General features: G+C 38.6%; 3 protein-coding genes and 1 long non-coding RNA gene across 4 annotated transcripts in view; 1 reads left to right on the top strand and 3 right to left on the bottom strand.

Annotated features, from left to right (window-relative positions):
• Positions 1-6282, bottom strand: part of LOC140936955 (maspardin-like) — a 9493-nt gene extending 3211 nt beyond the window's left edge. The window contains exons 1-5 of the mRNA XM_073386466.1: positions 6001-6282; positions 4484-4645; positions 3050-3130; positions 1667-1812; positions 801-909 (exon numbers count right to left, since the gene is read on the bottom strand). Of these exons, the coding sequence (XP_073242567.1) occupies positions 801-909; positions 1667-1812; positions 3050-3130; positions 4484-4645; positions 6001-6078 (576 nt within the window). The 5' untranslated portion in view covers positions 6079-6282. The remainder of the gene's footprint in view (positions 1-800; positions 910-1666; positions 1813-3049; positions 3131-4483; positions 4646-6000) is intronic.
• A 1986-nt stretch (positions 6283-8268) lies between these two features.
• Positions 8269-33974, bottom strand: LOC140937031 (uncharacterized protein KIAA0825-like). The gene is made up of 25 exons (XM_073386555.1): positions 33626-33974; positions 31044-31227; positions 29571-30393; positions 28656-28799; positions 26736-26957; positions 26204-26250; positions 25497-25640; positions 24868-24986; positions 23876-24026; positions 22817-23007; positions 22037-22181; positions 21339-21475; positions 20721-20811; positions 20398-20449; positions 18600-18804; positions 18116-18179; positions 17058-17110; positions 15699-15832; positions 14916-15023; positions 14145-14197; positions 13267-13417; positions 12131-12239; positions 11628-11722; positions 11397-11443; positions 8269-10718 (listed from the first exon to the last, which is right to left on the bottom strand). The coding sequence occupies exons 1-25, from the start codon at positions 33769-33771 to the stop codon at positions 10368-10370; spliced, it is 3966 nt and encodes a 1321-aa protein (XP_073242656.1). The 5' UTR covers positions 33772-33974; the 3' UTR covers positions 8269-10367.
• Positions 33975-40976: 7002 nt separating this feature from the next.
• Positions 40977-43894, bottom strand: LOC140936529 (tumor necrosis factor alpha-induced protein 8-like). The gene is made up of 2 exons (XM_073386016.1): positions 43716-43894; positions 40977-43569 (listed from the first exon to the last, which is right to left on the bottom strand). Exon 2 carries the CDS (start codon positions 43559-43561, stop codon positions 42974-42976), a length of 588 nt encoding a protein of 195 aa, XP_073242117.1. The 5' UTR covers positions 43562-43569; positions 43716-43894; the 3' UTR covers positions 40977-42973.
• Positions 43895-56683: 12789 nt separating this feature from the next.
• On the top strand, positions 56684-62083 carry LOC140938642 (uncharacterized). Its single transcript, XR_012165548.1, has 3 exons — positions 56684-56754; positions 60089-60141; positions 62021-62083. It is a non-coding gene; the product is annotated as an uncharacterized lncRNA (long non-coding RNA).
• Positions 62084-72089: the final 10006 nt, after the last annotated feature.

Genomic DNA, 72089 nt, shown 5'->3' on the forward strand with positions numbered 1-72089 from the left:
TGAGTAGACAGCTTGAGCGGTTAAAAAAGAACCTCAAAGAATTCAGGCTTGACCGGGAAACGCACCCTAACCTTTGCTATGACCAGACACAACGCTCTATCCATTAAGCTATAATCAAGCCAACCGGAGAGTATTTCCTCTTTCATAAAAGAATTACTTGTGAACATAATTCAAGCCTGTTATCATTTCTGCATATTTCAACCACTTTGGGGTATGGTCAACCAGTTACTTTGGATAGCAAAAAAGATCGGGGGGAGGGGGGTGGGCGAGTGATGGCCACATGCAATTGACTAAAAAAAACAAGATAACATAACAACTTTATTTAAGTGATGATGAGTTTAGCTAATACAAGCTAATTGAGGACACTAAGGGAATAGACATATAGTCAAGACGTCTACAGTACTAAACAAAAATAATAGTGAAGAAAACATGTGCATATAGATTATTCTACAATTCCTAAATTTAAAATTTATAAACATTTAAAAATCTACAAATAGACCATTTTTTAGTTACAGGTGGAAATGAGGCTGGAGTTGTCAGACCCCTCCTGCTTTATTATGTGAATTCTGTTGTTCTTATGCCAAGTGGTATTTGCTAAGCATAATTTCCATAAGAAAAGGAAAGAGGTTTGTATCAATTCAAGGTCAACTTCAGCCTCACGTTCAGCCAAGGGCTAGGATACTGAGCTTACAACTGTAAAATGGTCTATAAAACAGAGGCTACAATTCTTGATTTTTAAAATAAGTTACATTTCTATTGAAGCTGCTGTAAATTGACTTAAAAACAAATGATTCACTCACTCTCTCCACCATGAAATCAATTGAGTCAGCAATGTCTTCATCAACCTCTTGTGTTGTGAAATTGTTCATTATCATTTTCTTTAAAACAAAAGCAGGCATCACCCAGAACCTATTCAAAAGCACAAAAAAAAAATACAAAGAATTGTAAAGAAGTGTCAATGAATGTAGCACAGAATACCAAGAGATACTAGAGTGTCCTCAATTACTGAGGACACAGTAATATGTATGTTTCTGGAGTAAGGAACTCTCGGGGGGGAGGGGGTACTTTAGGAATTTTGGGGCGGGGATATGATGTTACTGGGACCCTGGAACCCTTAACCTATACCAGAGCTAGTTCAGCTGAATTTTGCTACACTATACTAGACTGAACTCCCCAAATCCCCCCTATCCTAGAGTAACTGTTTTCCAGAAACTACTGAGGTTACTAGCACAGTCCAGCCAAAACAAAATCTATTTGATTTTTTATATATTTATTTTAAGTGGCAATTCCCCGTTTCCCTAGTCTAGACTAAAATCTTCAACCACTTGATCAGTTTCCTGGAATATGACACCTTATTCTAGACCCAACACACTCCCTGATTTATATACCCTATCCCAGTTTAAACTGCTTGAAACCCTATGTAACCCAAAAATTGCAGTACCCCTTCAGGAAGGACCTTAATTTCTGTGTGCACGGTCAAGAGAGCCGTGCAAAGGTCCAACTGTTAATTAGCAAAGCAGAGGAGGATTCCTCACTTCTCAGTCATTTTGAGAACCTCGTACATATACTGGAAATAGAACCTATGCCCTCTAGCTCTGTAGTCTACTGCTTCACTTCTCTCCTGTAGGCAAGCCATTTGACTTAAGATAAAAATGTATTGACTTACGTAGATGCAGTTGCAGTTTGTTGAAATACTGATGTATCCGCAAAAGCATTACAAAGTATTAAGGAGTGAACTCTGGGACTTTTGTAGGTCATTTCTGCAAATTTCTGAGCAAGAAAACCACCAAGAGAAGCTCCAAACAGATGGACCTAAGAAAAAAATAAGTTTTCTGAGTATTTTCTTTTTCTTCCAATAGAACTTTATTTGAACATACATACATACAGTTGACATTCACAAAAGACACTCTACAACAAAACGAAAACTACATCTTGAAGCTCACAAAAAAGAAACCTAACACAATAAAAACATTAGTGGTAACTAAAATTAAATGGGAGCACAATCAGTTAAGTAAACAGAATTTCATACCGTATTTAAAAGAGACGAAAAAATTTTTCTAGACTAATTTTATCACGAGCTATGAGTGTTATGTATGTTTCAAGATTTGTTAACCTGGCCCCAATTGTTGAAATGTTAGAGTGTGCTATCTGTCAGAAAAATTGCTATTCAGCAGATAAGTAGCAAGAAAATCTATTGCATTATCCACTGGATAGAGATTTGTCCAGTAGATGGCATTAAAAACCTTTTGAACAACAGTGACCTAGAAGAATTGTGGAAGGGATGTGAAAGGGGGCGGGTGAAAGAAACCGAGGCTTGATAACATTTGGCCATTTTTGAGGTGGCACATGAGTTGGCTCGGTGTCATGCTGAAGTGCTTTAAGACACTGTTTAGGGCCTTTATTATATTTTTCTATTGGCTACTATGATGCTGCAAGGGCAAATGGGTTCAAACTTATCTCCCAAAACACTACCATATAGTGCCATTAAACACAACACTGACCCAGTCTCAAAATAACCAATAGAAAAATAAAGAAATAACAGTACAGTAGTCTGGGGACCATGGACCATAAAAATAGAATCACATGAAGTGAGCTCTGTGTTGACCTATCCTTTATCAGCCAAATTAGTCAGGTGTGGATCTAGGATAAATACTGACCAATTTCCTAAATGAGGGGCTGAGGCAGCAAGCTTCTAGGGGACCTGAGGGCATGCACCCCTGGGATTTTTTTTGGATTTTAACTCCCTAAAGTTCCCTTTCCCGGGTTTCTGGTTCATTGAGGGGGCATCTAATGCCCCAAAATTGGAGAAAGAAAACATTTTCCAGATTTCAACTTGGAAAGTTCTATTATTATTAAAAATATGTTTATTATGAAAAGCTGACTGATTTCTGTAAAATGATGGAAACTGGTGTGGATCCGCACGTGGTAGTAATGTTGACTTAACCTTAAAATTGAGACATTCAAGGTTCACAGAAAGCAAGAGCTGATAAAAACAAGAGTCTGACAGTCTTATAGAGCATGTTTTCGTAATGTTAGGCTCAGTACTAACCTCATCAAGGTGTAAAAAATCCAACAGTCTCTTAAAACCTTCAGTCCATTCTGAGTAAGTCCAGTATACAGGATACTCAACCTGAACACAATAAAACAGAGCAAACAAATTCTGTAGCTTCACAATTCAGTCAGGTTAATAGAATTGACATACATGTAGATCTAGATTTTGATACTCCAAAAGACTCCAAAAATTCTTCTCCAAATAATAGTAAAATCTTCTCATTGTAATATTACAACTGTTTGTGCATGAACATGTTATAATTTTGTATCAATTTATTTGTTATTATTTCTTCAAGAGCTGTATTGACTTTTTCACTTATATTTTAAACTATATGCTTTTACTTTGCCAATGATAAAATTTTTTTCACAAAAATTAATTATTTTCTGCAAGAAAAGAGGGAAGAAAGCAAAAGGTGTCACTTTGAACTCCAAAACTCTAAATTTTGCCTTCTCCACTATTCGAAAAACTGTGATTTTGCATCAGCAACAGATGCATTAGCCTGGCACTTTAGTTGTAAACAATGTGGATGACAACTTAGGTTTCTGGGAAACGACCACCTACTCCTTCCCTCAGCCATCATTTTGCCTTAAGTGAGAAGTAAGTGTTAATGTGTAGCTTAGGGGAGGGGTAGGTGGGCAGTTTCCTAGCAACCTAAATTGTTCCAACAATGTTTTGGGTAGTTTTGGTTCTATTTTGGTACTTCTTCAGACAAAAAACATGCAACTTAAGCTGTCATAGCTATAGCCCTTTTAAGAATTACTCTAATCTGGGCTTTTTTAAAAAACATTTCTTCATTCTTGCATGAGTTGTGAAGCACCACCATTTACTCTCTCAACACACTGATGGATCACAACCTAAGTAGGGGGAGCAGCGAGCAAAGAAAGTTGTGTCCAATAGCCTGGGGCTAGTGGATTTTGCTATCGGGCTAGTTATTTTTGTTCTTAACTTGCCCGATGGGCAAGTGCTGTTTTTTGGGGAAATTCAAATTGCAGAAGGATTGTAATCAATCGAGCTGATCAAAAAGGGTTTGCGGGCAGGTTGAAATCACTTGTGGGCTTAAGTACATGCTAGCTACAGCTTGCTTAAATGGCAGGCTGTAAAACTGACTTTCTTTGCACCCTGGGGAGGTACCAAAGGGTGTGGTATATGACCCTTCTTGGTTTGAAATTAGCTCCAGATTTTAACTGTTTGGTCCTGGGTTTGACATCATTGGGAAGCTTTTACAATCACTTGCCTCTTGAAAAAAATGTTTGAGATGTGAAATGGAGTAACAAAAACCACATATTTTGGTCTAATAAAGCGTCATGGTTTCAAAAAGCATACTTCACACCCTCATCAGAATTTTTCTAGGAGTATCCACCCAGGAGTACAAGGATCACAGTCTTGCAAAGGTATGACTTCTTATAAATCAATAAAATATAGGAGACTCACGGATATGACTCTATATCCAAGGCTGGACAGGGTAAGAACTTGTTTGAAAAACACATCTGCTGTGCCGCTGGCTGGAGGTAAACAAATAAGTGGACAGCGTACACCACGAGGTCCGGCATCATATATCAACCATTCCTTGTCATCGGAACTGTCAACCACAATCTGCAATATGTATAATAAATGAAAAAATGGCAACATGTTTATCTTGTGAACTCAACCAGCAGAGATTGAAAATCTCACAGTGGAAATTTTCATGACGCTAGCAAAAAACATATTGACTTGCTAGCGAGTCAGGCTAGTAAGTCTCTATAAGGCCTATCTTTGACATTGGCTTTTAGAATAATTCTACAAATAATTTTACAAATAATACAAATACAAATAATTCTACAAATGATTTTACAATAATTTTACAAACATGCATGTAGCTCTATAAAATATTTATTATTTTATAGAGCTACACGCATGTTCATAAAAATTCCTTTACAGTGAATTGAATTTAAGCTAAGGACATAAATGTTTGTGATCTTAAACAATAAAGCAAGCAAAATACCCAGGTAAAAATATTTCCACCAGGAATCTTCTCTGGTATGGGGAAAAGCTATAAGCAGATCTGGACATTAATGGACTTGGAATATGTGAAGTCATACGTGAATGATGAATTAGTTTTGTTGCTGTTGTTATTAGCCTTTAATTTTTGGCTTTGGATAGACAAAAAGAGACAATGATGGTGCTAAAAGTCAGCAAACAGTGTGTTCTGTGCTAGGACTTCCCAGCTCTATGGTGATGCCCTATTGACAACAGCTAAGTCCGCTTCAGCGTAGTCCTGGATAGGATTTTTGTTGTCAGTGACTGACATTTTGACAACCTGTGCAGTATAGTTGTCTTCAGAGTCAAAGTGAATTGTATCAGGTCAGTTGATGGTATCAAAGTCTGGTTATTGACATCACTGGTTAATAAGTTGCAATGATATTGGCTGTTAGGTCATGATGTTAGTGCTTATGAAGACTTGAAATATCGTAGGTCAGTTTTGCTTGAGTCCATTTCTTATTGTTGTTGTCTTTGTTTTGTTGCACCACTAGTACTTTCTCATGGGCCTGCAAGTGTCGTTAACTGATTTTTTACTATTATACTGAGCAATCAAGCACTTCAAACACAAGACAAGTTAAGATTAATAATAATAATAATTAAGTAATGATTTACTGAAAGCACTTTCACTAGCTGGCTCAACTAATTAATAATGACAATTACATTACAGTGGCCTTTCCGCAATAATAACATAGCAATAGCACGCATTCAGATTAAACACTTACTTGATATTTTAAATCATACTGATAACAGCAAACAGACAATGACATCAAGTGATTATTATTTTGTTTTCGATTGATGGGCTGTTCTTGCGCGCACAAACAAGCTTCCACGCGCCTAGTGTGATGACTTCCGCAAGAAATGAAGAAATCAGTTTTACTAAAAGCCTCGTTATTAGCCAAAAAAACGAAATACAAGCTTTATAAACCTACCCTTCTTAAAGGAACAGTGCTCCGAAAGCTTAAGTATTCCTGGGATCTTGAGATTGCGCTGGATGTCGCGGACGCCATGTTTGTTTCATTGAAGTCAAGATGCAATGTCGAGTGAGATGAATCGATGAGTTAATTGACAATCTTTTTTACTCAAATAGCTTCACTAGGCCAAACTCGCCTAAACTTTCTCTAAGTTAAGAAATCTTCCATCAATGTGTACAAAAGTGCCATCACGTTCCTTTGGAAAATATGAGAGTTTCTCTTGGGTCCAGTCTTTCCTCTCTTGCCTCAATAGCTCGGTGCAGAATAAAAGAGGACTGGATGTGAAATATAACGCTGCCGCAGGAGGCAAAGCAGATACGTGCTTGCTTCAATTACCTGAAATAAGGGGAACGGTTGGAACCAGCCGGAAAAAATAAATCTTATTGCGAACCCACGAGGTGCTTATCTCCCCACCCCCGCCGAGGGAGTACTTTTAAGTGGCTAATGGGGTTGTGCTGCTGTCGCTGCTGAATGGGATGGCATATGATGCCTCGATGGGGTCGCATTTTAACGACTGGATTGACCATAATGGGGCTGCATTTTCAATAGAGTTACTAGAATGGGGCTACACATTTTCGGAATTTTGGGGTCGTCTGCAGAAAATTATGTTCTACGGACTGCTTCGTTGATGACACTAAATTGCTTATTTCATTCCAAGTGCAGGACTGTGAACCGACTATGGCCGCGATGAACGATGATCTTATTAAACTACGTAATTGGTGTTTTAATAATAGGCTACTCCTGAACCCGGACAAGACTAAACTGATTGTATTTTGAAGTCGGCAAACGATATCGAAACTTCAGGATTTTCGCCTTACCCTCCGGGGTAAAAAACCATTACCCGTCGACTCTGTTAAGGACCTGGGAGTAGTGTTTGATAGTAAACTCTCATTCAACGACCACATAATTAAAACAGCATCATCTTTCTTGTATGTCTGCCCTAGGGCAAATTAGCCGAGTTAAACATATATTTAGAAAAGACATACTTGTTACAATAATTAATTCTCTCGTGTTTAGTAAGTTGTATTAACTGCTCGTCCGTCTGGTCGAACACTTCTGCCAGCAATATACGCAAACTACAAGGAGTACAGAATTTCGCTGCTCGCATAGTTTCTGGGACAAGGAAGTTTGATCACGTATCTCCAGCCCTGAAAGACCTGAGATGGATACCAGTTAAGTCCCACCTGTCTCTAAGAGACGCCATCTTGGCCTTTAAATCTTTGACCGTACAGGTCAGGTACCAAACTACCTCAGTTCAAATTATCTCCAGAGGGAATATCAGTGGTCGGACGACCAGATCATCTTCCCAGCTTAATATACCGCTTTTTAAAACCAAGTCGGGACAGAGATCTTTTTATTACAGAACTGTAACATTGTGGAATGCGTTAAAACCCCATTTTAAATTAAGTGAATCCCTTATCATTTTTAAACGTAAAATGAAAGCCTTGCTTTTAAAACAATTTTTAATGTCATAAATTTATATGTAAATAGTTTCTTAATAGTTTATTGATAATCAATTTGTGATACTTTTTTTTCTTTTTTTTTTTGTTTACCTGTACACTATTAATAATTGTCTCTGAAAAGCCCCAATAAAATTTGTATTGCTGATTGTATTGTATGGTACTGTAGGGATTTATAAATAGGAAGTTTGTTGGTACATTAATTTTTAACAAATGTGTCAATTCATTTCAGGATGACTTATTTGAAAGGCTTTATAAGATAGATGCATAACCAAACACTGACTAAGTTAGGATTGCAAAACTTACTCTTGCTCAAAAGTGACTAAGATGGAGTCTATAATTGGCCACAAAATAGACTATAATGGGGTTTATGGGGTAGGGGTTTGGACAGGCAAGCGACATATATCTGGCAGAAACGTTCAAGCCACTCGGTTTAACCAAGTGCTTTAATCATCTCATTAGTACCATTACCATGATAATCATCATCAACGACAGTACATGCATTATTAAAATCAAAAATCATCACCATAATCAATATCAGCATCATATACTATATCATCATTACCAACACCATCAATTGAACCTGTGGCGACTTAATATTGTAAACTTCTGGCGTGTACAAAGTACAAACATTCATCAATGCAATCTTCATCGAGCTTTGCTTTCCTATGGCGCAAAATGTTTTCGTAAGCAAGGGAAAACACACGGAGAAGAGTTGTCTAATTAAATGACAGCCATGATTGCAATAAAACCACTTGACGCACAGTTTAAAAAACGTTAGTTTATTTGTTCAATAACGCTCAAGTTTTATGTTGCTTTGACTAAGAGCATTAAATTGAGCTAACATTAAATAGAAGTAGAGTTTTATTACATTTCAAGACTCTCATTTAACATTAATTTCTTTTGCCCAGAACTTTCTAATTTAAACACCGGGCCAAAGTGGAAGCTTTATAAAGGCGACTTGGGCATTAATGCGTCGTGCAGTTAACCCTTTAAGCCCCAATGTCCACAAATAAATTCTCCATACTGATCGTCATACATTTCTTTAAAGAATTAGTTGAGAGAGTTTGATAACAGATCAAAGCATTTTCTCTTTAGTGACCATTTTATTAACTCTCATAACCATTCCTCTTGGCAACATATGGATATTGTTAGGAGAAAATTGAGGCTGGTCACCATTGGGACTTAAAGGGTTAATGCTGTCGAGAACAGCTATCAAACACCCATTGTGAAAGAGAGTCTGATCTGAATAAACTACAGTTTGAAACAAAGACCGGGTCCTCTAAGCCAATTTTGAAATTAAAGCCGCGGGCGTTTAATTTAGAAAATATGGTATTTTTGTGTTATCAATGAATTCTAGGAATTGTTTTTTAAATCCTTTTAATTGGAAAGTAAAACAAGAGAACCTTAAATATCATCTCAGTGTACATTATCATTCATATATTACGTCTATACATTTTCAAAACCTGTTTACGCGGTAAGTTAAGTAAGTATTTGCTAAACAATCAAAGATATTTTAGAAATATCTGGACGTTAAATACTTTGACAGCCATTTTTTCCTCAACAAGAGGAAAAACCAGACACGAAAACTACAAATAATATATAAAGAGGTTGGAAACTCAGCGGGAGCTACTAAGCTGTTTCTCGATGTTACAGATAGCATCCGCAACATATAGAAACAACCAAACTACCTTAGCGAGCAAAACTTTGTAGTTTACAGTGCGACAGCAAAATCGACGCTAGCGCGGCGAAAGTATTTCTGGCCCGGAGAGTTTGTTGCGCGTGACCCATCAGACAGAGTTCCAGAACGCACATGCTGACGAAAGAAAACAACGAAACTGAAAAATGTTAGAGCGAATAATAACGAAACAGCATTAAGTATTATGATATTCGTTGCTTGAGATTTTGCACTGTCGAAAAAATTATTTGTTTTGTTTATTTTGGGTCTGCTAGTTCTTGAATTTATTAGGGAAGAAACATGCCAGTTACTTTTAGGAGGACCTCACGGTAATTTTCCTCCATAATTTTATTTATTTATTTTTTATTTATTTCAGAAATTGGATTCACTTTATTTGACTCACGGTTCAGAAGTAATTTTTCAGTTTCCCAAACAGACTATTATTGAGAGTTTCAAAACTAGAAAAAATATATAATCTTCACAAGTGAAAAAAGAAAATTGAAATGGCCGTTCGAAGTTTTAATTAACGACATTTCAAGTTCAATTGGATTTGCCTTTCGGTCTTTTGTTACTTCTGTTCTCAAGGACAAAACTATAATTTGCTCTGATAACCGCCCAAGGCAGAGTTCGTTTTCAGATTCCTTGCTGGAATAAAAATCCAAAAACAGAGATCAATCTGCTCTGTTCATTATCAGCAGATTACTCTACACCATTTACATGGGCTATTCGGTCGGTTCACGGATTGGGTGTATTAACGTTACGTTTTCGTCCCAGAATCGTATTTACCATTGCGAACGTCAGGGAAACAGGAACTGCCTTTTCAGAGGTTCCGTTGCTCCCGGAAGTTTTCCACTGCAACGACCCGAAAAGTCGTGTTTCTTCATTTACTTCCCAACCGGAAGTTCACCATCACCAGAATGCTTTGCCAGTCGGAACAACGAATGTCCGGAGGTGAATCGTATTCGTTCCGCGTCCTACAAAACTGGCCAATATTAATCGCAGAAGAGGGATTGAAACTCTCTACTTTAAAAACTGCCGCCAATGAAAAAGCCCTGTGTTGGTCTTGGCGCCCAATGCTGTCCCTCTACAATTATTTGCTGACACTACACATGATACGTATTTTTCCCGTTTACATTAGATAATTTTACTGTATTTTTCCTCTGGCTACTCTTAGAAGTGACTTTTCTTTACCCTGCTTGTTCCCCGTCCCCTCCACCCACAGTAACGCCATAATGCCCTTTAAGAGCATTCACAAGCTCTCTCTCGCTGTCCTCTAAACACGCCCCTTCCTGAAGTTCGCTTCTGTTAAACACCAGTCGCTTGACCGTTTCCGTTGATGAACATAGGCCACTCTGCAACAGCTTATTCCAGTCAAACGGGAAAGACGCAATCTTTTCCTGGTTAAAAGCGTACTCGCCAATCATAGCAAACTGTTTGAGTGGGTTAAAACCAGAGCTTTGCTTGCTGCCTTGACGTGAACGTGATGGTTCAGGAGGAAGAATGTGGCCCGGAACTAGAACGAGATTCAAAAGCCAATCCTGTGTAAACGTAAAACCACACGCATTACAAAAATGCAAGATTATAACCAAACTAGTTAATAACAAAGATTAGAGTTTTTTCTAGCTCAGTAGTGAGTTAAAGAGATCTAATAATCGTCAAGTCAAAAGCGCAGGACAAAGGAAAAATCATGAAACCCGACAGGATTAGACCCTACGACCACCCAACACCAGGCGGATGTCCTATCCACTGAGTCACTGGAAAACGCTTGGAGAACGGTTGTGACAATATAACTTCGACCCAAGGGAGGTTTTGTGTCCAGCGGTTTTAGTGAAAACAAGGATTTGTGGGGGTTGCTCAGTCTCGCGGGCTCACAAAACCTCCCTTTGGTGAGGTCGATCTTATTTTGTATTTTCCGTGGAGAACAAGGCCATTTACTTAGTCTACATGTCATACGCGTCTTACTCATACGCTACCGAGCCGAAAATTTGTCATTTCAGTTTTTTTTATCAACACTACGGTACAACCTTTTTTTCTGACAACTATTATTTTTGTACAGTGCATATAATTACAGAGTACGTTATAGCAGGGTCCTCCATTAATCTTAGTGAATAAAAACACACTGATTCTTTAACGAGTTCAGTTGGACCAAGGTTTACCGTTACTTTTCGTAGCTAAATATAATTGCTCAATCACTTCCGTTCAGTGATAAATGGTACCTTGTTTGCCTGAATGAAGTTGTAAGCGTGCCGCAGAGATGCTGAACCTGTAACGATAAAAAAGAAGTATATAGATTGTTAGAAGGATCATTTCACCTAATGGCTCTGCTTATTCAAACATAACACTAAGGTCGTGAGAATGAAGGAAATCCAAGATAGTAGTGCAGTGAAGTCGTGCAGGAAAAAGTGATACGAAAAACGCGCACGCATGCTATGATGGCAAACAATCACCTTTTTTGTCTTTCATCAGAGCATCTACCATGTGAGTGAAGTGAAGTTCAGCGACTGATTCATACACTGTTTCCACTTGATATTCTTCAAACGCTCTGCGGAGACACAAACACGACTGTCATAAGGGTACCCCCTGGAAACTTTTATAACTTTGCAGAACTCAGCTGCTCAAAAAATTAACAGCAACTTTAAAAATAGAGGTACCGTTTGTCTCATGGCTCTCCAATGAGTAATCTCAAAAATAACCGTAACAGTGAAACTGGTCAAAATTACAATAACTGGCGAATTCGAACAAAGCATGGCACAAAGAAGACGCATGCTTCAGTCACAATGAAGGCCAAACATCTACTTCTCCTAACGTTTCCCCGTCCCAATCCTCCCTCAACCACCGCTGCTAAACCGTGACCAAAGCAAATGCATAGTTGATCTGAGCGGCAATAGCCAACTCTCCCTAAAGGCGAGGAACTCCTGCATTGATAGCCAATGGTATAAAAAAGACTTACTGGCTTGCAATTTGCGTCTTGATTTGGCCGACCTTCTGATTCAACCAGTCTCTCTTGGAAATCAAAAGAGCATCCATGTCTGACGGCAAATCAGGATTCCTCACACCACCTGAGGAGTTTATACAAGTACACGCAGGTCACAACATAAGTATAGTCTATTGCCAAGAAAAAATAATAAGACACTTGATATGTGAATTTCACTTAAGTTATTTTTAGAGGTTCTTATTAAACGGAAGTCTGATTCCTGAGACGTACGCACATTTTAATCGATTGTTTGAGACGTCATCAAGTCCACGCGCGACTGCCTCTAACGGTCAAAGCAAACAATAAAGCATATTGTAATAGCGACTGTTGAGTTCTCTCCTGACAACACTGAACAAAAGTTTGCAGACCTCTCCAGAAACCAACCTCCGATTAATTCTAGGTTTGCAACCACGTGACAAACCGGCCATGTTGGGGGTCGATACAATAGAATTCAGTTTTCTCGAAGAATTCACATGAAAATAGAGTTTAGTTCCCAGAGGAGAAAAATGCTTTTGTTCTTGAACACCAACATGGCCGCCATGACGTCACCTGCAAACCAGCAATTGGTCTAAAAATAACTTTGGTGATATTCAAATATCCTAAGGGCTAAACTGGGCGCCTCCCCTCTGTTCCATTACACTCTCTTGCTATCGCTTAAAACAACTTAATGTTCCAAACACTGTTTCAAAGTCCTTTAAGAAGCGATGTCAAACAAATTTAGGGTGAATTACTGCTTAAAACAGTGAAGAATAAAAATTTGAAAAACACAAAAAATAGAAAACAATGCGTGGATGAACATAACTGAAGAAAATTAAAACGGGTAGACTGCTATTGGGATTTTGAAAGCTGATCATACAGCAAAACAGTTTTTCAAAGCTTAACTCTGTTGTTTGTAACTTGGAAAAGAACGTTCGGGGACATACTTTTTCTTACTAAGCTGCAAATTTGAAATTTAGAAGTAATTTGTCCGCGACAAAAGTTGAGTGTCGTAGCAAGTTATTGGTACAACTAAAATCTCGTACCCAGATCTCTCGCTGACGAAGCCGACAAGAGATCTGGGTCGAGATTAGGCACACTTAAACACTTTAGTGCTGCGACACAGTAACACCAACCTTCAGTTCTACCGAGGTTAACAAGAACATGCCAGACTATTTCACCAAACATAGCCATGCATCTCTGAGTCTCCGCGCTTAGCTGTGCGTCACAAACAGACACTACTCTGTCTATATCGCTGAGCCAGCGATACAACAAGCTGGCAAGAACCTATCAAAAAAACAAGTCACAGATTGTTTCAGAAATATGATGATGACAATACAGGGGTAAAACATTCAGCTAAATGACACTATTTGAAACCCGCTAAATGGGTACTATGGATTTCCAAAAAATAGCCTACATAACATACCAGAAGCTGTTTATCTATCTGCAGTTAAAGTGAACCCGGTCCTCAATAAAGCAAACACAAAACGCGCAACATCGCTTGTCGACTCGTTTTGTAGCAATGTTGCAAAACAAGTTGCACGTTTTTTGTTGCCCGTTTTACTGTAGTTTTAGTCCTATACTCTCCAAAAAAGCCAGTTCTCGGGTTACTCTAGATCATGCATGAGTGGTTGTCTGATATTGAGTGAGTTGCACAAATAAGTTGAGGCTTTTCACGTTAACGCTATTGATGAAAATGCTCTTGGTTTGAATTGTTTTGTCTAAGTAAACTCTTTTACGAAGGGCTATTACCTATACTATAAGGAACTACAGACAGAGATTGTTCCGAGGACATCGGGTAAAGAGAGTTAGCGTGCTGCGATAGCGAAATCCTCGAGTACTGTTTGAGAGAATTCTTTTTATCTGTACTGATGCTTTCAAAGAAGTGACACTTAATTTTTACTCAGAACGTAACATTTTAGGATGATCATGAAACTAAAAAAAAATAAGACACGAAGTTCTTCATGTAGTTAGTTACATTAATTTTCAGAAAACATGAATAACAAGTGTTCACCTTCACTCCAACTGTTTCGCTTGATAAATCTACTGACTTTTGATGTACAGACTCTGAAAATATAGGGAATCAAAATTCAGGCATTCATGAAAGACCAAAATAAATACTGTCTGCAATAAAAGCCTCTTCAACTACGGAAGGGTTGCAACCCTAGCTCAGTCGGTAGAAAGATGGCTTGCAGAGCGGGAGGTCGCGGTTCAAATATAAGTGTCTTAAAGTAACGAAGACATGAACTCACGGTCTTTTCCCTACGAAAACTCGCAAGGCTCGGACAACCACGCAGAGAAGGTGGTCCTGCCTCCCACAACAAACGCAAAAATGGTAGCATATCTTCATTGCATACTCGTTATCTCACCACATAATATTAAGTTACGGGAAAGTCAACGACTGCTGAGGTAATAAACCGTCAACCTCCACCAGGGGAGGGAGGGTGGGTCGCGAAAATTGACTGTGGTCCCGGATCACAATCATTGAAAATGATCATGTTTTAGGCGGCACGGTCAAATTTCAAGTCGAGGGGCGCAAAGCATTACAAGAGCAATAAGCATTCGCGAACCCGAGGGAATTCGCATGGGTTTTTAAAATTCCTGCGATTACTTAATGTTAAAAATTATGCAGCGAGAATGGTGTCGTCAAATAGTTTACTCTAACTCACAAGGCGGAGGAGAAACTTTCAAAGCAAATCATACGAAAATTGAATGAACTACCTTACACAGACTGTGTGGCCTGGGTAAATAGAGCAACCAGAGAAGATTTATATAAAATACACACCTTGCAACTTGTTTAAGAACTGACTCATTATCTTCGGAATTGCGCAAAAGTGCTGAGTCATCTGATTTAACAGATCTTGAAGAGCATTGTACAGGACCTCAGTGTGATCTAGAATTAAGTATGTGTCCATTGAGGTTAAATGTAACTCTTACATCTGGCGCAATATAAAAGTTAAAAATGTGCACAACCAATTGTCAGGTAGTCTACAGGGAGTTTAATTGACCTAAATTGACTGTTTAGGTCTTCCTTGGGGATAAGAAAGAACATTTGAAAAGAAAAAAAGTCGAAAAAACAAAGAGGAAAGATAAAAAAACGTGACATTGATTGCATGGGGGTGGCGGAAAATTGTGTTCTTTATCCATAATAACAGCGCAGCCACTAAATTATCAACAGGCTTATCGCCGTCCTTAGTGTCGTGACTCTTGAGATCCTTGTCTACACCGTGCGGTCTCGATAGGTGTTCTGTCAAATTTCGCTATAGGATTGTTTTGAGGACGATATCGCTTGTTTTAATTCACTAACTAGTACGAAGATGGGAAGAAAACTACGTCAAAATTCGTTCCCCCCCCCCCCCGCCCTCCACCCAAAACCGGCACATTCTCAAGTGCAACGTCAAAATAGTCAATATCACACACCACATAATATGAAAAAACAACTCCGCAAAAAAACAACTTAGCCCAGTCCCTAGGCGTCACCGGGAGAGACTTGCCCGCCCTTTCTCAGACTTGGCCAGGACAAAGGGAAAAGAGATAATTTCTAGGGACTAGGCTAGTCACAACGTACTTTTGTTATCCCTAGTCTTCGGTGACTTCTTGCGTGGACAGCTACATGGTAGCGCACTCATGGAGGTGAAGTTGTACGTTTTTGTAACCTTCTTGTCCTGTTCACATAGTAACAGCAACGACGGCTGCAAAAACCTGGACAATTGAATTAAGTGTGACCAAGAACTTTAGTACCGCTCGTTAACGTACATACTCTAGATTGAAGAAGGATCAAGAGGTAATCCTTATAGTATGGCCTCTTCCTACAGCTTGCCCACCCAAGATCAAGGACAGCAAAACAGGGCGGTCATAAACAGAGATTTGTTAAGTCACTAGTGTTCCATTTTTTTACGTCCACAGGGCCAGATCAAGAGGACATAAGAGCACTGTAAGACAGGGTCCACGGTTTTTTCCTGGGGAGCAAGGGTAGCGCAGTGGTGAGAGCGCTCGCCTCTCACCAATGTGGCCCGGGTTCAAATCCCGGCGTCGACGCCATATGTGGGTTGAGTTTGTTGTTGGTTCTCCACCTTGCTTCGAGAGGTTTTTCTCCGGGTACTCCGGTTTTCCCCTCTTCTCAAAAACCAACATTTCCAAATGCCAATTCGACCAGGTATCAGGTAGATGAAGAACCACTATGTGGATGTACTATCTGCAAATCGTTATTTATTTATTTTATCTTATTTGTTTTCGTCTTAAACCGAGAACACTCAAAGATCTAACTTCTTGCAGATGTGACAAAAACGCAGCACCCTCTCCTCAAGTATTTTAAGATCCTGCGTGGTCGTTAGGTAAGGAATAGAACCCGCAGCTGCCGCCCCGACGTCAGGTACCCGGCAAACTGAGCTAACAATTAAGCGGTTAGTTCAATCTATAGCTTCAGAAAATAGCCGACATTTCACAACACCAACATTGGTTTCCCCGCGAAATGACGCCTGATGAACGAGCAAAGAAATTCCATACTGATGACGTGTTACTACCCAGATCTGGGTAATGCCTCTCATTGGTTGAAGCAAATTTCCTACGCGGCTCTACCAATCAGAAGCACTACCCAGATCTGGGAAGTGATACGTCATCAGTATGGAATTACCGCGCTCGTTCCTCAACGTCATTTCGCGGGGAAACCAGTGATACCGCCGCGAAATGTCGGCTGTTTTCTGAGGCTTCTCAATTTACAGTGCAATTCTCGAAACTTAGTGCACTATCATTTTAAAGCCTTTTCTCCAAGATAATAGAAGAAGCAAGGACATTAAATGTATATACGTAGACTCGATGGTAAGAACCAATGGCGTGAAGTTCGCTTTAGTGAGATCTCTTCCTCGAAAATTAAAACTGATTGGAGATGATCACATTCTGTAGTACAATAATAGATGCAAAAACGAACCTGACAATGTACGGGTCAAACGTCCTGTAGACACAATCCAGCCACACTGGACTCTAGCGAAACACAAGAGAGCAAAAATAATCAGCTCCAAACCCAAAACTAGGTTGATTCACAAATAAAATAACAACCTTCATGATTTAATAATGACTCCTGCTAAAGTGTGAACGAGCGCTTTCCCAGAAGACCAATCAAAACCAATTGTCTCCCTAAAGAACTGAAACCATTCAACTACGACCCAGTGCCCCGTAACGAAAAAAACTGCGGCCAATTGCAAGTAGCCTAAGTCTAATTCAATTTTTGTGAGTAGGTTTTCCCTATTGCTAACAGTGACGGGAAAATGAAACTGCACCTTAAAAATGCTACACAGAAAATAAAAGAATTATTTTAAAGGAAGGAATCAAGCAAATGGAGAAAAGAGGCACGAAAAACCTTGCCGTTCTTTAACTGCTATCGCAATCTACCGGGGATTTTGACACCCAGCACGTTCTTCGCGTTTTTCTTTCCGTTTATTACGTTAGTTTAGTCTTCTCAACATCAGGTTTGAGGTGCGGCATTGAAGTCATATTCTTGTCATTTTCCCCACGACCACATCATTCACACGGCATAAGATCGTCTTCCTGGGGTTTTTCATTTCGTTAGCTCTCTAACCATGTTAACCATGGGTGCTTACCATTTAAACAAACTTCCGGGGTGGAAATCTTAAACAAAAAGCTATAGAATTTGAAGTGGTGGGAGAACAAACCGCTACACATTATATCCAAACCAGCTGAAAAGATTAAAATTACATCGCCTCAAATCACAGTGCATATTTTCTGAAGCTTCTCATACGGAATGGCGCGAAACATTTGTTTTTCCAACCGGAATTTCCGTTTTTCCCATGTAAATGGCATATACCCCACGTTTTATTAACGTTTTTGTGTTCTGAAGGTTTTTTCAATGGCACCTTTTCAAAATGGTTTCATTTGGACTTTGCAACCATATTCAGAGATAAGAATTCAGATCAATTCGTGTGTTGAGTTTAAGTAAGATTAAGTATGATCTTTCACACGTGAAAGTACCTCTTTGGCGTCTGAAATCTTTAAACCTGAAGAGGTAGAGTCAAACAGCTTCCAGCTATCCTCCCTTAAAGAGAAAAACATCGTACGAATTAGGTGGAACAGAGCGAAAAAAAACTACTATAAAAGTGAGCAGTAATCGCCGAGAGGTACTGATACAAGATACTGGTGTCGTCAACCGAACTGATTAATAAGGCAAAATGGTCAAACGCTTCGACACTACTGCTTTTAATACAGAGTGACGGCCGAGAAATTGCGTGTTGTTTGTTGTTCATTTGTTAAGTCGCACAGTACACTATTATAAATGGTACGTCAGAAGTAGAGCGCATTGGTATAGAACCCAACCAAAGATTGCTGTTAACGGACCAATCAGAAGTCTGGACGTTTTCCACTCCATTCTGGGTAAGTCGATGATTGATTTTTATGCAAATGAGGACCAAAAGCAACTGTCTTTACTTCTTATGCGGCATTTTCCATTTATCAATACCTGCTGACTATGGCCATGAGATAATTAACAAGTCCTGGGAAATCATTTGAAGAGTGGAAGAGAATGTGATAGATGGAGCACACCAAACCCTTGTTAAACTTCTTGGCAGTTTCCTCTGATGACGTTACCCTCTCATCGAACCATGAAGATGGCACAGGTTCAACTGTTTTTGATGAATTTACTGGTGTTTTAAGGCTGCCGAGGTCTGAAAAGCGTAAGTACATGTACTCGCTCAGTAGTTAACAGTGATGCGAGACTCTAAGAATGTTCTCCATATTTAACAATTGTTCCTCGAGCCCGAATAGGCTCGGAGTCAATAGCCCATGAGGCCGAAGACCGAATGGGCTATTGACTTAGAGGCCATGAGGGCAAGAGGAATAATTGTTTTAGTAAAATCCAACTAGTTGGTCAAAAATATCAGGACAAAACAATTTTAACTAGCAATTCAGCTGCCATTGTTTTGGTTTTCAAAGCCGGCGCTTTTCGCTACTAGTGGGCTATAACATATAGCCTAGTAGTAGCTCAACCAATCAGAACGCAGCATTGATAATAGACCACTAGTTGGATTTTACTAAAATGCATTAGTATAGTGTTTTCGCCCAGTGTAAGGGAGTCCGGATTCCGGACTCCGGGAAACTTTCCTCGTGGAATCCGGTATACATCTTAAAGAATCCGGAATCCCACTAAAGATTAGCATCCGGAATCCAGGTTTCACCACTGACAAAGACTGGAATCCAGTACCTGGAATCCGGAATCCAGGGCGTGGAATCCAAAATCCAAAACTGTCTTGGATTCCCTTACAAGGAGCGAATCTTTTCAGTACTGAACTAACTCTAGCTCACAAGGCAGTGTCGCATGGCAGACTATCATGTAAATATTATACATCCAAGTCCAGCTTGACTGATGGTATGGGAAGTGCATGTAAGTTTGAGTTAATTTTTCTTGTGTGTGTTGTGTGTATAGCGCGGATATGTTAGTGATATGTTGGTGAAAAGCGCGGGTCAGAGAGGTTCAATTTACACATGACATAACCTTAACCCATTTGCCCCTGAGCCGCCCGTAACCGCCCCTGCGGATCCATGTCCCTTCTACCGCTTGTGACGTCACCAGTTTTAACGGTCAAGGACAACTTTGCCTGCTAACTTGCGCAGGGTGAGGAGATCTTTCAAACCATACCAGAATGGGCATGATTCGGTCAAGGAGGCCGGATAAAAAAGGTAAAAAACCATGTAACATTGTCCCGAAAATTTCCACGAACATCTTGTTCCACTAAGATCCTAAAAGCTTTCCCAAAAACATTTCCCACCAAGATAAAGCCTACTAAATGCCCAGCAAAGAGAAAAATAAAATAAGGCAAGAAAAGCGAAAGACGAAGCGAGAAGAAAAAGTCAAGATTGCCGTGCCACTCTTAAACACAAAATCTCGAAATTTAGCTTTCTGCGCATGCCAGAACTACGCAAGCTAATATTTTTTATCTGGATCAGAAGGCCGCGAAGTGTAGGACATGTAAACGGCTTTGTGGTAAGTTTTAGCTCTTCATAACAGTGACTAGAAAACCGCTCGACTAGCTTCAAATTCCCATAGGCAAATGGGTTGACTTTATAATCCAGAAATCGTTCTCATAACGGGCAATTTAAGAAACTAAATTGACGCGATTGCCAGCCTGACATTAAATGGCCCTAGAGGTGTACTGTTTGCGAATAACTCATCAACCTCATTCACCTGCACTTACTGATAACAGGTTGAATATGAATGGGACCATTAATAATAGAGCGTAAAACTAACTGCACAACCATACCTCCATATTTGACAATTGTAACAGGAAGCCTTGCATTTCTGTTTAGAAGAGCCTAAGTTAAAGACGACAAATTTTTAAAACAATCATTACTACATCATCAGTCACAGTTATTGATTAATTATGAAACGTTTATAGTTTGATAAAGCTCCCACTACATTTAAAGCCCTCAGGACCATAAATCGCAACAGAGGATCCATCGCAAATAGGGTTCTTTCTGTAACTACTTGCTCCGCAGTGATAACACAGAGGAAGTCTCCAAAAGTGGCGTTACGTATATTCACAGTGTAACGCAGAATATCTACTGTTAGTGTGGAATATCTTACTCGTAAGAAGAGTGACCACTGAGGAGAAGGTTGATTTACGGCTAGTTTATACAGCACAAAAGTCGCTTGTCTATCGGGAAGTGCAGCCAGCCTAGGCGGAGAGAAAACAAGCATACAGTGTTTCAATGATTCTCTGTCTGTAACCTACATGTACAAAGAGGGGTAATGCAAATTATTGTCCATTCAAAATATTTCTTTTTTTCTACCTGGCTTTCTGACTGACTTAATGACATCATTATCAAAAGTCATTTGGGTATTTTGCCCAGTACCACTTCTACAATGGAACAGAAACAAAAACCGTGTTGCTCAAACTTCTGATCCCTTGGGCGAAATGCCATGGTGTCGTCGGTGTGTCCTATTTACTGCGGCTGACAGACTGCTACCTTTTCGGGAAAAATGACGGCAACACGTTCTCCGTTGCAACAAAACCATGTGGTATCACACACGAATTGGAATCTCGACCGCACGTTATTAATCTGTTATTCCTACTAGTTCATCACACTTTAATCTGCTTTTGTTGTTGTTTAATTAATTTATTATTTCTTTTCTAGATTTACAGTTTTGGTATTGCTGAAAAAAAAAAAAAAAACACGGTGAACGTTAAATAGAAATTCTCACCGCCCCTCGTGGGTTTTAAAGACTTCAGGATGCAACCATGACAACCAAGTAGCTGCAGAGTTTGTTAGCTCCTGATTGGATGGTTGTTCAGCTATGACATGAGAACACAAAGTCTCCAGCGGACAGCTGACTACAGTCTGCGGACAACAAACAGATAAATAGTGGTTGTGAGATTCTTTCTTTAAAAATAACAAACGCGAGAAGGTTTTGATTAATAACGGTGTTAATGAAAACTTGGAAACATCATTTACGCCACATTCACACCAACTTACCATATTTAATTAATCTAGGTTTAAAAAAGAGAAAAAACAGTAACAGAAAACTAGAACACAGGCTTTTACACAGAATTAGGATGAATTTCAACACGTAACGTAATTGTACCAAATTTGCAATCGATAAAAGTACAGAAAGCAGCTTCTATAAACAAAACAAATTTAAAGTCAAGGGGTCTCTCCTAAAAAGAGGTCCGCATACACCTACTTTATGAAAGATAACTATTGCATACAATTTCTACGTTAACAATTGTGTAGTTCCAAGTTGTCACTAAAAGGTCTTTGTATACTCTGACTAGCATAGAACATACAGTGAACGTAGAGATGTCCGTGAAGTGGTCGCTTACGAGAGGTTAATACCAATGGAAAAGCTTATTTTAATATCATAAAACCATCACCCTTGAAAATACGATCTTGATATTTTACCAGTGTAGTCAATAAACAGGAGCAGAGTCTGTGAATGGCTGGGAAAGGAGCCGCTGAACTCTGAGGATCTAGCAAGAATGACACAGATTTACAGCAAAACCACAAGAATGACAGAGTAGACAACAGGATGGTTGTGATATCTGACCTAAAACAACGAAACAAAACTATCAGTGGTGATAAAGAAATTAATAACAATGCTTGCTTCATAAGTCTGGTAGCAATTCTTAAATATGCCACGTTTGGCCGATTTGTAAAACCTGGACTAATCATTTGACCTTATCGTGTGAAGAAACTTGAAATACACCGCTCTACATCTCGAGTAACTAAATTGTGAAACAAACAATAACCATACATGACAAGTGAGATATGAACTCAATAAATTGACCTCGCTCCCAAAGTGGCTTCATAGCTCAGTTGGTAGAGCAACGCACCGGTAACGCGGAGGTCACTAGTTCGAATCCCGTTGAAGCCCTGATTTTTTCAGGCTTCTTCTCTCCAATTGCTTAAATTGGAAAATTTACTGCGATGATCATTCTTCACTTTCACCTACAACCGCAGTTCAAAAATGAATTATTTCATATATACTTCACATAATAACCATACAATTTTAGAAGAAGGACAAATCCAGCACCAGAAAGCTCAAAAAAAAAAAAAAAATGAGAGAATCGAACTCACGCCCCCCCGAGTTTAAGTTCGGATGCTCTAACCACTTAACTACAACAGGCTTTATGGCGAGCAGGGTAGAAATTTCATTGTAATTACATAGAGGACTTGTTATACCTGAACTGCTTGACTCTTCTTACTGAAGGAGTTACTCTGCTATATCTTGTTACCAAGGTAACCAAAGAACTGTGAAGGACAGAAGTAAATATTTCCTGAGCTTTCTCAGGTGGACAATAGGCCCATAAATCATGGCGTAAACCTTGAAGGTGAAAGTTCCACATCTGCACAGAAAATGAGCATCTTTCATCCTGTCCACGTAAAGAATATGAGCGATGTCAAGAGTAAAGTCACACCTATCTAATAAGAAGGCCAGCCGCAGCTGGACATAAACCAAGTTTCAGTGACTTGATGCACCTACAAACAATCCTGCTTACTAACCATCGGGAAGGTTGACAATTTGATCACACCCCGTCCTCCCTTACAGAAACGTGAAAATCCAACAAAAACAAAAAGTCCGAACACAAACCGTTTTCAGTTTTGTTAAGGGGAAGAGGGGAAGGTCCTTTGAAGTGTTACAGGGTTGTAAGAGTTTAAGGTTACGCCCAACAGTTTGTTGCTGGCACCCATATGCAGTCAAACTTATACTTAAAGGTCACACTTGGGGAGTTACCAATTAACCTCTTACTACAATACAGGTTGAAAGTTTAATACACGTAATGACAATGAAAATGACTTGAAGGGACATTGGCTAGCATGCGTAGCTGGCGGAATTGTTTTTGCGTGTGCGAAGCTGCCATTCTTGTGGTGTTGCTGCGAGAAGCGCGCGCCGAAGGCATGAGAAAATTCCAAAAGCGTCCCCTTCCCATTCTCTGCACAGCTTCACAGCTCCCCTGCCAACACTTTCCTTGCGAGAATGATTGCGCTGGCTACACAGGCGAAACATGGCTAGTAACTATTTAATCAAGGGTGACCTCTTAATACTAGAAAAAATTGTAAAGGAGTCTTGAGTCTTGATCGCGAAACAATTTGATGGCCAAGATTTAAACCACTTAACTCAACTCTGAAAGAATGGAAATCCTATCATTTTTTCAAGACCCTGACATTTTTTAAAAACATTTTTCATACCAGGAATGCAGTGAACAGTAGTGACATGAAAGAAAGGGGTAACCATGTTACCTCAAAGAAAGGCCTATGGTCTGTCCAATTGTGACTGTGGGTATCCTGTAGTATTACTGTTAAAATGATTGTCTCATGGTAACTGATGATTTGATCACTAACGCTATCAACAAGTTCACTGAACTGACGATGTAACACAGGAAAGGGACGTCTGCAAATCAAAGAGAAAAGTCACCTTGATGGACAACCACATCACAGTTAAGTTTTCTGCTATACACTACAGGGCTACAAGTGTATCATGTAAATGTTCATCCATTTTATGTATCTACTTTTGGATAAAAATTAATTATCTACAAAATTCATATACTTTTAAAAAAAATCATAGGATTGTTGCAATGAATGTATGAATTTATGAAAAGTTTCCACTCATTTATGACGTTTTCAACTATAAAAAAATATGCAATAAAAACACCCTACACAGTAAGTACAATACAAATTAGTGTACTTGTATAATATATAGGAAATAATCCTCTTTACAGGGCTCTAGAAAACTCAGTGTGGTCGTCCAGGAAAAGAAGAATTGTCCCCTTGACAGTAACTTGTCACACTCACTTGCTCGATGTGCAAGGGCCTAAGAAAGTTTTCGTCCAACTAAATTATAAAGGGAGACAAGCATGCAAGTACCCCGAAGGACATGCTGAAATTTAGGTTTTCTTCAAGCTCTGTTTTGGAGATCTGGTTTTCTGACTGTTCATTGTCATGTGTGCTTGCAATGCAACAATGCACTCTGTGCATCAATAATTTCTTTTATATGCATGGCTTGAATAAAGTTTGTCTGTTCGTCCGAGTCAAGTAGAGTAGATTTTCTTGCTGGGCAAGTAACTTTTACATCTCACTTCCAAAGTGCAAGGGTCCAGGAAAGTCATTCTTCAACTAAATTCCTTTCAAGCATTAACTAAGACAAACAGGTGGTTGCTTCGGGCAATTACAAGCAAAAAGCTTAAATTCAATTTTTTTTGAGCCCTTTATATGTGGTAAGGTAATTTTGTTACCTTGGTTCAGAGCCCAGTATATCTTCATAATAAACCAAGTGATTTCTTATGAACACAGCACTGCTGAGAATGATGTAGAGACAGTCTACACTGCAAAGATGGGGGAAGTCTGACAGCAGCTACAACACAAAATGATTAAATTCATTTACAGTTCAGGCACTGGTACAAGGAAAACCGAATGGTTTAATGGCAGGACCTGTGGTACATGCTTTATTACTTCAACAAAATGTTCACAAAAAGGTTTCCTTATTCCCCCCAGTCTTTCAACATATGTAGCCATTTGTATTTATCAGCTATACAGGCATGTGCCCCTGTATTGGCTTACAATTTTGTTTACAATGGTGGACCAAAGAACTTGGGACTCTGTGGAAAAACCCTTCCAAGTAATTGTTACATAGGACTCTGCTCCTAATGACAATTTTTTTATCAGTTTTAGGTTTATCCCCCCACTCTCCCCCCGCCCCCACCCCCCAGCAATGTTGTGGACAAAAAGCACTCATCTCAAACTTCAACTTTGTTTGGGGTGGGAGGGGATGGGTTGCCTGGAGGGGAGGGGTCACTAGTTTTACTAATATCAGTTTTTAGTTTTACTAATTTAAACACAGCAGCAACTTTCTGATTACTGGTACCTGTATTAATCTGGAATGATAAGACTTGAGACAGGCTTCTAATGAGTCCACAAATGATGACCTAACAACATGGAAGAGTTTGCCACCATGATTGCTTGCAAGTGGAAGAACTTCATCTGCATTTTCCATGATCACAGCACAACTCTGTAAAACAAAAAAAGAGCTGATACAATATAGAGATTAAAATAACATATTATTGTTTGTGCTTTTAAGCTTTGACACACCACACTGTACATGTAGAGCTTATAACCACATTGGACATCACTAGTGTTCACAATTTGTACAGACTAGTAATATAGCCAAAGGTTCAAAGTGCAAGCGACAACAATCGAAGGTCAAATCGCTTTTGCTCCAGCGCTGTGCTTTGGATAAGTTTCATGTGACAGATGGTCAAAACACACGTGATCAGATTACAGGTGATAGAAGGTACAAATGCGCATGATTGCATTGCATCATGTGTATTCCATTCATTCTAAGTGGATGTCCAAATGAATCCTGGCTACATACATGCAATGCATGCATAATATCAACCTGGAGATTAGGATTGCCGGCTCCTCTTGTTGCCCACAATTAGTGTAGAAAATTCTTGTTGTATGAACTACAGTTGTATAAACCATGTTATTTACAGTATGTACACATGTATACAACATTCCATGCTGTTGTGTTTGAAGTTGGCATGTTCAAAGGAACTTCTGTGTCACATTTACCTTTGCAATTTTTCTGGGATAATCTTGTTTACCCCCAACAATGTCATCTGGATAGATAGCAACAAATTTGTACATTTATCAGTATATTTGAACAATACAGTTTGTTTCTTCAGTAATAATACTGAAAACCTGGAAACTGTGTGGCAGGGTAAAATAAGGGGTACATATATATATTTAAAATTGAGTTACATCTTTATTCATTCAATAAAGACAAGTTGTAAGAGGTTAGTGAAAATGAAATTCAAGTTAAAACAGCTTCAGTCTAGTTTGATTCTCAATTTCCTTTTCCTATTAGCACGGGGAGAACTGCAGCTACAGTGTCTCTCGCAGCATAAAAGAAAATTTTAATAATATACGTTAAGAATTCTACATACTGACTTTTTAAAAATAATTTCAACCTTATCCCTTAGGTTCATCAGTCATGCTTTCAAAAACAAAAAAACACTCAACACAGCTGTGAACAAGGACATTAAATTAAATTAAAATTAAATTTTACAATGTGGCGTATATACAATATTATTGTCATCCAAACCTCTCAGTTTAACAGAAGGGATCTTCTTCCACACTTGGTATGACTGAAGCTCATCATCAAGAGCCTTTTCACAACTTTTCTTAATACTATCACTCAGAGATAATGAAATCTTTGAAGTGTGACTCTTGAATTCATCTCTCCAAGGCCACTGTGATGACTGGCTTTGGGATAAACTACCACTAATGCTATGGGTTTGGGAATCCACTTTGCTAGTAACAGAACCTGAAATTAGCAAAAAAGAGTGAGTAATATCACCGCAAGTATGGAAACTGTTTTAATAGACCCCTTTATTCTGAGGGGCTTAAGTTGCAATAAACCACTCAAAAAATAATTACATGACTATTGTATATAGCTGATTCAATAAAGGTTTCTTTGGGCATTGGGAAGCTATTATAATTAGGTGTTCACTCAAGTAAATCACAGTATTGTTCAATATGCCCAAACGCACAAGGTCCAATTACCAATGACCAACTGCCAAAGCAACCTTTTTTGATTTAGCTGTATACACCAACATTTTTTAAAATTTCAGCGGCTAGAATGTCTCAATTTCTTAATGCCTGGCCTTTCAGTCTCAAAGTCCCCTTCTTCACAAGCCATCTTGGAGTTATTCATGAATATTTAAAAAATGATAAATAAGAAGAAAGTCAGTCTTTACCCATTCTTCACAGAAGGCAACATGGCTGAGTGGTTAGACCACTGGAAAAAATTGCAAATTATCTGGAGGGCCCAAGTTCAACTCCCACCCTAACCACTAACTGGATTTTGTTCTTGATAGTCCTGAGTTCTTCTCCTCGCCCGTGCTTGTAAATAGCCCACTAGTTTGCCTCCAGTCAGTTGGGATTCTTAACCTTGTTATATTTATTTTCCAGTATTTTTTTCTGTCCTAATATTTGAGGGCCACAATGAAAACTACTGGGTCTGGTTCCTAGAAAAATGGTTAGATTTAAGCCAAATTTTAAGCAAGGTTTTCTTGTCTAAGAACATGCAACTCGAGCTTACAACACACTGTTGAGCTTTTACTACAAGATATAGGTATGATAACACAAAATGTTACTCTAAGCAGAACATAGGAAGGTAAATACAAAAAGTGGAACAAAATTTTAATCCTGGATTAGCGCTAATCGGCCTTTAAGGAACCGGGCCCTGGGCTTCAAAACTTTTGGGTCTCTAGGCAGGGTGCAAAGAAAATCATTTTTACAGCTTGCCATTCGGGCAAGCTGAAGACAACATTTACTAGCCCAGACGTCATCTCAACTAGCCCCAAAAGCTTTTTGAAGAGCAGAATTGATTTCACAGTTCTTCTGTTTTTTTATTTCCTCAAAAAAGATCACTTGCCTGTCGGGCAAGTTAATAACAGAATTCAGTAGCCCGATAGCAAATTCCACTAGCCCTGGGCTATTGTACACTACTTTTTTGCATGCTGCTTGGTTACCAGTTATTCAATTGTTTTTTTTAATGGACTTCTAAACACCATTTTGCAAAGGGACATAATTATCTCAACCCAAGGTACATTTTTAAAAGGCAAATAATTATGCATTAGTTTTTTGTTTTCTTTTGTTTTTTTTTAGTTGGGTGTATTAGAAGTGGAAAGGAACATTTTGCCCAAGATCATGGGGTGGTTCTACAGCCCTGTCAATCAAATAAAATAATAGGAAGTTTCAATTCTCATTCAGCTTAAAATATACCCATATAGATGTACAGTTCATGTCATATGGATGAAAGTACTTCTGAAAAGCTGTTGTTTTGAAAACTCTTCAAAAGAGGAAGTGAAGCTCACAAAACTTAAACTTCCAAGTTCCTGCCACCTTCATCACATTTCCATGGTACTATATTCTCCACCACAACCAAGTGCTAATGAAAAGCAAGTGAAACCCTACGCATATAGATTTACTTCAAATGTGCATTGTTTTATCAGCTTACCAAAAGGTAAAGGTAGATTTCCCTCTGCAACATAAAGGCCGGCATGATTGCCCTTTTTAGAGCTCTGTCGATTGGGGCTCTTGTGTCCCAAAACTGGACTGGAAGGGGACTTGGTTGCATTCTGTAGATTTCCGACTCTAGTCACTACAGCAGAGAAAAGAAGTCATAATGCTATAAACTCATGAATGTAAATCTTGGTCTGTCACTAAGGCCCGTAAACCCTACAACCTGTTACAGATGACCTGATGAAATATAACAGGTAATGGTAGTGAGTAGCCAAAGAAATGACCATGGACACTTGAGGAAAAGTAACAAGTGCAAGATGGCAAGCTACAGTAAAATGCTTCATAACTCAGTGACAGCCCACTTAAAATCAGTGAACAGGGCTAACCAAAAAAATTCCTTTCACTCTATTAATTTAAACAAACAAGCAAAACAAAATAGTGAAAAAACTGACAAGCCAGCCCCCCCCCCCCCCCCGCCCCCGCTCCAACTACTCCCACCCCCAAAAAAATTCAGGGTTCGAACAGGATTCAACAAAAATTTGGAGGGCTTCACCTATATCTTCATTTACAATGTACATTGATTTTGCATTTAAAGTCACTGTATCATTATAAGTATTATCATCATCATCATCATTATCATCACTACAGTCAATTTTATTAAAAACAGTATTTCATGTACTAATAGAGAGCTTAAGCAGAGACGTCTTTTTGTTTGACGCATGTCGACCGGAAGTGTGCCCTTTTTCACTTTAATATGCTTTGATTTGTCTTGGTAAGAGTCTTTACTCATATGCAGATGATTTGCCCAAAAATATGGGCAAGTTCGCTGTCCAAGAATGCAAAACGTCCACTTCCCATTGACGTACATCGCTCAAAAATGATCCCGCTTAAGCTCTCCAATTACATGTACCTGTCCCTTCCATTTCTGATCTCTGAGTAGTGACCCTTTGTATCAGTTGCTCCAATGAAACCATGGCACAAAAAAAATATTTGTAAGCCAAAAGGTTATCTTTTGGATCACTCTGTTTAACAGTCAACACACTAGAGCCTCTTCTACTACCTGATGGCCGTTCCACTTCACTCAGTGATGCATGTTCATTTTTCTTGTTACTACTACAAGACTCGCAAACAGACTGTAGCTCTTGTGTAATCTTCACTAAGTATGAATCATAAATGTAGTCAAAGCTTGGCACCTTGTCAGGGAAAATACCCTCTTGCAAAATTACTGCATCCTCGTGTATCATGATTTCAGCAGCTTTACACAGCTTGACAAATGATACAACATTACCAGGAATGTTACCCTCATGTGGGATCAGATCTGTTTCAATGTCTTGCAACAAAGCTTCATTTCTCACATATTGGTCCATCAACTTTCGTCGATAATTCTTGTATCCCTTCCAAATTTCGTTGGCAGGATAAAGAAAACATAAGTCTTGTAACAGGTTTATTTTCCTTTCATCACAAAATATCTCACTGTGTTCATCAAACAGAGGTAGATTTGCCAGAAGAGCCCAAAATCCTTTGCGCAGTTTGCTCCTGATAGCTTCCCATAAGATGTCAGTAGCTTGTTCATTTTCTATTACAATGGTGTTTAAAGGTACCTCCTCTTGTTCACTGACTCCATCTTTCTGAGGAAGGCCAAAGGGCATTACAATTCCTTGCTGGGAAGCAAACTGTACCAGGTCGTCAAAGATGGACTCCTCTTGGCCAGGGTTACGTTCTAGTGCCTGAATCTGAATGACAACCCCAACAACAAGATATGCCTTTCATAGTCTGATTTACAACAAATACCGTAACTAATGTAATATAACTTGAAGGATGCATTGTTAGTGATTTTACCAGTACTTTATTATATAATGTTACAGGTCAAATTTGATTTCAGGTTAAATTGGATTTAACCTAGGTTGATTCTCAATTCCTTTGTCTCCTAGCTGGCCCTAAGAGACCAAGGAATTCAAGAATCAACCTAGGTTAAAACAATTTAACCTGAAATCAAATTTGACCTGTAACATATACATGTATGAACTTTGCTCAAAGGTTTCAAGTGTTTTGGACATAAATGTAAGATTCAGTCCCGAATAGCTGGCCATTTGCACGATGATGACTCCTTACAACTAAGACCAGAAATCATTCTCTTTTTCTTTCACATTTAAATTTGGTAATCCCAGTGAGGTTCAAACAACAAGGGCCCAAATTTGCACATTAGAAAGGAATACCCCAAAGGATTCTGGTAGTAGTAGTTAAATGATGCCATCATGCAAATGGCATATTGTTAAGCAAGGGTCTTCCCATCTTATAAAGGCCTGGAATTCCCATGCTATAAATATGCAAGAATCAGCAAAGAAAAAATTCATGTTCACTTGCAAGATGAATAAAAGCTTACCACATTGTTCAAGAAACAGTTGAGTGCAATAGGCTCATACGAGCAGGCATTTGTCTGTGTAATATTGGATGATGCCAAAAGATCAACTGCCCCTCTTGAGTTTAACCATTCAGAAGGATTTTGATTTCTGTCTTGAGAGATGGTATTGCAGACATCCACAAACTGTCCCCAGCTTTCCTGCAAGCTATAAAATAATGTAAAGGGAAATTATGATTTTGTTCAATGATGTCTTTACAAGGAGACCGTTCTTGAAAGAATTTTAAACACAAAACTCAACAGTGTCACGAGTACAGTACAACACTGAAGTAGGGGGTAGGGTATCAGGGGACAAAAGGAGGAGTGGACTGAGGATGATAGCAGACAATAGGAAGAAGGGATAATGATAGTAAGAGGCAACTGCAATGGGAATAAGTAACAATACCATGGGACAATGGGGGGAATGGAGTGAGGATACTAAGGGCGCTTTGCAAAAGTCAGAACTGGCCAGCTGGATCATGGTCAGACCAGACATTTTGGCAATGAAAAATAGCCTTTTTCAAGAGGTTTGCTGAAAAACCATCTCCCTTGTACATAATATTTAGGATTTGACTGATCTGGATGGTTAGTTTTGATTTTAAGTGAAATTCTCATTATGATGGGAATGGGCTGGCTGGTCAGTTCTGAGAAATGGAAAGCACCCTAAGAGACAATGGTGGAAATGAGTGAGAATAACAGAGGATTGGCAGGGCTGTACTCTAGCAGCACCCAGTGGCCTGTAGCGCCTAACTTTTAGTCTTGGGCTACTAAAAAATCTTAATTTTTTCCCAGAAATCACATGCTGGGTGCCCTGTATTTTACAAGTTTAGAGCACTGGGCTCCCTTCAATTTTTCTTACAGCACAGCCTTGACAATAGGGGGACTGGGGTGAGGGGAGTAAGAGGTAATGGGAGAATGGGTGACAGTAACATGGGACATTAAAGGGGAATAGGATGAGGATATTAGGAGAGAAACTTAGAGACGGGGTGAGGATAATAGGGGACCATTTGGGGTGGGGTGGGGAAAACAGGGGAAAATAGGTGAATTGGGGTGAAAATATTGGGACAAGTGGAGGAATGTCCATGAAGAGGTGCAGTGAAAAAGAACAACCCTCCCCACCACCTTAATATATTTCTGCTTCACATACATGTTAAAGTATAAACACTCATAAACATTGTGGATTTGTAACTTTGTATCAACACCTCTATTTCACATGAAATTATTGTGTCTCTAATACTGCATTTTAAGCCATTTTACAAGCATACAGAGTATCTTGTCATTTAAAGCTATATTAAGGTTATTTGTAAAAGGAAAAATAAGACACATCTTAAGACAAGATACATCCTAAATAAAACGTGAATTGTACAAAGTATAAGTATGTCCTAGACAAGACAAGATGGTTCACGTCTTGTTATCCCGGACTTGTTCTCATGTGACTGTTTCTAGTAATAATAGTAATCTACCATGCACCCATGTGACAAAGTAAAGAATTTTTCCATGCCAGCCCCGCATCTGGCCAAGCAAAAATTTTTCTGCTCAATCTAAAATTAAGGCATGCATTCTAAAAGTTTGCGTCTAATATAAAACATGAAGCTCATTTGTACATCGAGGGGGGCATTGAGTTGGGGGGTACCCAATACCACAATACAGTAAGAAAATTTGGCAAATACCAAAATAGCGTGTCAAATATCAATGAAATACTGATACTGCAATTATTTTCAGATACGCTTACTTAAAGTTGTGTCCATCTTGCGTGTTTGTTTATCTCATGCATTTATGCACCAGCAATCAACCTCAGCCATTGCGAGGAAACGTGAGACGACCTCAAATTGATCAGTACAACGATCGAAAAGGATGCTCTACCAATTTTGTCTGTCAGAAATTGTGTAATCAGTTATCATTAATCTAAAGCCTTAAAAATACTGATGTCCATTAGACAGGAGAGTGCAATGAACAGTACTGCAATACCATGAAAGATCTTCTTTTACCGAATGTCCCATTGGCCAAAAGGATGAAAACCGCATACCGCAGTGCTAAATGATACCACAATACCGTACTTTAAAATCAAAATTACCGAAATACCGCTTGAAAAAAACCTCAATACATCGCAATACCGTAAACCCCCTCTACATGGCGTTCTGTGTCTTAGCTATGTCTTAAGATGTTATTGTAAGTCATATACAGTATTCAACCTAGGTTGCCAGGGTTAAAACCCTAGCAGAACGTTTATCCATAATCCTAATAGCCGCTATGCTGATATGACCTAAAAGCGAATAATTTTAAAACGGATGCACCTGCAGCGATCAGAAATTAAAAGGAGAATTTCGACAAAAATTAAGGACGGTAATAGAAACTCTGGTGAAACAAAAAAAAAATTCAAAATCAAGCAGAAACGTTATACCCTAGAGAGACATGGTCGTGCATGCGGGCCACTTTACGGGGGCCAAATTTGCTTTCCACATGCATATAAAATACATGGCCATTCGTTGATGATCAGTTAGGGCAAAACTAAGGGAGACCGTCTGAATAGGGTGATTTCCTAGGGGTCCCTGAAGAACGTTTCATACCTTCCCGTGTTTTCCTCTAATCGAGCATCGAGCTTCTGGATGGCATCCTTGATCGATCCCACATCCAGCGAAGAAAAATTCAGTCCATTGACCAACAAGGACAATTCTCCAATCTGATGTTTCTTCGTCTTCGAGTATCGCGACATCTCTCGCCCCTGACAGCGCCGAATATGAGCTATCAAAGGGCGTAAAATTCACTAAAAATACTAGAAACCCCAGAAAACTGTCGAATCGTCATTCTGTATTTATGATCAAGCTCTAATAAACAGAAAAAGAATTGACTGTGCTTGTTTTCCTAAGTTTCGTGATGTTTACAAAATTTCACCGAATCATTCTTGCCGGGCGCAGATGGCTATGGCGGACGTTTTCCTTATTTGGTTATCATTCCCAAATACGGTTTATGTCAAACCAAGTCCCTCGCAAGCTTGGCCCGCTGCGGGATCACCGGGCGCGATCCATTCAACCAAAAATTTCCGGAAATTTCGGAAAAGTTTCGAAAAAATTGGTCCACCTTTTGAAGAGGACCACTTTTTCCTGTCGGACCGGTCTGAATTTTGTTTGAATGGATCGCTCCCGTGTCTGTGAGTTTTTCTAAAGCGCTTCATTTCTCACGCCCCCCAGACCGATCACGACAGAGACAACGGGACGAAAAATGAGAACCCTAATGCGACTCCGATGTTTTTAAATTAAAGTTTACCACTCTGCCCTTGCCAAGCCACAGGGTACTTAAGCTCCTGATTCTCGATCGGTGCCGAAGATCAGGAGGCGTGAAAACTAGCAATAAACGCCGTCCTCGAATAAGCGCCGCAGCCAATCAGAAGAATGCGGCGTTTATTCCAGGATTGTAAGAAAGAATCGGTAGAACTTGGTAATCTACACCTTCCAGACGTTTACGACTCTGTCTGAGAGAAATTGGAACTTTAAACATCTCAAGCTTCTTTATTACCAATTCACATTACTTGTAAATTCCAATCAGTTGTATTTTTAATAGTATTGTTTTGCTTCAGACAGGGAATAAGCATTTTCAGATTTTAAAGCATTGTAATAAATAATCGATGTCGTGAACATGCCCAAAAATGTCAAAACAACTTATCTACTGGCCTAATGGGAACTTGGCTGCAAGTCTCAGGATAGCCTTGGATGTTTCAATGCGCCCGCGATTCTCCCCGTTTGAGCCAAACTTGAAACGTGATTGTTCTCGACAGATTCAGGGACACACTCCCTTATGCCCCTTTAACAAATTTATCATTCAGTGCTTAGTTTAGATAATACACAAATTTATTTTTAGATGTAGAACTTATATCTAGTAGTATTTATAGATGTCGTGCTAATTACTTTTTGTCTTGTCGTTCACTATCGTAGAAACTAATTCATTAAATTTGACAGCATATTTTCAAAGAAAATGGTGTTTCTAAGTGTTCTTACAGTACATTTGAACATTTTCCCTTCAAAATCCTGCTACGCTGGCAACGGGTTGGATTTTTTAGGTAACCTGTACACGGAGGGCAGACAAAGCACAGGCTGCCCAGCGATGTGTATTACTATCGATATGCGTGCTGATTTTCTCACGCAACCATGTACCAGCCATACGTGCGCTGGCTGCAGCACCGGCTGGCAAAAATGTATCTTGTCAGCGTAGACACCCAAAATAGCAGCTTCATTAGGAGGATAGGAAACATGTAACTACTGCTTGTCATATTAACAGGATGAAACAAAGAAAAAAGAAAAGGGATTGGAACAAGCGTTGGAATTGGCGATCACCAGGAATTTTAAGACGTGCACGGGGCGATGTTCATTAAGCGGAAAGGTGGATAAGGGCGTATAAAATATTAGTTAATGCAGCTATCTTTTCATTTTTTTTTCCTCACTGTGAGAACGATGAGCTCAGTTCTTTTGGTGAACTGACTTTCCTCGTCCGAGCAATGATGTTGCTAAATGTGGCCTGACATTTTGGACGTCAAATACTTGGCGCTACATTTTAGCAAAACTAATATATTAAACTTTGTACTGTTAAAATGTCAACTTTGGCTTTTAAATGCGTTGCGGCTTAGTTTTCACAAATTTCTTTTCGTTTTGACTGCGGGTCAACAGGCGGACTCATCATGAGACCTTAATTCATATGAGCGTACTTGGTAATTAATTTCGCGTTTATAGCGATTGTAAAGATTAAGAAATTCCCGCGAAAAACTCCTAACACCCATATAGAAAACCCAAATAACAGAAAATCTTGATTAACATGTAATGACAACAACATTACAGGATATACTACAAAAATTATTAACTGGTTTTACTGGTAAGTTCTGCTGCGAAATGACGTTCAAATAACTGGCTATCATTTTCTTATAAATTAAATTGCTACATTCGTACAATTCCCTTAGAATTAACATCCCATAGTAGCGAAATTTAATGCCCTTTTTCACATTTGCCAATTTAAATCGCGAAAGTAAGACTTCGCATTATCGAGAAACACATTTGCTTTTTGTAAATGATAGGCCCTCTTAGTCAGGTAAGCTATGCTTTCAAGAACAATTTAGAAAAAATAAGCATAGGTGAATGCTTTGAAAGAAGATAACCAAAATCGCACGAGTCTGTACGTATGTAAAATTATGGTCTTTGAAACCTGGAACTAGTAAAATCCTGTGGTTTTTAATACGATTAGCTGGTTTCTTTTCGTTCTTTTCGAAAACATCGGCGAGCGCACGCGGACGGCGCGAGAAAGAAAAATAAAGAAATAATACGATTTTAAAACAACTATTCATGTCTGTAAACTCTTTATTTGATGAAATTCATATAACAAGCTATGACAGCTTATCATAAATTAAAAGGAACGAATGGACAGCGTACAACAACAAACGGAGGTGCAGTGTCAGTGTTTATTTATTGTCTATCCATTTATTTCGGTTTATTTATTTCACGGATGTTTTTCGCATGACACGCGTAGTATCAACTCATACTTGAGATAAAGACGAACCCCAGTCACCACAAGCTAAACTGAGAGCCAAGCTGTTGGCACTTCACGTTAAAATAGCACTGAGATCCTTCTAGCTTTGTTTTGCGTAAAAGCTGCTTTATTGATAAACTTATCAATTAAGCTTAACCAAAAGGAAGAAATGAGATGGCAGCCCCAACCATTATAAGATGAAACAAAATATTCAGACAGTGCATGACATTAAATACATCGTAATTACAATGTATATGCATGTTAAAAACACCTGTCGCGAGGTATTGAAATCTCCCTTAGCATTCAGTTTTAAAAACGTAAAAGAGTTTTCGCGTTTTGTTTAAGTTGCCTTAGGAGCGCCTTGGACTAGCTGATATCGGAAGAATAATCGGCCAACTCCCAACATTGTTGGGAGTTGTTGCGTCCGTTGGCACGTAGCAATACGTTAAATTATATTGTACAAAAATTGCTAGTTGGTCCCAGTATTGGGCTGAAATTACTCAAAAACAGTTTAACAACCTCCATTTGCGATCTATGTATGGACCTAGGGAACTTTGAAATCGGTAACTATTACAGGACATTGGAGAAAAATTATGTTTTTTTTTTCTTTAATAGGAAGACCGCAACGATGAACAGGAAGAAACAATGTGTATATATACATATGGGCACAACTGATACAAAAATATACAATTGAGTGGGAGCACATCAGTCTACAAAGTGATTCTTCATTTACCATTCTAGTCTGGAATGGACTTGGAATTCAGAGTCATTGCTAGTTTTGAGAAGAGGGGTAAACACGAGACAAAATGGAGAAAAACGCCTTAGAGTAGGGGACAGAACCAATTATGAACGCAACCCAAATCAACCCTCCACCAAAAACCTAGTAGGTGAGTTGCTAGAGTCATTATGACTTTTGAATGATTGGCACAAACATCTTTACATGTTTTTACACGCTAATATCCCCACAATTGCACATGCAAATTTCATTTCTCCATATGGTTGTTGAGGATATCTTCTCATGTTTGACAATGACGAACAATATTGTCTTTATTTGCTCGCACGTTAATAGCAACCAGTGACCCGAGACAAACAGTACTCGGGGAACACGTTGATGAACAAGCATATATAAGAACGAGAAAGTAGCGCTCCTATACACTTTTTTGCTACAAGAAAATCACTGTGAAATTCTGAGTCTATTCCTTCTGACTCTTGTGCTCCTGTTCCCACAGCCTGTGTCATTTCCAATGGATAATACTTCTCTCCCACCACAAAAACATCCTTATAGCAAGCTTTTTCATGGTCCACAAGAATGTTTTAAGACTTGGCTTGGGTCAGAAGGGCTAATTTTGGAAAAAACATTCTTATGTCACTTACATTCCCAAAAACGTTTAACACAAGTCTCCCTCAGGCTCTAGTGGGGCTAGGTAGAGTAACTTTTTTTGTGTATTTTTCTTACATAACATAATTTTATTATTTATTTAGCGGAAAATACATGGGTATATGATCTAATGTGCTTTACATTAAAATGCTTATAATATTACAATGAAATGGATAAAAAATTACAACTTTTCGGAATAGTTAATAAATGGATACTAGATAAAAATATTATATCTATATATGCATGTAAAAAACTATGTTAAAATACTATAGGTTATAAGCCAAAAGCTAATTTAAAATAATGAGTTTTTAGCCATGCCATAAAAGTTTTAAGACTGCCCAAAGCTCTCAACTCGTGTGGAAGGGCGTTCCACAGGGTAGGCGTGGCTACAAAGAACGCCCTGTTTCCTGTTGTCTCCTTGGTCTTGTTGGGCAGATTAAGCAGTTAGTGTTTTGCATTTGATTGCAGGTTATAATTTGACTGTGGCTTAAGTCTAATTAATTAATTGATGAATATATGTGGGAGCACTACAATGTAAAGCTTTGAATGTGTATACAACCAATTTAAACAATATACGGTATTTAACTGGTAGCCAGTGCAAGTCTTTCATAACAGGAGAAATGTGATCAAAACGCATGGTATTGGAGATAAGCCTTACGCCAGCTTTTTGAACCCGTTGCAACTTGTTAATATAACTGGTTGGTAAGCCATACAGCAGACTGTTACAGTAGTCTAGGCATCCAATTACTAGTGCTAAATTAGTGTTTATGCACTCTTGTACAAAAGGTACTTCCTAATGCATCTAATTTTGTATAGTGGATAAAAAGATAGACTACATGTTTTCCATAATGTGGGGGCTAAAATTCAGCTGCGAGTCAAACCAAACTCCAAGATTTCGCACCTTGTCTACAGAAAGATATTCAAGAGACAGAGATAACACATGAGAGATTGCAGCACCGGCATACAGTTCAGTGGCAGATTAAGGGGAAGGGCCCTGCCCCCCTTATTTTTAGACCAAACTGAGCACCCCCCCTCCCCTCCCTTATCTGAAGGTCTGGATCTGCTACTGCAGCTACATGTCAAGGCAAACAAAAAAGCACTGAAAAACCTTTAGTTGTGGACTTAGGCTATGTTCAAACGATACTGAATAGCATTTTGTGCCAACACAAAAAGTATCCATTCCGTTATAGTATGAACATCTCTCTGATATCGGTGACTCTTCACTTTAAGATCTGCTGACACAGCTTCACTCACTTACAGAAATCACACCAAAATCACCTTTCTTATGTGTGAACAGAATCCCTATCTGGTATGGATTTCGTGTCAATGCAAAAGCTATTCGGTATTGTGCAGTGGTGGGTCCAGGGTCCTGCCCCCCACCCTTATTTTTGGACCAAACTGAGGCTGGAAGGGCCGAAAAAAAAATTTTTTAAGACCGCCCTCCCCCGTCTTATCTCAGGCTCTGGATGACTGCCCCGCCCCCTTATCTGAAGGTCCGGATCCGCCTCTGCAGTGTGCACACAGCCTTACGCCTGAGTAAATACTGTTCCTATAAATATTTATAATTCATAAAGACAATTTTGCACTGCTAAGAAGTAACTAATTAGCAAAACAAGAAAGAGCGATGAAATTTCCTTTCTTGTAGTGGTATATTTATGACTGGATTTGCATTTGTACTTCCGATCAGGCATCTTTGCATTATTTCCCAGTTCCGCTAGCATTATCTGTATAAACCAGCCTTTCTTTATAGTTACGGAAAGCTAGAAGTGCTTTCAATAAAATGGCTATGGTGTAGCAGCTTTCCAATCAGTTGGGGCCATTCCAACCAACCCTCCCGTTCAAAGCAGAAAAATTAAATTACAAATGAATTAAATTTGTTTATGCAAAGCCCCTCAGGAATAGAATTTACTGATAACAATAATTGATAAATCTCTCCATTCACATCAGCATTTATGACGAAATAATTTCTAGAACATTTGCATCATTCTAAATCTTACAGACTTGTTTCAACACTGAAAACTTGAACATTCAAAGTGTTTCAAGAGCAATACAATGTAGCTATCCATTCAAAAATGTTTGATAGCTTTTCGTATGGAAATGAGCTCTTTATAATCAAATGGAAAACAGGATGGTGAATTTGAAGAAAAAAAATTAACTTCTTTACAAAAAATTATGATTCGCAAAATAATAAGGTTTCAATTTTCATGAATCTTTCTTGTGTGCAAGAGTCTCATTTTCACACAAAAAATTTGAAAATTTGAGCACACATAACCCTAACAGGAAAAGCACTAAAATTTACCAATCACCACCAAACTGTACATTATACTGAAAATGATACAGCTAAACCCCACTTTACAGACACCCACTTAATATAGACACCTTGTTATACTGAACAATTTTCTTTGTCCCTGGGGAAAGTAAACCCTTACATCTTCTCCAAATTCAAGCTGCTTAACCCTTTTAACCCCAATATCCACATACAAATTCTCCAAACTGATCTCCATACATTTTCTTGAAGAATTAGTTGAGAGAATTTGGTAAAAGATCAAATGTTTTCTATGAGATCATTTTGTTAATTCTCATAGACTTTGCTCATGATAGTCTATGGATATCGTTAGGAGAAAATTGATTTTGAGCACTATTGGGACTTAAGGGGTTAATAGAGACAACCCATCAATAGAGACACTTTCTATGGCACTCTCAGTGTCCGTATTTATGGCCGGTTTGACTGTAACATCAACTTGACTGTCTTTCACACTAATCTAAACTATACATTCTCTAGTGCCACCTGCCACTGGATTTATAAAGTACATTGACCTGTCAGTCTCCCATAAATCTTTCCTGTTATTGGAATAGGCTGCAAAATAAAGCATCAAGTGTATTAAGTTACTCTACTTTGTTTGAACTTCCTCTACAAGCTACTTCTGTTTGGATGAATATTCATCATGGTAATTGTCTATGAACTGAGATGAAAGCAATTTGTTCTGAAATCATATTCATGATTTTAGAATCAGAAAAGTGCACAGCGCAAGTTTTGACACAAAGTTCAAATTCAATTTTATTATAGATATTTAGAAATTGCCCGATTTAATCCAGTAGGCGGTTTGTTTAAAAGTTGAGGCAAAGAAGCATTCACATCTCACTTTTTACGTGACACAGAATGGATGTGATTTAGAAGAGAAGTAATGTGATTTTAAAATGTAATATTAGAAAAGATGTGATCTAGACCAAAAAATAGTGTAGTGTGTGAACAAATCACACTGCACTTAGATCACCAGTGAATTCAAAAAGGATGTAATAAAAAACACATTGACTTTTTCCACTCAACAAAACAGGAACACATTCTAACTTATGATTAACATATGTCAAAACTTCTTGCGTGATAATATTTTTGTTACCAGTGGTTGCTTGTAGCACATTTTATTAATATTGTACATGATGGAATACTTCCATACAAATTTTTTCCACCACATTGCCAACATCCAGAGCTAAAAAAGTCCGTGACATCTTTAAGATAACCTGTAGCAAATTCTACTGTAGTTCAGTTTTATTTTAGTTAAATTTTTCATCGCAGACTCTTTGTTATTGTCTATGGCAATTGATGACTATGTCAGAAAGAACAGAAAATTAACCCAAAATATAACTGAACTACAACAAAATTAATACACTTGCCTGAATTCACAGCATTTAAATAAGAATGTTATATATTAGGAATACAGTAAGATTTAAGGCTAAGATACTTAGCATAAAAATTAAAAAGGAATTGGCTATAAAATCTTCACAATTAGACAGTATCTGAAAGTTCGTGTTGTGGTGGATAAAATTTTGAAAAAATATTTTTAATCATTTTAAAATCATTTCTTTATCATGAGATAGAGAATCTTCATTCAAAAACACAACCGATAGAATTAATTTAACCTTCAAATTATCTGTAGTGTTCAAACTAAATCAAATTCATCATCTGTTAATTCCAATCTGGGTGTTTTTCTTTTATATTACATGAAAGCGAAATAGTGGTCTCTGTCTTTATTTTCGAAATCCAGAGCTCTAAGTTTATGCAGCATCCCTTTTTGTCACTAACCAGATCGAAACACTATCATCTCTTCTAGAATGCACGCACAATAAAATTAATGTTAAGCTTATCTCAAATAACTTAGTGAAAATATCTCGATGAGATAAAATTTGACGCTCAAACGAGTACCATACCAACCTATTCGCCTTAAAAATAACTAGAATTGATTTTTAAAAAGAACAAGAAATTTGCAAAGAAGAAAACTTTGTTTACATTTACAATTTCACATTTTACGAGGAATAAATTAGTCAAACAAAAATTATTCAAAAAGTAAAAAGTTTTCAACGGAAGCCGCTTGACTTAAAAAGGTAAATTATACTAAAATTTCTTTGAGTATTATACCGCAAAAGACTGATAAAGATTTAATGAGTGAAATAACATTCTGGGTATTAATAGTACAAGAAAGCTGAAAGGTAGAATGTTTTGAATACATAATAAGGTTACTTAATTATTGCAAATTTCAATATTTAGAAAACTGAAATAAAAGCATTTTCGACGATGAATGCGGCTAAGATGAAAACGGCGGTCGATTAAGAACTTAAAATGGTATTCGTTTTAATAGAAGAAAAGAGAATTCAATATCCCACTGTAAGTGGCGATTGTTTCAAATCATCAAAAAACCCTTATAAGCTTAAATTCAAAATCTCTGAACATGTTTTGAAACCTTCCAATGGAAGATAATAGATGATTGCACCTGGTTTAGTGTAAACATGAACGTCAGCGATTTTTTTTCATTCCGGATCAGTGACTTTTACTCTTTTGGAAGACTAAGGCGTTTACAGTCTCGTTTACGTTAAAATAAATATCACAGCAACAAGCAATATACGCCTCACGTATTTTGAAAAGGATATATGCAAACACACGAGAGGCCTGAGTTGCACACCTGACAGGATAAAGGTCACATTCAGTGAAAAGCACAGTCACATAATAACAATTCTCCGTTAGCACTTGCTCATTCTACAAGCTTCCTTCTTCCATAAGTTTGTTCAGATTATCTACGATGTTCTTGAGAATAACCCCGAAAGGCCCATCGCGATTAGCTTGAAACACTCTTTCTAGCATGTCACCATCCGCGTAATAATTGAACACATGATCGACCCGTCCGTGCGATTTCGGTGTGAGATGCCGTTCGATTATTTGATGCAACTGGCTTCGACAGTCCTCCAAGTTCTTAGTCAAAAATTTCTTATCGAAGGAGAAATCCACCTCGTAAAAACTAATTAAAGTCATGGCTGCTGAACGGAAGTTTTTTCTGAATTTTTCCGCAACTTGAATTTCGTCGCGGTTCAACTGGTCGTTTCTGAACAAAATGCTGATCTTCACCACAATTTTCACAAGGTCCTTGACGAGTTTCTCTGCTTCTTTCTTGTTCCCGGACTCAACCTTCGCTAATCTATACATCTGATCGAGCAGATCGCCAGTTGTGTCATCTACAAACGCTTTTGCCACATTTTTCGAAGCCATCTTGCCCAGAATTTTCTTCTGGGCTCGCAGCGCGACACTTTTGGAGTTAAATCCACTACCTGGCTCGGCAGCTTCGGCCATTTTTGTCCCTGGATAATAAAGAGGTGTAAGCATAAAGGATTAATTTCCCAACTTACATACAATAGAGTCGCAGAAATTTACAACAAACAAATAAAATGGGTTTGCAGGCGCGTAACTCGGCAAGCTCAAAACACTCGAACGAAACCGAAATTACCTGAGCTAGTATGGTATCGTGAATCTTACGTTTCCACGCGACCAAAATCACAGGTTTTGGATATTCATTTTCCAAAGACTGACTGAACTTCACGCATACAGCAACGCAACAATGCGACGCAAACTGTACCAGAGAGAAATTATAAAAGCGGTAAAATTTGCTAAAGCTTCAAGTGATTGACATATAGGGGCACGTGATGTAGATTGCAAGCTATCATGAATATCACAGCAAATTGTTCGTTGCCTCCCTTGGGAATTATTAATAAATACTTTAGCTGCACCAGACAGCTCCAGTGGATACAGATCTATGTTTAATGCTAAGCACTAAATACTTGCCACTTTTTCAAAACAAAGGCTATTTGGGCCGATTCCTGTCGACTGATAAGGAAGCCGTCTGGGTTTTGCTTTCGTACGGTTTGTTTACATTCGTTTATTGTTTTACTGCCTCAAACAACACACATTTCTGTATTTTGTGTCATTTACTGAGCAGTCAATGAAAAGAAAACCCTTAGTTTACATTAAAGGACGGTTCGTAGGCTTTCTAATAAATTCATTTACATTTACATTTCTATTTTTCCAGCGTCTGATATGTCAAAATTATTTATGATCACGAAACACAAACATTCGAAAACACGCTTTCACTTTGTTTGTAATTAATAAGTTCACATATATATCAATAATAACAAACTGAATTTTTAGTATCGTATGTAGACAGCTACTGAGCGACGGCTCGTTGAAATGACCAACTGATTTATTTATTTTGAGCATGCCAATTCCAATTGCGTGGGAGGGGAGGATCGAGGGGGACCTTTAAAAATTTCTATCACGCCCCGTGCAAAGTACTTTATCGAGATTCTGATAAGGCGTAGAATTTGCCAATTTCCGGACACGTTAAATAAATGCCTCCTGGGGTTAAATAACACGTCAAGAATCTAGTCACGACAAAATTACTTTTTGACTTGTGAAGACATTTATCCAATATGACCATCGAGGAATTTAAGAAAAGGATTTTTTTTAAAAAGATTTACTTATAATTGAGGTTTGTAGATAAAAGGTCAAGTGTCGGTATCAGGCAGGAAACTCATGAGTTTCTGTATCAGGCAAATCTCAGCACTTTCTGTGTGCTCAGAGTTTCGATCGTGAATTTTACATTTGATTCAAAAGGTAACACAACCTACATGCCTGTTTTCGCGCAAAACGGGTCTAACCTTGTTTGCGCTCTAGTCGACACTCGTTCAAGGTAGGCCCTTGCAAGTAAGGGATTTTTTTTGGCTACTGCTTCTACTTGTTCACGCTTTGTACATCATGAGTGGGTTTTTCTTTGTTTTGTTTTCTAAGGGAAAAAGAAAAGAAAAGCGAATGGAAAAACAAAAAGAAGAGATAAGATTCATGCGTTGAGAACTTACTACACGAAATGAGGGCTCTCAGTTCTGACGTCTGAATTAAAACTGCAGTAAATATATATATATATATATTTTTTTTTTTCTTGAAGGGGATCACACAAGGTTCGATATTTGCGGGTTAACTGAAAAGGCAGTAAAAGTCAGGGCAGGTTCTGTGATCTCTAGTGAGACTCTTTGCCTGGGACCATGCCTATGAGTCCTAATGAAGACGGAACAGCTGTCCATACCCGGGGGGCGGGCACTCCCTTATATCATGGTTTTCGTGCCGTTTCGGTCTGAAAACGGGTGTAGATTTTGCTCATTTTGGTCTGGAATCGGGTATGCTTTTCGAGGAAACTACGGAAGTGTATGAACGTATTTGTCGTTTCAATTCCAAATGAATCAGAAGGAAAGAGTAATATGCGAATTCCAAATGGATTGCTGAGTTACATTTCTCCTAGCGCAAATTAAAGGTTAAGGTCAGGTAAGAGTGTCCCTCAGATATTATTATTATCATTATTTGCAGGAGCCGAAGTAATCGTCTCCTGTTATTTGCTCTCGGCCTGTCGCTCGGAAAAAACCTTGGAATGCATATTAATCTTTTGGACATGCAAAAACGTGCAGAACTAAACTCGCTTTGAGGCTGAGAAACGGTTCTTGACCTTGAAGCCTCGAAATAATGTGACCATTGTTAAACGGTAATGAAAATTTAGTCGTGCTAATGCTAACGAGATTTCAGATAAGAAAAGGACAAATTGACAATTTTTTTTTTCTGATCGGACTGAAAATATGTTGTTGTAAAAAGGCTGTTTTCGTTAGGTGCCGGACACCATCCTGTTAACATTTGGACCCACCCCACCCCCTTTTTTCTTTCTTCCCCGTAGCTACCGGCTATAACATCTTGAATCTATTAATCTACTGTTCTCGAAACGCTGGCTAGCAGTGCAATCAGCACGATTAAAAAATAGACTGTATACGGAAGACCATCTTATATTTTGCAGGAAGCGAAAATGGCCGGCTTAGTGAGATCTTCCATGTGTCCGCTCCTTTCCAACAGTCGCTGTTTGCATATCTACCGATGGGAACAAGGCAGTGGACAAGTTTTATGTCATCTTGTTTTTATAATAGCATATTGATGAAGTTATTTAATACCAAACTAGTTCTGGATGGAAGCATGAATTGTAATGTATGACCTAGCTACAAGTGAGAAACTCTAAATGTCTGAAAAGTTCTGTGTGGAAGGCTTTTGGGATGAGGAATTAAGATGTTTTCGAAAAGAATTATTTAATCAAGTAGGCTCCTCTTTGTTTAAAAGGGTTAAATGGTTTTATCCTTGGTCTGGCCGAAAAGCGGATTGATCCAGACCGATTTAGTCCCGAAAAAGGATACTAACTTGATGATTCTAGTGAGGTAAAGGTTGCCGAAAAATGTCATTTCAGAAAACTGTTATCTGTTTTCTATAAGCCAAAATTGTTCTCAAGATAAGGAATTTAGCACTTTCACAACTGAAACCTTGTCGCCTTCCGTGAAACCATTTCCTCCTTAGTTCCTAATGAGATAATCGTTCATAATCCATTTTGTAATGCGCTAACCGGCCTCTTCTAATTTGCTGTATGATGACAGTAATCGTCAGGGGACGCTCAAGTGACTTACCGTATTTATGCGAATAAACGCCCAACCTCGCATTAACGCCCACCTCGAATAAGCGCCCATCCTAAAGGCAAAAAAAGTTAATAAGCGCCCACCCCACCCCACCCATGTTGGTTACAATGAGATTGAAATTAAATAAGTACTAATATAAAGAGACTTCCAGGAAGACAAAGTTTTCTTCAGAGTAGGGGTAGTTTACAAAAACCTTGCTTTGTTACATCTTCACGCTTCGTTATGACCATTTATTGTTTTGTTGCAAAATAAACATACTACACTTGCTGAAAACGGTGAAAATTTAATAAGCGCCCAGGGCGGTTAATTGAATAAATACGGTAGTAATCTTTTCTAACCCAGCTCTCCGCTGTCTGGTTATAATTGAGAAAAGGGCATTGTGATTGGAAGAGCGCAGACCCGTGCTCATTCCCTACCTCTTTTCGCGACTAAAGCATGGGGAAAGTTCCAAGGGCCGCTGGAGAAGAATGAAAGAGTTCTTAAGTCGGCCAAACGTCCTTTGGTCCAGTGCGTTCTTGCCAGATTTCTGCTTAGGTTATGAACGACCGGGAATACCATGAAATGATTAGTCTAGAGTGTCTCAGGCATGTGCAAAGAATAATAATAATAATAATAATAAAAGTAATAATAATAATAATAATGATGATGATGATGATGATAGTCATGATGATGATAATAGTAATAATAATCATCATTATATTATCATCGTTATCATCATAGTTATAATCATAATCATTAGAGGCATTAAAACTGAAATAGAGTAACCAGTAGTAAAAGTTAAATATAAACATTTAAAATAGATAATGAAAGATAAACGATAGCAATTTTTAAATCACTATTGGAACACTTTAAAAGCGTAACTAGCGTTAAAATTCCTCCTTTACAACACCATCAGGAAATTACAAAATTACAATAGGACCCAATTTTCTTCGTACACGTAGAAAGAAGAAATGATTAAACGTCAACACAGAAATGTCTGAAATCATCAAACATTCTAAGGTGATTAGGGAGGCTATTTTTCAAAACAAAAATATTTGAAGCAGAGTCCAGAAAGTACATTTTTTGAGCGGGATTGAAGGCCTAATAGCAGAACCAGTCCCAGGTTACACGGCTCTTGCTAAGGGGCCTGGGAACGCAATGTACGCCATCTAGTTGCTTGATTATTAGTTCTTTGTGTAGAGCCGCCTATGGACTCATCTAAGTTAATGTCCCTCCTTTCCTGATCATGGGTAACCATCCAAGTTTTAGAATGTCTTTTTTTCCCGGACGTATCGTCCCGTGACAAAAGTGGCTGCTGTTGTTGATCGTCACAGGAAAAATCATCAAAAATTATGCCAGAGGTCAGAACATGTCTTTACGCAGACGTTGGGGTATAATCGCGTAACTTAAAGGCAAATTAACAAAATGAGGAAAAAGCCAATAGCTTCTGAACGCGTGACTGACCATAACGTAGTATATTCAGTAATCACGTGGGAGAGAGAACGAATCGGAACCGACAACACAGGTTAAGTGATCTTGGCGATTATGTGTCTGATTGCGGCCCGCGTGTGGTCACAGCTGCAAATAAGCTGCAACAAATGGGTCAAAGGCGGTGCCATCATGGGGATTATCTTGTTTTTCTTCACAATTGTGCTAGAATTCCATTTCAAGACCTTTGTCTTACAGGAAATGCTTGTAGAGTTATGATCTGGTGGTCTTTTAGTACCGATTTCATATCAGACATAGGGGGAGATCTTGAAAAAGGGAGCCCGTAGGCTATCATGACGATAGCCATTTGTATCATCAACATGAATAGTCTTCCACGTTGTAATAACCACTTTTTTCCTCGCATTATATTTCATTTTAGTGCTATTGAATCAAAATGTCTTTGGAGATTCAAAGTTTTTAACAATTTTGCATGACAGTGTCCTCGTCCTAATTCTTTGTTATTTGCGCGTGTTAGAGATTTGGCGACGGAACGGCCATCCTTGCGGCTTTGCTACGAGAACTATCTCCTCCGCAGACGCTCTCGCTTTGTATCCCAATAAGAATACAGCGATAATTTAGAAATAGCTAGTGCTTAGTCCCCCGTGCGCTTTCTTTTTCTCTCTCCCCAGCCTCCCTACGATACAAAGAGGCCTCCGCGGAGGAAAGAGCTACGAGAACCGAGCGCTGAAGGCGCGAGAATTTTAATGCGTCTCCTCCCCAATTTCCGCACAGCTTCGCAGTTCCTATGTCAAATCTTTGCTCGCGCTAACAATCTCGCCGACTACGCTGACTAGTATTGAAACAATACAAGTAATAATAGTATTTTGTGAGTATATTATTATTTATGCAACTAGGATACATCTGCAGCAGATGACTGACTGTCTGGCGCATCCTAAATATTCTTTTTACATTTAATGTCTCTTGTTAGTGGCGTTTGTGAATGTGTTGAAGACTGTTAGCGGGTTCACAAATCAATAAGAAGTTTGCTGCCTCGGGGAAAACCTCAGTGGCCTGGCTTGTCTCGAATTAAAAGCAGTGAAGGTGATCCATAAACCGCAGTAGTATCTTCACTCAGGCTTTTTATAATCAGCTATCACGTTTCGGTGGTGCCGTAATGTATTGTACTGAAGGCTTGGACGAATAAGGTGTTCAGTAACTTCATCAATTAGCTGTATTGGACGTCTGCATTTGAATCGCCGTCTGCCCAAACCACATTGGCGGTGTCGCCAAGAGGCTCGATGGCGTCATGTCGCTAGAAAAAAGTGACCCTTAAAGGCCCGCCATCATCATTAGTCCGTTTTAGTTAAGTAAATAAATTATCGCTTCAGAATAATTTAAGAAGCAGCTTAACGAAAGTGCATATGGTGCTTTTAGGCTTTTTATTTAATTGAACATTATGGCTTATTTTGTGAATCTTGGGAGCAAATTGACTTTTGAATTTCCCTCGATTTTCTCTCTTTTTTTTTCTATAATTTAGCACATAGACTCTCCTACCCCGCTCAACTTTTCTAATCGTTCAATTCTTCCTCAGCATCAATTCTCCAACCTGATTGAGGAGTTTTAAAATTCAATGACAACATTTCGACACGATATTGTGATATCCCTTTTTCCTGATAAAAGCGGGTAGGTGTAAAATACCTGAAAGACAAGGTGTTCATGTATGGGGATTTTGTCAATCTTGTACCGAAGAGGAGGCCATATTGAGCTTGCCGCACACAATCTGCTGACCCTAACCTCATGTAGATGCGTTTAACATGTTTTGTCAGTGTAGTTTGATACAGCAATGAAGTCTAGTAAATTTGTTATTGTTTCGGTGTTATGAAACTGTGTATTGGCACGGCTACATTTGAAATCTTTGTAACATCAGGGCACTTACTTACATAAAATTTGCTTTCGTGGTTTTTCGGCCGATCAATCACCCAAGTAATAGAGACAGCCACTTCGAATCATGTGATCACTCTTTCCGTCTCTTTAATACAACGGCTGAATATCTAACCACAGATGAAAGCACTCAGAAATGCATGTAAGTGGATTACCACTAGTATGGCACGCGTTTAATAGTCATTTTCTCATTGAGCGGAAGATGCGGTTGATCGCCCATTGACAGCAGCGATATTAAGTATTAAGACTTAATACAGTTGTACGCAACCAGGAGCCGACTGACGCAACTTGATATTACTTTTATGTTAGTCCTTATGTTATTACAGATATATATTTAAAAAAATATATCTGAAACGTTTTGATTTGAACGTAATAAAATTAACCAAACTATTTCGACCGAACATCTAAGTCTTCTGTTGGGTCAATTATGAGTGGTTACAAAGCAGCACGTGACCAAAAAAAGGTCATCAAATGAAAGAGTTCATTTTTAAATAATAATAATAATAATAATAATAATAATAATGATAATAATAAATAATAATTATAATAAATATAAAAAATTATATCACGCATATACAATAGAAATATTTTCATATGCGAATAATAGACTATAAGCATTCTCGACCCCAATGCTTACGTGTTTGGGAATGCGCCCGATCTCTCTCCTCTACATGCGCAGAAGAGCTCTGGGTCGAGATTGAGACGATAAGATAAAAATAAGTCATCCATAACTATAATAATGGATTGCTAATCTCATCTCCCGCAGGGCTGCACCATACTTCTCGAAGATAAGACCATTGCGATTGAAGAATTGGTTAAATGATTTCTGAAGTAGATTGGTTTCAAAGCCTTGTTGACAGGGTCTATTTCTGAAGTCAACTTTGGACGTGCAAATTCTAGCATATCTCACCAGCTGAGATATATAAACACTGTAACCTAGATTGGCGGGAATGTTGCCGCTTTCCATATGAGGAAGATTGACAATCCGAAATGCAAAGTCATCTCTGTTATATCGCAGTTGCTGATACGGAAAGGTGTGTTTATGTCGCCAGTCTTGATATTCGTGTCGAGGCAACACACTTCAGTAGATGATGTGGAAGTGTCCTTAAGTTCCAATTCCGACGGGTAAATAGCGCTGATATAATTTCCGAAGTCCACACTGTTAACACTGAATAAATCGTTGATGTACCGAAAGGTGTTGCTGAACTGGATGGCTTCTGTAATGTCCTGTTTCATTGTTTTGACCATGAAATCGTACTCGAATGTATGAAGAAAGAGATCAGCCAACAAAAGTGCACTGTTGGTGCCCCTTGGTAGACCAATAACCTGCCGGAAAACAGAGCTTCCAATTTACTGATATATATATAGAAAGAAAATTAATACTATTAAATCAATGTTGAAATACAATTAACTAGGTAATAGAATAAAAACCAGTATTTAAACTGATCAAGTAATGCTAATAAAATATAAAAATAACAACTTCCTATTCATAAGCTTGGTTAAAAAGTATTGTTTTCAGTTTTTGCTTAAATGAGGTAAAATCGCTGTTAATTTTAATGTCATAGGGTAAATCATTCCATGGCTTTGGAGCAGCTGCCACAAATGAGGCTTTGCCGCCAAGTTCTGTTTTGACACTTAATGGTAACAAGATCAAGATCTTAGGTGGTACAAAGAGCTTGTCTTGAAGGTTATCAGATCTGAGAGGTATTATTATGGATAGCTCTGAAAGTAATAGTAGAAAAAAAAGGATGGAATGAACCTTTTTTTTCCTCATCTTATCAAATACTGCTGTTGCGTTTGGGACACTTTAATTCCAGGATCACAACGGAATGACAAAGAGTTTTCGAATAATACTAAAATTTTACCTTGCAAATTAAAATAGCCATTAAAATAACATTGCCAACAAACGTGGTAAATGGTCAAGTTACCATGACCTGCCTGCCTTCTGTCTTGTGAGCTGACCAAGATGGACGGACATGAATCAGAATGTGAATGTGCTCCAGAAAGTTCTCCTTTTTCTCTCCATTATCGATCGCAGCATGTCTTGATTGTCCTGGTTATCGTTTCTCTTTTCGTCCTTTTGCCACCTGTTCTATGTAATGACTGAATCAACTGCAAACTTAAAGAGCGATAATAACCAACTTAAAACCTAAGTTTCCCCGCTGACGGAGGAGATATCAAGACTGAAAGATCTGGTCCCTAGTTGTTTTATATATTATCCTGGTCTCTCTTCTTAAGACCAATTTTAAAAAAAGTTTCTCGTCCCGCTATAGAACTCAATATTTAGTAAAAGCTTGGTTTTATGAAATGTAAGGCCTGTTACGCAGGATTGAAGAATAAGTAGAATAATTGGTGTTGAAAGTAACGCATGCGCATCTTAGGTTTTGTTCGTTCCAACTGTTCCCGGCAGTAACAAATAATACAAAATATAATACAAAAAGAGAGGGAGCCCACAAAATAAATAAATACGGTTTTGGTGAGCAGATTCACTGGTTTCTTGTGGACAGGTGGCCGATTCGGGCAAAAAAATGTGCGGTTTCAAAGGGGATTCGTGCGGGCGTAGCCTGTGTAATTAACTATTTACAACCAACGTACCTGCATCTTTGAATAGTTTTGAGGGCTTTTTTTACGCAAAAGTTAACCCGCTTATTTCCTGATATTTAAGCAACGGATGTGCTTGTGTATGTTTTTAGATATCTAAATAGATGTGGAGCCCACACTCTCCCTGTTAAGGGTTTTAAGCGACTAGGAAGTGAGCTTTTTGTTTTTCAGACGATATGAATGCCGCGCTATTGGCGCGTCGAACTCAATAAATTACGAAACTACATACGTTTAGAATTTGTATTCTAATGCGCATGCGTTAATTGGCAGCGGGATATTGAACGAGAGTGTGAAACATTGGCTGCAAAAATAGAAAAGAACCCTGAGTGAGTACAGGTTGTTGTTTCATGAATTTTCTGATGAAGAGCGAGTGTCAAACGCTCTCTACCCAGTATACATTGCGAGCCTGCTCTTATATAATAGTAATCATCTCTACCAGGACGAAGGAGACAAATTCCTTTGTCTCTTATCGGCAGAAATAAGATTTCACAACACGTTCAAAATAAAGTTTCATACCACTTAACTGGAACGTAAGGCCTTTCTGAATCTTTCCTTACTGAAAGAGTTCCCAAAGTTAATTATTTCACCATCCCTAATTGTGAAATAACTGCTGCAGGATCGTCTTTTTTATTACTTCATAAAGGAGAATTTCTAAATTACTTTGGAAATTTACCTTCTTGTACGCTGAACAACAGTTTTGCCTTTATGTGTTATTTGGCGCGACTGAATTAAGTCAGTGGAGGTTTGAAGCAATTGCCGAATCATCGTAGCGTTAATTACCCGCTCTCCTTATCTCAATTAAGTTCAGTATGGCAGCAGGGAAAAGTTTGGAACAGGTCTTTAGAACTTTTAGACTGTATACACAGGAAACATGGACTTGGTCTTCCTTAACTCGAAACAGCACCGACTGGAGTCCTTTATAATTCATTTCCCAAGTCCAGTGACTACAGTTATCACTTTGAAGGCGGTGCAACCAGATGTCATTTGTCAGGTGGCTTATCAGGCCACTCAGGGTTAGCAAGGTTTTTGACTGACGTTTTTGATAGTTTCAGGGTACTACACGCCCTACGATCAGAGATTTTCTGAAATGAATTAATGCATCTATTGAGAGAGTCAGTTTGCCATTCAGTCAGGCTTGCCCGATGATTGACTTTATAGATACCGGAGAAAAAGGTGCGTACCAGTGCATTCAGTTATTCTTATATATAGTTAGAGTTTCAGTTTTAGTTTTCTGAGACAGATTTCAATTTAACAGAAATATTTTATTACGAAAAAGAAAAAGACGGTTCCATTCAGTTAAGCTGACTCGGCTGATTCCCTAGAACTACTACAACAAGAACATCACCATTAATTTATTCAAACATATTTCACAAAGCGAGGCAGCAAAATAAGGATAAAATTAAGTGGAAGTAGACGAGTAGTCCCTATTAAGTTTGAAGTGAATATTAGTTTCAGTTCTCGTCATGTACGACACACCGACTTTCCTAAGGCGCGTACCTTGGCTCCATGATTTTACCGCGCAAGCTGTGCAAAAACTTGCAAGGTTTAGGTTTTCGAGTCCTCGTAAACGTGGAACCATACCGGTCAGAAATTTTGACATACTTCTGATCAGCTCAAAAACTTGCACACTTTGCTTTTTAAAAACCTGCGCGGTTCCTCGGTAAACAAAAAATTGTAAGGACCCGTGGAAACTGGATGGTAGAATTTTGACTTAACAAACCATGAAATTGTATTTTACTGGCGATTTTTTTTAGCGGCTTTGTATCTTCTTTGATGTAGTTTCCTCAGTTCATTTCCTTTGTTGTTTGTTTACCTCGTTTTTTGATAAAAGGAATGGTATTGTAGAGCCGTACGTGCAATCGACATTAGCACGCGGCAGTTCGTTTGCATTTTTCTAAATACAGTTGTCTTTAGTTATTTACTGATAAAAAGTCGACCATGTAACTAAGCCGAATTAAAAAATCACATTTTACTGAATAAAGTTTCGCCTCATTTGCGATTATTATTATTATTCATCCAAAATATCTAATCCCCAGACGAATTCTTAATAATATAACCATCTCGGCGTTGACCAAATTCCCTATTCCAGAAGTTATAATGAGAATGAGTACAGTCAACTCTCTCCAAGACGGACACCTTTGGGACCGGCACTAAGTGTCCGTCTTAGAGAGATGTCCTTCTTATAAAGAGTCAAATAAAGGGAATAAGCAAAGGCAGGAACCAACTCTAGGTGTCCGTTTTACAGAGGTGTCCCTCTTATGGAGGTGTCCCTTAAGAGAGAGTCCACTGTACAAGATTAGGTCGGGTGCAACGATTTCTGGGATTGTTTGGCGGAGACAAGAAATAGTAACTTTTGATTGGTTAATGTTGCCTTGAATACCATCGACCAATCATAACTTACGCTCTAACCTAAACGATCCCAGAAATCACTGCGCCCAGAGCTTGTACCCATTCTCCCTACGGTTTCTAAAGTGGGGAATTTGGGAGAAGGTTGCTGATATCCTCAAAAAACGACGCAAGCCTTATATTACGGATAATTTGCAAGAAAAAGGGACAGTAATAGGCGCGGTGGTCTAGATGGCAGTGTAGGGTGGAAGAGATTTCACATTTCACATTACAAGAATGCAAACCTTAGAAGAAGAGCAAGAATACCAGTCGACGCATATCAACTGTCATTTGAAAAATAGTAGCCTGAGAAAGCAGCCAAATTTCGCGACGTCACCACTGGTTTGCCCGCGAAACGACTTATGAGGAACGAGCGCAGAAGTTCCGTACTGATGACGTGTCACTATCCACTTCTGATTGACGCCCAATCAGAGCCACTACTCAGAACTGGGTAGTGACACGTCATTATTATGGATTTCTGTTCTCATTTCTCAAATGTCATTTGACAGGAAAACCAGTTGTGACGTCGCAAAATGTCGAGTGTTTCCTGATTTAGCAACAGAACGGGAACGTCATTTGACGACGAGAAAGCGCACGGAAAGGACTAAAATCGACTTCCGGCGCCCAATTTGCCGCTGTACTATTGGCCAAGCCAGTTGTTTGATTTGCACGCAGTCGTCATCTGACGCTCTCGTTCTGTTGCTAAATTAGCCTAATATCTGCTGGAATATACACCCTGATATATCCTGAAACTCATGCCGAGGGTGTTATCCTCCTGAAACGCTGTTCGATATGAATAATTTTTCACCTAAAACTCTCTTCTAATTATTATGTTTTCTTGATGTTTGTGTTTCAGATGGCTCGTGGCGCTGTTGTTATTGCTTTTCTGGCGATTTGCCAAGTAAACACGATTGCTTCTGTTCGTAGAAACATTCCGGTACCGAATTACGATATCATACATGTACATGTCTATAAGTTAACTTTCAAGATAAAGATGTTCTGGCGTACTTAGCGGGGTAACAGAGAGTTTGGTCCAAACTGGACAAATATATTTTAGCGCCTTAAACATAAGAAGGGAAAGGCCAGGAAACACTGAAGTCTGAGTCAGTTCCCCATGTAACAGTTAGCCTGCAAGCAAGCTCTCCATTTGGGGGAGTCGCGAGAAGTCACGCGAGAGTAGCACGTGAAAGGAGACGTCATAAATGCGGCTGTTGTGTTTTATTTCACAGACGGGAATGTCTCCCATCTAGAACTTTCCCTAATGCATTGTGGGTCATCAGTAACGAAAAAAGGCTCAACACAAGCCTGAGTATACTTTCTACCTCCCTGCATACAAAATAATCCCCGTTTTAAGGTTAAGATTATTTAACCAACTTACTTACGCCAAGACCAAACGTCGTTTTTTTAATGAGACGATCTAAACTGCAATTTGACACTAGAGCATTCCCCGAGGATTTCCGCTTAAAAGAGGTTTCAGTGCACCGCGTCCATTAATGAACATCCCGTACTTTTTAACTTTCATAGAAAAACGTCTCATAGCATTTTAACCCCCGTTTGAGCTAAAAGTAATGTTTGAATGTTGTAACAGGGAGTACAATGGCATGTAGGTACGCCTGGGCAGGAATGTAGCGCAAAAAATAGATGTAATCCCCATTCAGAATGGTAAGTAAGCTGCTTTGATTTATGATCAACCTTTTCCTTACATGCAAGCTTATTGCCAGCTAATTAATGTGTCAGTTAAAAGTCATCTTATTAATATATTCCAAAGAGCACACATATCAAGGGTCGTAAATAAGACAAAACAAAGAACAAGCACCGCTTCCCAACATAGGCACCGACTCCTTCCAGCAACAATGCGGGACTTCTTGATATTTTCTGTTTCTTTTAATTGGATTTCTTAAATCTGATACGACCAATTTTAAGGGGACATACAACTCTACACCTAGTAACAATAAATACCTAAATGAATATTTCTTAAACCGCGACACAACTCTGTTAGGGCCAATTTCATTCTCATTTAGGCTTGACTACATGGCTATCCTTCAAGGGCAGTTATAAGAAGGATGTTTTTGCGCTAAAATGTATCTAAATGAGAATTTTTTAACAGTTATCTAAGTTGTGTTAAGAATATATTTCTTACAGTGAATTTGGGAATGTGTATTAGCTTCGTGGTCATAAAGCACAAACCGTTTACATAAATAGGTCAGTTTTGTTTTTCCTTTTTTGCAGCATAAATGGCTGGTGTATCTTAAAGCGATGGAGATGGTGAGTGTGAGTAGTAAAGGGGGTCGGCTTAGCGCACGACCAATCAGAAAGCAGTGTTTCGGTTACGTGACGTTTGGGTTCTAAGTCATGTAGGAAACACGAATGGACCCTGGTAACCCCTAAGTGAGAGCTGATTTTTCGTTTGAGCGCCCCTACAAGCTGTGGGTTTCTAAGTCCCCCGCGCGGTCAAAAATTGAGTCCACACAGAGGATTGTTCATTGCACACATGTTTATTGTATTTTGTACACACTCGATGGTTAGCAAAAAAATAAGATGTTCGAATATGAATATGGTGAAGCGTCTAGGGTAGCCAGACAATCACAGTAAGGATGTCCAAGACGTGGCAAAAGTCAACATCACTTCAGAGGACTTGCCGAGAGAGTTGGATTTGAGATGGAAAAGCAAGATAAAGTTCATGGAGTTTGGAAAGGTCCCTGTCATACAGTGACCGTCATATATGATTCCCCGTTAAGGAATTGATTTATTTGAATCGCTGTCCAGAAGGGTTTCCACAAGGTTACCGTCTTCGGCGGTCCATGGTACGCACACAAAACCATAAGGGTATGTCTGGAAGGTATCGTGATCGACCACTCTCTTGTCTGCCACGATTTTGTATCTTTTGATTTCAATTAGGGTCAGCAGCTGTTTGGAATGAGCGTCTCGCGTAATTTTATGAGGGTTGAAGATAGGAATAGAGCGTGGCTGATCGTGAGGAAGGCGAATTTTATCAAGAACGTTCTGTTTGAGAAGATCAAAGTTCAATTGCTCTTTGCCACGGACATTGAGACTAAATCCACGGACTTTGCATTAGACTTTGCCTTGACGCGTTCGGTAGCCGTAATTCTCGGGCCCAGCGGCAGCAAATTCGACGATGGTGTCCTTCTCGGTCAATTCGTCTTTGAATTGGCCTAAGTAGGAGACGGTAGGAAGCTCTGGAAGACCTGCAGAGCGCTTGTAAATAGTGCTACCGGTGTCCATGGAGAGCACCTGTTCAGGCTTCATGAGGGAAAGGCCTTGTTGACATGAGACGGGCTTGACGAGTCGTGAAGCAGGTAAAAAAGATGTTGATATGGGGTTGGATGGCACCAGCTTCTTGTATGTGATTATTGACTACTCCTAACATTTCTGGGTTGACCACTCTCACACTAAGGATCAGCAGTTCGTCATTATTTAGAAGCTGATAAAATTTGGCGGGGGAACCAAAGGTTTCCACTTGACGTTTGGACTGTTTTCCAAATTTGCCCCAGAAGCTGTTTAACATGAGTTTGGCTGAGGCGCATTTGGCAGGATTCCGTTCAATATGGTCATACTCCAGGAGGACTCCTTCATCGGAGTGATAGTTGTAAATATATTTTTGGCGTTTTTCTTTATCATCTCTTACGTCAGCAGGCCAGCCATCTGCTTTTTGTTTTACCTTGAGGAAATTATTGATGTAGTCGGTAAAGAGGGTGGACGAAGAGTCTGGAAAATGCCATATTTCATGAACTTTGGGAAGTTAGCATCCTTACATCGAAGCTTCTTCCAATTCGGGGGTGCACCAGGTGCCTTTCAAGGCTCGTTCTGTGTCGGTATGGTGACAGTAACGTACGATTGTGTATGGACTTGGGGAGCTGACTTTCCACGCAACTGCTGCACAAAGGAAAGGTTAATTTACCTCCAGTTCGATAGGGAAGAACGGGATGATACAATTCGGCAGGTGGCAAGATGGTGCAACTCACTAAACCAAAGTAAGAGGAAATGTCGGGGGATGAAGGTTTGGTGATGATGCGAGGGTGCCCAATAGGATAGCCGCAGTTCTTATTGACAAATGGGTAAAGAGACGTGAAATCAAGGTAACGTATTTCTTCATCTTCTTCTGTATCGGCATACAGTTGAATAGCTTCTGTTCTTCCACCGATAAAGGCATCACGAGGTTCAAGACGAAGGAAAATGCGTAGACCTTGCCCGAAGGCTCGCATGTATTCGCACTCTTCCTTGAAGTTTTGCCATTTACATTCCCATTGGACAATGAGCTCGTAGCCGGCTTCGCGTATGGCTTCATAACGGGCAACGGTGTGCTGGTACACATCATCCATGGTTTGATTACCATATTTTCCAATTTTTTTTTTTTTAAATTTTTTTTATTCAAGACATTTATTACTATAATTACAAAGAACTACTTAAAAAAGAAGATAATTACAAAGTTCTAAACAACCGCAATAACAGACATACTTACAATTATCTACATTTCACAATTATATACATTACAGCCACAAAACAGCCGCGCAATTGCCGAATGAGGCTTATTTTACAAAGAATTAATTAATACTTAATTATGTAGATAAAAGAGAGATTAACACTTAATATTTACAGTACGCTCTGAAATAAATAAATAATAAATAATAAAATCATATTTTCCAATTTGCAAATGATTAGTTTTGGGGCATAACCACGGTCCCTTCGGCTGGGCACTCGGTGAGAAGGATCAAGAGAAAAGAGAAAGATAAAAAAGCTGGTTCTGGTTGAGAATCTAACGTGAAATTCCAGCGTTTAAACAAAATGGAAGCATTGAACACCAATTGATTCATTAAGAACGATTGAACTAAATATAACAACAATTTGACTTATGGTGCGTTGAAATGAAAAGGAGCTGTTTCTGAATTCTTCCATAATAGCCTTTTCTTTCTTCCTGTGGTTACAAGAATACGCCAATAGATAAGTGGAACATTATTGCGTTTCTTTTCTCTCTTAGGGAAGGTTCTTGGTGTTTTGATCCATCAAAGGGCCCAATCGATCAACATGGAGGTAAACTAGTCGAAACTACATCTGCAGTTATTTTGATTCTTCCAACATAATTTTTAAACTATGAGCCATAATGAGGCTGAACATGACATGGAGAATTGTGCAGATCGAGGAGGGTGTTATCTACCGAGGCCGAAAGCCAAGCTGAATAAACAGCCTCCGAGATCAAGGGATAAAGATATAATTTATTATCTGTAATAACACCAAAGATTATTTCTCATGGGAGCCCGAGAAAATAAATGTCAAATTTCACAAGAATTGTGACAATACAGGTAAATTTCTGAAAATTTCATGTGAAAGAAGTAATTTTGTGAAATTTGACATTCATTTTCTCGGGCTCCCTTAAGAAATTTTCTTTGGTGTTATTACAGATGACTAATTACATCTTTAGCCCTTGAAAAATGTAAAAAAGAATGCAATATTCTTTAAATTGTTCTGGTACAAGGCTATTGTCCACTGAAAGTTAAAATTACTCAATTTCCTAATTCCGTCTTACGTTCTCAACACCTACCCTCCTCGTAGACTTTCTTCTAAAAAATTCGCCTGTATCCAAGAGTGTTCATCCAGCGATACTTTTTGCTTGTTCTTGCGTTTGTTCTGTTCAAGTTTAGTCAGCTATTCGGCTATTTCGTCTTCGGATAACCTTTTTTTTAATTTCACTTATGCTAAAACAGCTAGGCTGCCGCGCTGCTGCCTACAGATAACGCTGCGATTGTGTATTGGAGCAATATATCATCAAATCGATTCCATATTTTCCAAATATGGTAAGCCGCGGTTTGTTAGAAATTATTGCGTCATTGTGGCGGGAAAACTCGTCACGTGATCTGAAAACTGAGCTTTGCACAAGAGTTTTAGAACTGTGTAGTCGTTCGGAGTCGTGGAGCTGATCAAGTGTGTAGATTGAGTGTAGATCATCGAATTTTTACGTGAATTGATGTCGATGAATCCTTTAAGTGTAGAACAGAGTACAGAATTCTAAAATATGAACATGTGAAGAAATATGCTTTAATGAAGTGAAGAATAAAAGCTACAGAGAACTGATTATATATACAACATTTGGTTACACGGTTGGCTATGAAAAATTAGCCAGGAGATTTGAGCCAATCAAAAACGGGGAAATATTTGAATCAACAATAATTTTTCAGGCTTCTTAAGTAATTGCATAAATTGCGTTTACAACTGCGAGGATCATTCTTTGTTTGAAAGGATAAATCGTTAGTAATATTTAATGTACATACAAGTAATGAAATTTTTCTTTGAAGATTGTGAGAACCCACCATTGTGGCTCACTTATGACGTAATTTCGACCAAAGTGAAAATTCGAAAAGTTTCAATAATAAAAATCAAAGTCCAACAATATAAAGCCTCCCGCCAATTACCTGCTAGACGGAATTACGTCACGCATGTGCCCCACTTGGATAAGAATTTAGTTCCTTAGGATCATATGGTCAACACATTGTCATCTGTTTGCTGTGGTTGGGAATACAAAGTCCATTGTGGGCTGTTCATAAATATATCTTAAATTGTTCTTAATGATTTCGGAAACAAAGTTTTGAGAGTAGTAAGGATGTGATTACCGAGACCCCTTCAAGGCAGATATTTTCATCGGCATTAGTCATTACTTATTAATGCCTTTGTTTGTTAATAGACCTTTCCTAATCTCACCCTCCACTCGAACGTTGAGGCTTAGATGGACAGTTTCATACAAATCACCATATTTTGTCAGCCCAAGTCTGGGGTTGCTGCCCTTGCCCACAAGAATACGGGGAACGTTTCATTCAAGTACAGTGTCCATCACAGGTTATAAAACGTCACTTCAAAGACATTAAAAGTATTAGCATGCTATTTAAGGAATGTTGACTTTGTCTTGTTTGATCATTAGAACGAATCAACTGGAGATGATGGGCGAAATATCAAGCTAAAACCGATGAAAGCGTCTTCTAATGTGGGTACATGCATTCATACATAACGTTTATTTTGATTCGCATTTTTATGGAATATAACCGTTAGCTGCTATATATCCTAATATGAGGAAAGTACTGGTGGGAACGAACTTAGGTTTCCCAGCTAGTCTAAAGTCCCATACTCTGAATATTTTAACACAAATTCCTTATAAATTTTACCAAGGAAGAATGGGTCATTAACTATTTTTCCCAGAGAGACAGAAAAGAGAAAGTACCGGTTAACCAGCACTTAACTCTTTTAAACTTAATTTGTATATATGGGGAAGCTTTTTAGCGGTTAACTCATGTGCTCATGAGCAGAAATGTAAACAAGGACGTGAACAGAGATTCCTCTAAAAGTGACCAATCAGTACCTTGCCAGTCAACACCAGACATCTAAATGACATTCACTTACCCCAGCCTTAAATGATAGTTAGCACACTACTCATATCCAGGTCCAGACCTTTCTTATAAATTAACCACAATTACAAAAATCTTGAAAAACATATCATTCTCCAGCTGTAAGAACCTTCTTGAAAGAGCATTCTGGTTGCCTTTTGGGGGAAATGAGCTTGATCTGGAAACGAAAGAAATAAGGATCGTCATTTTCACATGTCGGCAGGGGATGCAATCAAGACTGTTCTAAGGTTTCGGTATAGCTTTGATAAGTTTTTTTCATGTAGGTTTGTCGTTGGCACTCTCCTGCCAACAGTTCTGATCGATGCTTCTCCTTTCGTGTTTCAGTATTTTGGCAAGGTCTATGTAACTTCATCCAAGTCTCTCCTGATTACGCATTCCTAAACAGAGCTGAGAGTTTTTAAACAGCTATTTTCTCTTTAGTCTGCTCATATGTGTCTCAAGCAAAGTATTGTTTCAATGAGACGATCAGCCACTAACGATAGGCCTGCGCTGCAGAAGATTTCCACCTTTCGTGATCTTATTCTCTCAGGATATGCTCATTATGACTCTTGAATGCTTCATAATTTAAGCATGGAATTTCTTCACTTAGAACCGATATATTGTCCATGGGCGGCCATCTCGGTTTCTTATGTACCGATGGGGCGGGCGTCGGGGTTTTACTTTTACATTGCATCCAAGATGACTGCCCGTTATGCAAAGCGCCCGATCTCGACGATTCTACAGAAAAATAGGGGACTGTGAACAGTCTATGTTAATTTTCTTCAGTCATTTGCTCGAATTATATCGCCCGATAATGTAGTTTGTTACGCATTAAAATGGTAAACACAAACTGGAAATTTAAAAGTTTTGAACAATGGTTGTGATTTCACATTTTCTAATGACATTCTAGACAAAATAAAGTAGTTACAGCAGCCTCAGAAGATCATGATAAATCAGAGAACTTGTCGAGATCCGCAAACTTCTGCTGGTGAATCCTGGATGTGCAATCATGCGCAGCAGGAGAAAGGTCCTTTCAGCGGCTTGAAGGTTAAAAACATGGCTCACTGTTGGTCACACTTAGGGTGTTTGGGACGGAAAGTCACTATATTTGCCCATTTAGCTATCGCTTAAGGATGTGCATCAAGAAATTTACAAAAATGTCTGTTTTAGTATGGTCTCCTTTTAAGGGTTAGTTTAAGCTTGAGCCATACCTACATTAGTCTTCCTTAGGGGTTTAATTATATTCTTCTTTAGGCTCCGGTTGTTCAAACGTTGGATAGCGCTAACCACTGGATAAATCACTATCCAGCGGAAAAGTACTAGGGAAATCAATGACGTTGTCCATTGAAGAGAGATTTATCCAGTGGATAGCATTATCTGACTTTGGTTAGTTGAGTTATATTTACAAAAACTTAAGCTCTTTTCTTAAACTTTGTACTTGTTTGTACTTTGTATGTTTTTACGGTTTCAACATGTTTGAACATTCTCATTGAAGCTATAAAGCTGTATTATTATTAAAAGATTTATCTCGCTCACTCGTGAATAAAAATCGTGCGCACTCACCAAGCATAAAGTAATCTCTATGTACATAGCTGTTTTTAATATAATACTAGTAAAATTTTTGGAAACGCATTGAGGCGTCACTATCCTCTGCGGTAGCCCTTGGGTTAGGATACTGTAAAGTCAGAGTTAAGTGTAGCTCTGAGGTATACTTTCCAGCATCTTTGATGATTGAGCGACACCCGGTGTGTACTGCCTTCTCTTCAAACTTCCTCACGGCGCTCATGGTCGTATCTGGGTTCTCAAATAACTTTACAGCCGCTTTGATCTTTGTGCTTTTACACTCCGCTTTAACTGATCTAAAGTCTCTTCCACCGTTCTTTCTTGAAATGTAGAGTTGTGCTACCGATCCCAGGGGGTGATTCCCACCATTCTCCACGATAACTTTACGCGCTTCTCTATCCAGCGAAAAAAAAAGCGTAACTGAGTGGCAAGAGTTGTTTTTCCCATACAAATCCTTCTAGATTTCGGCGGCCGTTGCAATCGCTTCTTTTGCAATATACGCCTGAAAATTCATAGGTACCTAATTTTAGCATGCTTTTTCAGTTCCTGCTAACAAAATTTCCAAAAGCCAACTATTTTCGTGTTTACAGAAAGTTGATCACGTGACAATCTATTGCAAAAGGCCTATTGCCTTTCATACTCTATTTTCGTCAATTTTACATCGGCTCACAGCCTTCTTACTAACTTAAGCTCTTTGCAACCTATCAGTAAGTAATTGACTCAGTTCTTCACGGAGGCAGGAGTTTCTAACCCACACAATTTAGGCCCCCTTCTTAGGTGCTATGTTCATTGCATTCACTGTTCTGCATTGGAATAAAAGGGACACCAAAACTCACCCAATAATTTCGACTGATGTACTTTTCCATGAATGCAATGAACAAACAACCAACAAAAGGAACGTAAATTTACTGGTTATTCTGTAAATTGATTTTCGATGAGAATTGTGTGCGATTATAAGTCCTTTTTGAAATCCACTGTTGTTATTTTCAAAACACTTGGGTCAAAAACCATACCTCTTCGCTGCACACATACCGGAGATAAGTTATAAAAGGAAGTGCCCCTCTTCCTTCCAGAGGAAGAGATACCATACCCTTGCAGCGTGACGAGTTCAAAAAAGTCGAGACAGCGAGTCAAACACTTTCGAAAAATACGAAATGCTAGGACAAAAATGTATTCTAAATATGAGAACATTTGACAACCATACTGAGATACTGCGGTTTCAAACGGTCTAAACATCGGCTCCAAACGAATTTAATTAACACAATCTTTTTCCATGAACCGTTTATCCAGAATTCTTTCTTCCAAGTAGCTCAAAGAAGGCTTTTCGAAGAACTGAGCTTCGCCAGCAGTAAATAATAGGGTTGCACAGCGAGTTAATCAATACAAAAGATAGTACAACAGGCTTAAAACTGATAAACAGATTGCCAAAATAACTTTTCAGAAGAAGCGGCCGTAAAAGTGTATATACCAATAATGGTACGAAGGAAAATAGCACAAACCCAACGACGATGGAAGTAGTTATCGCAGCTTTCTTCTCCTCTAGGAATTTCTTCTTTGTGTCTTGCGAAACTTGCTCAGATTTGATTCGAATTATGTGACGACGTGTGACCAAGAAGACAGAAATGTGACAGTACGCAATCGCTGCAAAGCTGACACTCGTTATAAAAACAGTTGTCATGACAGACAGTACGGGGCGTGAAAATGAATCTAGGAAAACTGGAGGAAGAACTGCGATGACCCAGCAGGTGATAACAGCAGTGGTTACCCGACCCTTGGTTATGATATCTGCGTATCGTAAGGAATATTTCATTGCCAAATAACGCTCCAAGCTTAGCAATGCCAACAATGATAGTGATGCCGAGGACGGACTCAGAAAGAGAAATACTGTTTTAAGGTACTGAGTACAATATTCAGACACAGAACCTGTTAACAGCGATATTTCTCCCACGGCATAAATCGGTTGTACCACAGCTCCTACCACCATATCAGTCGCCGCCAGGGCACACAACAGCAAGTTGTACATGGTCTGAAGTCTGGGCTTTGTTTTTACAGCAACTATCACCAGAAGATTCATGCAGATGGTCACTGGACAAGTCACTATGTTGAGGATTATGGCTGCTAAGGTGGAGACATAGTTTTCCAGGTGATATTCTTCTTTCCAAATACGACAGACTACAGCCGTGGCCGCTGTCGCAATTGATGTGTTGTTGGTTAAATCTGAAGAGTTCATCTTCCTAATTTTCCGCTCTCTCCTTTAACTTCATATTTGCGGCTATAGAGAGTAATAGCCTTTCTAGAACGGTATCAAAATCAGCTCATCTAAAAAGGTAGGTGAGATCTGTAGATTCCATCTTGAAAGCTTACCACGCTCGCCTTTCTTATTTTCTTGTGGAAATAATAACAACTTTCCTAGAACGGCTTCAGATCTCAAAAGAAGAAATCACACACGCCTTCATATATCAAGTTTGCCTTGGTTTAAATTTTGTCGTTTGAAATCGGGGATTAAATTACGCCGAGATAATTCAAGAGGGATTAACTTAGCAAATGCCCTATCTGTTTTAGAGACGTAAAACCTTTTTAATGTCGAAGCGTAGGAAGAAACACTTAGAGACACGTTATTGTGTCATTCCTAAAATTTACCTTTCTTACACTCACAAGCAACGGAATTTTAGTTTACTTAAGACATTCGTACTAACTCTTTTTTTGTTAAAACAAATTATGCAGTGTAAACAGAGCAATTTTAGTATCAGAGAACACAAGAAGACGTAAGATTGAACGCCTTGTCATTGAAAAAAAAGAGAGAAGAAAGGTTCTCTCTTTTTAAAGGAATATCAAGTTGTCCTTTGAGGTCATGAACCGTTTTTTTCTCTTTTTGTTCATGCTGTTACGGTATTGCCCTGAGATTTTCCTAATTCAATACTTAAAGCTGCTGCTTAGGTTCACACGATCGTTATAAACAACAAAGAGAGTTCATTGAAAACAGAGAACACCAAATTCGCAAAATAAAGAGGAAGTATTAACTTAAAGAAAGCTGATCTTAAATAATATAACGTTTAACAAACCTTGAATAATTTTTTTTAATAAATAACAAATCATATTCATAGCCATTACACTAAGCTCTTGCGAAATATTCTACGTGAACACAAAAATAGGAAAGAAAAACATAAAAGAATAAAAGCCCGTCAGTTACACACATATTTAATATTATTTGCCACAATTTTGCAATGCAATAGTGCTCAAATAGCTTACGTAAAAGTCATCTAAGTGTACAAGTATCTACTATGCAATGATACCACTAGAATGAGTCTGCACACGGTCCGTGCATTGCAGTGAATTTGACATTTGCGATAAAAAAGAGTCTTTGAAAGTGTTAAATGCGGAACTAGTACAATTTAGCGTAAAAAGTATTAATGAGACCACAATTTCTACCGCTTTTTCCTATCCAGCTTACAACACGTGTCACCTTTTCTCTCTGATGTCTACTCCACGAAGGCGAAAGAGACTATTACTAGCATACCACCAAAAAACTTTCTGCTCATAACAAAGTTAGTATGAGATTCGTCAAGTCAAGATACAATTGCCGCGCAATTTATTTCTTAGAGATGCAATTATAATGCCTAGATTTAAGAAGAGATTAATTTGTCACTCATTAGCTTTAGTTCTCGACGTTTTTTTTTCCGACAAGCAAGCCATTTACAATACCTATCAATTACGATTCGGGTGGTATGTCTGTTCACCAGTTATCGCAGTTTTGATCGTTACGTGGAACGTTTAATGTGCTAAATGTGGATACAGATGGCCACTCGGTGGATAGTTTAAGGAGGCGCACATAAACTATTGAAAAAGGAAAAGCACGAATTGCAAAAAATTTATTCTTGGAGAGAAAAATAATTATTCATCTTGGTGTGGAGGGAAAATATTGGAACATTTAACTTTAGATACTTATTGACAAGTTACAGTAGCATGGAAAAACAGACTTCGACTGATCATGACTTAAGCAACGTCCACAAGAATCCGGACAGGCTAAAACGGCATACGTAACACGAATTCGGTTTGGATTCTTCCACCCACACGAATACACTACTGCGATTTACATTTTAAAATTTGCCAACTACAAGCAAAAGGGCAGGTGCAAATCGAGCCCGCGATCCACCATTTCGTGGCATTTTTGAATGTTATTGTAGCTATATCGAACGTACTGGCCGTATACCTTCATGGTTCCAGCCCTTTTCTCTAGTAGGAATTTCAAAGAGAAATAACGAGGAAAAGGCTGTTTCATCTGAAGCGATGATGAAACCGAACTTTGGCTAACACTAAACAGCGGCTACAAGAAGTCGATGGAAACAATGGAATAATGGTTAGTTATAGCCCTTAACGGCTTTATTTTCACTGTTTTCCCTTCTCGTCAGTAACAATTTCAGTGTACAGTGTACTGTCAGTGATAATGTCAGTAACTGTGCACACATTGTGGGTGGCTCCTCCTAAAATGTTCAGCAATTGGTATAGGATTTAATGGAGCCGAAACCAATTGTGGAATTGCACACATTTTAGGCATCTTAGTGATGAACAGTCACTGCTTGTAGATAATTTTACACGCAACAACAATTATTTGCGTTCCGTTCCCTTGTAATGCTCATATGAATCTATATACCATTCCTATTTCATCAGCATCTTGTAATAGGTCCATCTCAACACTCCGAAATCTGAAGACTTACCGCAGCAGGATTAGCTCAGTCGGCAGAGCGCTTGACTGCAGAGGGAGAGGTCACGGGTTCAATTCCCGGCCAACAACTCAGGGTCTTAAAATAACTGAGAAATGAAGGTACTCCCTTTGAACTGCAAGGGGCTAGGCCTTCGCGTGGCAAGGATGACCACGTAAAATGGCGTTCTCGTCTCCAGCAGGAGACGGAAAAATAGTGTCCCCAATTAGTACTTCCGTGCTAAGCTGTGCTAAATACATTGACACTCAAATAAAGGGCATTTTTTTTAGTTCAGAAACGCAATGGTGCAACACAGACTAAACGGATTAGCACTGATGTATGCTCATAAAGAAATGGAATTCGACCTTGCAAAAATTATAGATTTTTTTCCTCATTTACATCCTAGAAGAATGAGAATGGAAAATATTTTAAGTGCATAATTTTGAACCAGACAGTCAGTAGTGTCTAGAGTAGTTGTGAGTTCTGTTATGTCCCATCAGGATTAATGTAGTCCTTGAATTGATGGGAAACAGTACAGATGCACATGGTGCTGTCTGTGATACAATTATATTAATAATATCTGGACAAAAAAACATTCTTCAATAGTTTTTAGAGTTTCTATTTCCACGATACCGGGTTTTCAATATCAGCTTAAATGGTTTGTATAATAACATATTCTCTCAGCCTTAGCTCAATGGACCACATCACTTCATACACTGATCTGTAAGGCTGAAAAAGGTAAGTATGATTGCAATTAACTTTTCATTTTTGCTATTACATTTTCATCAAAATGATCAATATAGTAATATTAAATTTTCATAATTTTTTCTCCTCCAGTCTCACTGTGACTGAGATTCCTGTTGCAGGGTTGTTTGTACTCCTGAAAGAATCCAAGAGGGCAGCCAGGCAGCACATCGACTACATCTACAATGGTACCCCTAAATCTTCACATGTTAGACTCCTTAGACACAGAAAAGCAATTTTTTAGACAGAAAAAATCCTTTTTGTTATCAATAGTATTTGCAGTATACCTCTATTTCTTTGTGTAATTAATACTGGCTGGTCTATGTCAATGATGTTTGTAAGTACGCAAAGGATGTTTTGTTTGTTTCTGAGGAGGTATTGTTAATGTGTCTGAATGACTTGATGTGCTCTCAATGGCTTGAATTCTGAGAGCACCAAATACAAAAAACATACGAAACGCTAAAACAAAGCAACAAGTATTCTAAGAATTCTAAACATGAGAAAATTTGACAACCATACTGAGATAGGGTTTCAAACGGTCTAAACATCGGCTCTAAACGAATTTACTTAACACAATCTTTTCCCATGAACCGTTTATCCAGAATTCTTTCTTCCAAGTAGCTCAAATAAGGCTTTTCGAAGAACTGAGCTTCGCCAGCAGTAAATAATAGGGTTGCACAGCGAGTTAATCAAGACAAAAGATTGTAAAACAGGCTTAAAACTGATAAACAGATTGCCAAAATAACTTTTAAGAAGAAGCGGCCGAAAAAGTGTATACACCAATAATGGTACAAAGGAAAATAGCACAAACCCAACGACGATGGAAGTAGTTATCGCAGCTTTCTTCTCCTCTAGAAACTTCTTCTTTGTGTCTTGAGAAACTTGCTCAGATTTGATTCGAATTATGTGACGACGGGTGACCAAGAAGACAGAAATGTGACAGTACGCAATCACTGCAAAGCTGACACTCTTTATGAAAACAGCTGTCATAATAGACAGTACGTGGCGTGAAAATGAATATAGGAAAACTGGAGGAAGAACGGCGATGACCCAGCAGGTAATAACAGCCGTGGCTACCCGACCCTTGGTTATGATATCTGCGTATCGTAAGTTATATTTCAATGCCAAATACCGCTCCATGCTTAGCAATGCCAGCAATAACAATGAAGCTAGGGACGGGGTCAGAACAAGGAATACTGTTTTATGATACCGAGTACAATATTCAGTTAACGAGGAACCTGTTAACAGCGACATTTCGTCCACGGCATAAATCGGTTGTATCACAGCTCCTACCACCATAACAGTCGCCGCCAGGGCACACAACAAAATGTTGTACACGGTCTGAAGTCTGGGCTTCGTTTTTACAGCAACTATCACCAAAAGATTCATGCAGATAGTCAATGGACAAGTCACTATGTTAAGGATGATGGCTACTAAGGCGGAGACGTAGTTTTCCAGGTGATATTCTTCTTTCCAAATACGACAGACTACAGCCGTGGCCGCACCGTAATTTTTAGGGAGTTATTATAACTCCAAAAATGGAGTAAAAATTTTAGGTACAGGATAACCCCTTTTTTGGGGTTATTTTAACTCCTAATTTAACTCCGAATTTGGGGTCATTTTTACTCCTGAAAAAGAGTTCTTTTTACTCCCAGTCTGGAGTTAAAATTACTCCGAAATGGGGTTACTTGTACTCCTTACATGGGTTGTTTTTACTCTTTTTGGAGTTAATTTAACTCTGAAAGTGGAGTAAAAATTTTAGGTACAGGATAACTCCTTTTTTGGGGTTATTTTAACTCCTCAATATCTGGGGTCACTTTTACTCCTGAAAAAGAGTTCTTTAAACTCCTTTTTGGAGTTAAAATAACTCCACGAAAAATAACTCCACTGTAAGGAGTTAAATTAGCCCCACTAGAGGAGTTATTATAACTCCCTGAAAATTACAGTGCGCTGTCGCAATTGACGTGTTGTTGGTTAGATCTGAAGAGTTCATCTTCCTATAAATTTTTTGCGCTCTCTCTTTTAACTACACATTTGTGGCTAGAGACTAATAGCCTTTCTAGAATGGTATCAAAATCAGTTCATCTAAAAAAGGTAGGTTAGATCTGTAGAATCCATCTTGAAAGTTTACCACGTTCGCCTTTTCTTGTGGAAATAATAACTTTCCTAGAACAGCCTCAAAAGAGGGATTAACTTAGCAAATGCCCTTTTTTTTAACGACGTAAAACCTTTTTAATGTCGAAGCATAGAAAGAAATGCTTGGTGGCACACGTTAATGTGTCATTCCACTAAATTTTATCTTTCTTTCTCCCATAAGCAAAGGCATTTTAGCTTACTTAAGACATTATTACTAACTCCTTTTTTGTTAACGTTTTAAGCCCCAATAACCACATACAAATTCTCCAAACTGATCTGTACGCATTTCCTTAAAGAATGAGTTGAGAGAATTTCATAAAAGATCAAGGCATTTTCTCTTAGGTGATCATTTTATTAATTCTCATAACCTAATCTCTTGACAGTGTATGGATATTGTTATGAGAAAATTGATGTTGGTCACTATTGGGACTTACAGGGTTGAAACAAATTATGCAGTGTAAACATA

This window comes from Porites lutea, chromosome 5, assembly GCF_958299795.1.
Source record: "Porites lutea chromosome 5, jaPorLute2.1, whole genome shotgun sequence".
In the NCBI taxonomy this organism is placed as follows: Eukaryota; Metazoa; Cnidaria; class Anthozoa; order Scleractinia; family Poritidae; genus Porites; species Porites lutea.

Coding starts and splice junctions, on each gene's coding strand:
- LOC140936529 (XM_073386016.1), bottom strand. CDS start 43,561: ATGGCCGAAGCTGCCGAGCCAGGTAGTGGATTTAACTCCAAAAGTGTC.
- LOC140937031 (XM_073386555.1), bottom strand. CDS start 33,771: ATGTCGCGATACTCGAAGACGAAGAAACATCAGATTGGAGAATTGTCC. Junction 17,111..18,115: donor AGATTTCAGACGCCAAAGAG/GTACTTTCACGT, acceptor GTGTTTCGCTAG/AGTCCAGTGTGGCTGGATTG. Junction 10,719..11,396: donor ACTTCATTCAGGCAAACAAG/GTACCATTTATC, acceptor ACGTTTACACAG/GATTGGCTTTTGAATCTCGT.